Source organism: Lynx rufus, unplaced genomic scaffold (genome assembly GCF_022079265.1).
Source record: "Lynx rufus isolate CCGP_SWC_20201006 ecotype Redwood Valley unplaced genomic scaffold, mLynRuf1.p SCAF_1, whole genome shotgun sequence".
NCBI lineage: Eukaryota > Metazoa > Chordata > Mammalia > Carnivora > Felidae > Lynx > Lynx rufus.
In genome coordinates, this window is record NW_025814823.1 from 187,928,923 (window position 1) to 188,000,326 (window position 71,404).

The 71,404-nt window shown below is 41.4% G+C and overlaps 3 protein-coding genes and 1 pseudogene across 7 annotated transcripts; 2 read left to right on the forward strand and 2 right to left on the reverse strand.

The window, feature by feature from the left end:
* Nucleotides 1–14,858: 14,858 nt before the first annotated feature.
* On the reverse strand, nucleotides 14,859–22,915 carry PTTG1 (PTTG1 regulator of sister chromatid separation, securin). 5 transcript variants are annotated; one of them, XM_047073345.1, is made up of 6 exons: nucleotides 22,846–22,915; nucleotides 22,347–22,447; nucleotides 21,785–21,966; nucleotides 19,508–19,601; nucleotides 15,759–15,917; nucleotides 14,859–14,993 (listed from the first exon to the last, which is right to left on the reverse strand). In XM_047073345.1, the coding sequence occupies exons 2-6, from the start codon at nucleotides 22,435–22,437 to the stop codon at nucleotides 14,917–14,919; spliced, it is 603 nt and encodes a 200-aa protein (XP_046929301.1). In that variant the 5' UTR covers nucleotides 22,438–22,447; nucleotides 22,846–22,915; the 3' UTR covers nucleotides 14,859–14,916. The 5 variants fall into 5 exon arrangements, with proteins under 5 accessions (XP_046929301.1, XP_046929277.1, XP_046929286.1 ...); XM_047073321.1 differs by having other exon boundaries at nucleotides 21,785–21,969; XM_047073330.1 differs by having other exon boundaries at nucleotides 21,785–21,969; nucleotides 22,810–22,896.
* Nucleotides 22,916–26,557: 3,642 nt separating this feature from the next.
* On the forward strand, nucleotides 26,558–43,920 carry SLU7 (SLU7 homolog, splicing factor). The gene is made up of 16 exons (XM_047091476.1): nucleotides 26,558–26,643; nucleotides 28,758–28,943; nucleotides 30,302–30,455; nucleotides 30,797–30,877; nucleotides 31,175–31,339; nucleotides 32,232–32,300; nucleotides 36,974–37,021; nucleotides 37,202–37,333; nucleotides 37,590–37,687; nucleotides 38,094–38,161; nucleotides 38,295–38,434; nucleotides 39,552–39,713; nucleotides 41,019–41,123; nucleotides 41,281–41,352; nucleotides 41,677–41,793; nucleotides 42,407–43,920. Exons 2-16 carry the CDS (start codon nucleotides 28,774–28,776, stop codon nucleotides 42,584–42,586), a joined length of 1,761 nt encoding a protein of 586 aa, XP_046947432.1. The 5' UTR covers nucleotides 26,558–26,643; nucleotides 28,758–28,773; the 3' UTR covers nucleotides 42,587–43,920.
* A 1,661-nt stretch (nucleotides 43,921–45,581) lies between these two features.
* Nucleotides 45,582–51,845, forward strand: FAM200C (family with sequence similarity 200 member C). Its single transcript, XM_047091488.1, has 2 exons — nucleotides 45,582–45,954; nucleotides 49,412–51,845. Exon 2 carries the CDS (start codon nucleotides 49,461–49,463, stop codon nucleotides 51,243–51,245), a length of 1,785 nt encoding a protein of 594 aa, XP_046947444.1. The 5' UTR covers nucleotides 45,582–45,954; nucleotides 49,412–49,460; the 3' UTR covers nucleotides 51,246–51,845.
* A 16,389-nt stretch (nucleotides 51,846–68,234) lies between these two features.
* Nucleotides 68,235–71,404, reverse strand: part of LOC124510077 (surfeit locus protein 2-like) — a 3,976-nt pseudogene continuing 806 nt past the window's right edge.

Below are 71,404 nucleotides of genomic sequence, written 5' to 3' on the forward strand. Positions count from 1 at the left end.
TCCAGACGCTCTTGCAGAACCACTGCCATCTATAGGGCAAATGAACGAAGGGCCCTGCCTTCCTGAGAGTCACTTCTGCAGGGAGTTCATTCCACCTGAAACACTCCTATTGACTTCTCACATGCTTTTTCTTCCTTTTTCCTTTTTTTCCTCCATTCTTGTTCTTTTCCTGGTAAGTGCATGCATTCTAAGTCAACTTTTTCTTCCTCTATGCTCTGGATGCAGACCATTGGGGGGATGATGAACCTTGACACAGCATCCTACAAGCAGTAAAGAGGGGCTTTGTTTTAACCCTAGATGCCTCTAAAGACCAAGTATAAACTTTTAATTCCTATTATTCCATGTCTAGGGAAAAGAACTTATGAAATATCCTTATTCAATTTCATCCAGACTAAGACACCTAGTATTGAGCAGTGATACTTCCAGTCAGGTTTCACTAAGAGAAATAGTTCTTAGCAGCAGAAGACAACCATACCTCACACCTAGAGGGAATCTTGGCTCCCAGTTGCCAACCCTCCCCCAGCCCCCCATCAGCATCAGGGCAGAGGGTGCCCCCCTCCACCTCCACTGCCTCCAGTGATCCTCACTGCTGCTTCCAGACTACACTCCATTTCTCTGTCCTAAAACCCAGCTCGGAATCTCACATCCAGACTACATAATCCATTTGTCTGTCTTGTTGCAAAGACTGGGGTCACTTTCTTCCACTCTTGGAGATTTTGGCTCCCAGCTCAGTGCCATTCTAATACCACTGTGTTTATTCCTTCCAGGACCCTGCTCTCAAAATTACTGGACCATTCTCCCATGAGTTTGTCCCCCATCTGCCTGTCACTCATTCCTGTGGTCACCTGTTAAGACATTATCACTACCAGTAACTTCAAATTCTCCATAACCTGACCTGCAAGCACCCCAGTCTCCATCTCCCCAGCTCAATACTACGCTATTCTCAACAACCTTTTGGTCCCCCAGGGATCTGCACTTAAAATCCAAACTCATTTTTATGGCCTGTAATGTCCTACGTGATTTGGTGCCTGCCTACCTCTCTGGCATTGTCTCCTAACCCTCTCTCTACTACTCACCATGCTCCAGCCCCACTGACCATTCTGCAGTTCCTCAAACATGCCAAATCCATTCCTACCTCAGGGCCTTTGCACTAACTTTCTCCTCCACCTGGAGAGTCCTAGCCCTGGATGTTCTTTGCCCTCCTTTCTCACCTCCTTCAAATCTTTTTCATAAGTAACTTCTCATTGAGGACCTCCATAACCTATTTAAAACTTCAGCCCATCCATCCATCCACTCACCCACAGGACATTCCCTCTTCCCTACTTTATCTTTTCCATGGCACCTATCACTATCCAGCATATGGTATAGCTTACTATTATTTTGCAGATAGTTGGTTTCTTCCAGCTAGGATGAGGGCAGAGATTTTTATCTGTTTCGTTCAGTGCTATATCCTTGGTACCTAGAACATGCCTGGCACATAGTGACCGCTCAATATTTTCTGCACAAATGAAGGGAATTGGGCTGTGCAGATTTGAAACAACAAAAATAAGAGCTTATTAAGTCATCTTATACACAAAATTTTAAACAAAGTACCCACTCTCCCTCTTTACCCAACCGTCCCCTTCAGCATCTCTCCACGCCATTTTCAGCCCTCTGCCTCCACCTACAATGCCGGACTGAAGGACGATTTGTTTTACTAGTTACATGCCCAGTTTTCAACCTAGGAATGCGAAACACTGTGCTCAACTAGCTTTTGATCTTTCTAGGAAGATGAAGCTGCCTCTTAAGCACATCTCTGCTGGATACCTCCAGGTTGGTCTCCCATAGAGCCTCCGACAGGCTGTCCCTTCCAGTGTCAGTGCAAGTGTGCAGGAAACCAAAGGCCAGCTGTGGCCTGGGCTCTGAACTGCATACCAATGGCAGGAAGCTCCCACCTCCGCAGTGGCCCTGCAAGATGGAGGGGAGGGATGACACGTGCCATCACCATAGAAACCCCTCCCACTCCTCAGGCACCAGAGGAAGGCTGGGCCTGCAGTCTGTTCCACTATGTGCTCAGAGAAGTGGCTCATCAATCTGGCCTCTTCTTACAGGAAAAGAGGCCTCTTCATAAGGAGTGTAGTCACAGATCGTCCTGGGAGCCTGCGCATACAGGGAAACAAGCAGCCACTTTGCTGCCATACTTCCTGTTGTAATTCAATCCCATGAACTGTCTGTCCCAGGCAAGGCTGTGGACTTGAAGACTGCGAAGATAAACATCCCCTTGGCCAACGCTTATTCTGTCTGGAGCAGGGGAATGGAAGATCTGTTGCTTGAGCACTTGTGGCTAAGGTCTCCAAAAGTCACCAGGTACAGCATGTCCTAAAGGTAGTTCTGTGCTTGCTGAAAGATGCAGAACCAGCCATCAGGAGACAAATGAGGCCTAAGAGAGGAGGTGGTCAGCTTTCTGTGTGCAGGGAAAAGCCATGTCCACCATGGGAGAGAGGGGTTCCTCCCCCTCCTATGGCCCAGAGTAGCTCCAAATGAACCACACCTGAGGACTGGGACCTCCAAGACAGGGAGAATAGCATTTTGTCCCCCAGATGTGTACCTATTGTAGGCCAACCTGGGGCCATCCACAGAGCCAAGCAGGGCTCTTAGGGGAGCATTCTGGGAGCCTGAGAATCTGGTTCCTTTTCAGCGCTCTTACCAAAAAAAAAAAAAAAAAAAAAAAAATGGAAAGGGGGGATCACTGGCATATGGGGACTTGATCTTAAACACTGTTGCCTGCTCCTGGTACAGAGATTTCTCACCTGCTAGAATAGCCCAGGACTGTAGGGCCTGAAGATCCTCGGATGTAGTATGTCCAGGAAACCACCCATCCTGTCCTCTGTGGCCCTCAAAGGGTATGGAAAGAACTCTGGTGGTTGTTAAGGGAGGGAGCCCTGGACAAAGCAATAGGAGGCCCCACCCAGGAAAACCATGGAAGAAGCAGGGCTGCCAATCTTCTCAGAGGGCTGGAAGCTCCCCCGCCATATGGAAACGTGGTCACACACGCCTGTACACAGAGTGGATGCCACCAACATTGCACAGAGCTCCACGCCTAGACCGAAGCCAGGACACTGACCCTAACCAACACGCAACCTGTCGCATGAACAGAATCTCTTCTCCCCCCAGATGGCCTCCCCGGCACTGGGCTGCAGGAGGCCCACATGCGCCCAACATGTGCAGGGAAGAGGGGAGGAGTGTTCACCACCCATGTTTCAGTCCCAGCTCTAGCCCGTGCAGGAGGAGAGAAGAGCCTGCAGTGAGTTTGAGACTGAAGTTTTATTTTGTTTTGTTTTAATGTTTATTTATTTTTTGAGAGAGAGATAGTGAGCGGGGCTGGAGCAGAGAGAAGGGGGTACAGAGAATCCCTAGCAGGCGCCGTGCAGTCAGTGCACAGCCCAATGCGGGGCTCAAACTCACAAACCGTGAGATCACAACCTGGGCTGAAATCAAGAGTTGGACACTTAACTGACTAAGCCAATCAGACGCCCTGAGACTGAAGTTTTAAAATGATCAGGACTGAGGCTTACATTCAAAGTCAAAAATTAATTTTAACAAGAAGTAACCTTTTAACAAGAAGAAAGCTATGGAATCCAGTAAGATGCTGTTAAGCATCACCCACCACCCAGCAGGGAGGAGAAACCAACAAAATACGGTCAGTAGCAGTAAAAAAGGAAAACCAGTTCTCGAGCCCACCCTGTCTACACAGACCTTCAGAAGAACACAAATAGGACTGGAGCTGCCTATCAGGTCAGGGGGCAGGAAGCTGGTCCCCTGGGCTTGTGCTCTGCTCCCCCCACCCCCCCCCTCTCTGGGGAAACCTGGAATAAAGGCAAACTCCCTGGCCCTGACTCTGCAAGATGCTAACAGTGGGCGTAGTGTCATCATTGGGCTTCTAGAACCTGGGTCTCCAGGTACGGATGACATATTCATTAATTTCAGCAAATACCTGAGCACCCAGCATACGCCAGGCACAAGAATGTAAGAGCAAACAGGGCAGACCCGAGCCAGCTCCCAGTGTAGAAGGCAAGCCAGACAAATGGACAGACACAGCCTAGCATGTGAAGTATGAGGAGCAGTTTATGTGTCTGCAGCTTAACTGAGCAAACAAGAGGGAACCTAGCCTAATCTGGGGGTGTCAGGAAACGATTCCCGTCAGAAGAGTAGCTCAGTAGCGAGCAAAAAGATGGGCAAGTGTGAGCAAGCAAATCAGAAGAAGACTCATACTTGTCTCCCTCAGAACCACCATGCAGCCTTGGGAGTCATGCGGGCTTTATCTGGAGGGCAGTTGGGCATCATTTAAGAATGCAATGAGGAATGACTGCTTAATGGGTACAGGCTTCTTTTTTTTTTTTTTTTTTAAGTTTATTTATTTTTGAGAGAGAGAGAGAGACAGAGCATGAGTGGGGGCGGGGGCAGAGAGAGGGAGACACAGAATCTGAAGCAGGGTCCAAGCTCTGAGCTGTCAGCACAGAGCCCAATGCGGGGCTTGAACTCATGGACCGCGAGATCGTGACCTGAGCCAAAGTCGGACGCTTAACCGACTGAGCCACCCAGGCGCCCCATTAAGTACAGGCTTCTTTTGGGGAAGGATGGAAATGTTCTGAAAATAGGTAGTGGCCATGGCTGTATAACACTGTGAATGTATTAGAAGCCACTGAATTGTACACTTCAAAATGGTTGAAATTTTTTTTTTTAATTTTTTTTTTCAACGTTTATTTATTTTTGGGACAGAGAGAGACAGAGCATGAACGGGGGAGGGGCAGAGAGAGAGGGAGACACAGAATCGGAAACAGGTTCCAGGCTCCGAGCCATCAGCCCAGAGCCTGACGCGGGGCTCGAACTCACGGACCGCGAGATCGTGACCTGGCTGAAGTCGGACGCTAAACCGACTGCGCCACCCAGGCGCCCCAAAATGGTTGAAATTTTTAAATGGTGAATTGTGTCATATGAATTTTACCTCAACTAAAAACAAAACGTAAATGATGCCTGCAGGGAATTTTCAATTCCAACCAAAATGGAGTAACAAGAACCAATTTACCTTCCTGCCAGCCACTGAAAACAATACATGGGAGATGGTTTCCAAGAGAATACATATCAGGCAACAAAGGACAGCAGTCCCTGAGGAATGGGAAATAAATGAAGTGAGCCCCACCCCCGATTGCCCAGGTCACTGGTTTGAGAGTTTCTAGGCCAGAGTGGGGAAGAAAAAGAGCCAAGCCAACCCCTTGAGCTGGAGACACAGCAAGTGAGGGAAGACCACGGCAGCTAGTCAGCGGGCCAGAGCACTAGAGAGGAGAGCACTGCTCAGAGAGAACCCTGGAACTGAGTTCCCTCTAGGACTTCTGTGCTTGTTCATGAGAAAACCTCCCAAGGGTTAGAGGGAAAAGCACCAGAGCTCACACAGAGCTGGGAAGCATGTCCGTTCCCAACAGCCAGGCTGGAAAATCTCACAATCCAGGAACTGTGGACAGAGTTTTAAGAGTCTTACCTCATTCCTCAAAACATTTAAAATAGAACTACCATATGATCTAGCAATCCCACTTTTGAGTATATAACACCCAAGGAACATGAACACAGCATCTGGAAGAGATACCTGCACTCCTGTGTTTATTGCAACACTATTCACAACAGCCAAGATGTGGAAATAATTTAGGTGCTCATCTACAGACAAATGGACAAAGAAAATATGGTACAGTATGTGTGTGTGTGTGCATATATATATGCACATATGTATACATATATGTATACATATACCTATACACACACACACACACACACACACACACACAATGTAACACTATGAAGGCATGAGAAAGAAGGAAATCCTACCATGTGCATCAACACAGACAAAGCTTGAGGGCATTAGGCTAAGTGAAACAAATCAGACAGAGAAAAACAAATATAATCTCCATTACATATGGAATCTAAAAAAAGCCGAATTCATTGAAACAGAGAATAGAGTGGTGGTTGTGAGGGACTGTGGGATGAAGGCAACAGGGAACTGCTGGTCAAAGGGGACAAACTTCCAATTAGAAGATGAATAAGTTCTGGGGATCTAATGTATAGCATGGTGATTATGGTTAATAATACTGTATTATATAATTGTAAGTTGCTTAGATCTTACCACAAAAAATGGTAATCATATGATATAATGAAAGTGTTAGCTACATATATACATGTATCAAATCAGCACCTTATACACGGGTGTATGTCAATTGTATCTCAAAGCTGGGGGGGAGGAAAAAGCATGGATATTGGGGCCAGACAGACATGAGTTTGATTCCAGACTCCAACAACCTATCAGCTGTGTCACTTAAATTTTGAGAGCCTCAGTTTCCTCGTCTCTAAGATAGGGATTCATTTGGTATGCCTGGGTGGCTCAGTCAGTTAAGCATCTGACTTTGGCTCAGGTCATGATCTCATGATTCGTGGGTTTGAGCCCTGCATCAAGCTCTATGCTGACAGCACAGAGCCTGGAGCCTGCTTCAGATTCTATATCTCCTCCTCTCTCTGCCTCTCCCCAGCTTGTGCTCTGTCTCTGTCTCTCTCTGTCTCTCTCGAAAATAAACACTTAAAAAAAAAGAAAAAAAGATAGGGATTCATTTGACAATTGTAAAGATAAATGGAAGAATATATGTTTGTTTGCTTTTTTAAAAAAAAAAAGTATTATCTCAGTAGTAGGGGGAAATTAGCCCTAGTGTTGCCTAACAAACTTAAAAGCAAGTTAAGCCTGCTTAAGACTCTCTCTCTCTCTCCCTCTGCTCCTCTCCACCATTCACACATGTTCTCTAAAATAAAAAAAAAATAATAAAAAAAAAATTTAAATAGTAAACAAAATGTTTAAAAAAAAAAAGAGGGGGGGCGCCTGGGTGGCGCAGTCGGTTAAGCGTCCGACTTTCAGCCAGGTCACGATCTCGCGGTCCGGGAGTTCGAGCCCCGAGTCAGGCTCTGGGCTGATGGCTCAGAGCCTGGAGCCTGTTTCCGATTCTGTGTCTCCCTCTCTGCCCCTCCCCCGTTCATGCTCTGTCTCTCTCTGTCCCAAAAATAAATAAACGTTCAAAAAAAGAAAATTTAAAAAAAAAAAAAAAAAAGAGGGGTGCCTAGGTGGTTCAGTCGGTTGAGCGTCTGACTTTGGCTCAGGTCATGATCTCACTGTCTCTGAGTTCGAGCCCCCCATTGGGCTCTGTGCCGACAGCTCAGAGCCTGGAGCCTGCTTCCGATTCTGTGTCTCCCTCTCTCTCTGCCCCTCCCCTATTCACACTCTGTCTCTCAATAATAAATAAATGTTAAAAACATTTTAAAAAATAAAATAAAATAAAATAAAATAAAATAAAATAAAATAAAATAAAATAAGTTTACACAAAAATAAAAATACCCAGCGCGCGCGCGCGCACACACACACACACACACACACACACACACACACACACACGGGTAAAAATTCATGTCTGGCATCCAAGAAAAATTTCCAAGCATAGGGGTGCCTGGGAGGCTCAAGTCAGTGAAACGCTGGACTTCAGCTCAGGTCATGATCTCATGGTTCATGAGTCTGAGCCCCACATCAAGTTGTCTGCTGTCAGTGCAGAGCCTGCTTTGGATCCGCTGTCTCCCTCTCTGCCCCTCCCCTGCTTGCTTGCACACATGTGCTCTCTCTCTCTCAAAAATAAACATTTAAAAAATAAATAAACAAAAATTAAATTTAAAAAACCCATTCATGGGGCGCCTGGGTGGCTCAGTCGGTTAAGTGTCTGAGATTAGGTCATGATCTCACGGTTCATGAGTTCAAGCCCCACGTCGGGCTCTGTGCTGACAGCTCAGAGCCTGGAGCCTGCTTCCGATTCTGTGTCTCCCTCTCTCTCTGCCCCTCCCCTGCTCACAGTCTCTGTCTCTCAATCATAAATAAATGTTAAAAAAATTTTTTATAACAAATAATTAAAAACCTATTCATAGTAGCAACTAAAAGTATTTTTCAAAAATTGCCAGGCATAGTAAGCCATAGGAAAACACAACCTGTAATGGGGTGCGGGGTGCAGGGCAGGGACCAAAACAACTGAAACTGAAACTGACCCAAACTGACACAGATGTGAGAATGAGCAGACAAGGACATTAAAACAGAGATAACTGTATTCCATATGTCCAACAAGTTAGGCAGAAACATGGAAGATTTAAAAAAAAAAAACACAAACACATACACAAAATCAAGTTTCTAGAGTTGAAAACTACATCTGAAATTAAAAGGAAACGATACCATCACATTTGCTGAATGGGAAAACTCACCCTGGCTACCGCCTGGAGAATGGCTTTGGGGAAATCATATTACAATGGGTATAAAAAGCTGTTAGAACATCCCAGGGGAGAAACGGTGGCCTGAAAAGGAAGAACACCAGCATTGGAAAGACCTGAGCCTTTCTGGAATATTTAGGCCGTGGAAGTGGCAGGACTGGGTGACTGCTCGGGTGATCAGTCGGGGTGAGGAAGTCAGGAGGACCATGGGACACAGCAAGCAGTTCCTCAACACCAGAGCACCAACTGTGCCCCAGGTGGGATCAGCAATGGGCAGAGCAGATGCAATTCAGGAGGCAACAAGGACTCATGCTACCTGCAGGGGCCATGCCAGGGGCAGGAATGGTTCCTGAAGAGCTGAAGGGCAGGGGAGGGAGGCTGAACAGGGAACAAGCACCGGGAGGGGCCCAGATCATGCAAAGCCTCACAGGCCAAGGAGGTGAGTTCACATGTCCCCCAACGTACAGTGAGAACCTACTAAAAGGCTTTAAGTGAGGGACGATTATAGTTGCATTTAAAACACCACTCTGGCAATGGTGGAGAACAGGTAAGAAGGGGCGTGAGCAGAAGCAGAATGGCCAGTTAGAGGGCTGTGGTCATCACAAGAAATCATAGCTTGGGTTGATGGGGGGTGGGAGGGAGAGGAGGGTGGGTGATGGGTATTGAGGAGGGCATCTTTTGGGATGAGCACTGGGTGTTGTATGGAAACCAATTTGACAATAAATTTCATATACTGAAAAAAAAAAGAAATCATAGTTTGCATTTAAGGGGTGGAAAGAAATGAACTAACTAGGAATATAAATTAGAAGCAGAAACCTCAGGCTGGCTGTGGGGATGGATGTGGGAAGAGAAGGAAGTAACAAAGACAGCTCCCGGGTTTGTAACAGGAGTAAACACGCCATTTACTGAGGTAGAGAAGGCCAGCAAGGGACAGATCGCAGAGGGAGAAAACTAGAGCTCCAGTTTAGACATATTAGATTTGAGATCTAGTAAGCAACTAGAGAGAGTTCAGGGGAGAGACCTGGGTTAGAGATACCAATGCAGCACGGGATTTCAAAACACGGGAATACAGAAGATCACACAGAGTTTGTGAAGAAGAGAGGCCAAGACTAAGCCCTTAGGGTCGGACATTGAAGAAAGATGTGGCAACGAAGAAGGGTCTTTAGGTACAGAAGGAAGACTATAGAGTCTGGAGGCCCCACCAAAAAGCAAACACATGCAAGAAAGGGCGGGGGGAGATAACCAAAGAGGGGAAGTGACCCAGGGCAGATGTCAAGGGATGACAGGGCAAACACCTCTGTTGCAAGATGCAGGTGGCTTGTAGAACAAATGGCAGCAAGAAGAGGACATTCCTGACTGTGGGCTCCCACATGCTCTATGAGGGGGGAGGTTCAGCACTTGAGAGACAGGGGTGGAAGCAGAAACAAATAAGTTTAAAGAGCAGAGCAGTAGGAATACAGCAGACTCACAAAGGAAGAATGGAGATTATATAAACCTGCCAGGAAACGCTGCATGCCCAGGTCAACACACAAAGTTGGTTGATCCTGAACCCGTACAGATGCCCACTGACCCCACTGGGTCATTTTCCCCAGGAATGATCTTCAGCTCTCTAAAGGCTCCCATGCCAAAGCATCATATCCCACCCCAGCCTCCTTTCAGGCTGTTTCAAAATCAGCTCCACCAGCCCAACCCAAGTCGCAAACTGGGTGTTCAGGCTTCCCAGAACCTTAGGGGCTCTAGGTAAGGTTCAAACCTGATGCACCAAACCCCACAATGAAGCCTGTGGGGAAGAAGATAGGGATTCATTTGACCATTATAAAGACAAATGGAACAATAGATATTTTTCTTTAAAAAAAAAAAAAAAAAAAAAAGTATTACCTCAACCTCTCCAGCCTCCAGAGAAAATAGCGCTTTTTCTTTTTTTCTTTTTTTTAAGTATTTATTTTTGAGAGCAAGAAAGCGTGAGTCAATGAAGGGCAGAGAGTGGGGGACATAGGACCCTAAGCAGGCTCTACACTGACAGCAGTGAGCCCAATGTGGGGCTCAAATGAACAGTGAGATCATGACCTGAGCCAGTCAGATGCCCAAGCAACTGAGCCACCCAGGCACCCCACATTTTCTCTTTAGGTGGTATAATCCTATTAATATATAAATTTTTATAAGTTTAAACAATGCTAGTCTTCCATAGACACATGCAAGATTAACTCTGGTAAGGAATGAATGGATAGCTTTATGGATATTTTTACACTCACAAATAAACCTAACCAGAATAATAACTAAGAGGTCAAGCCCATTTTGAGTGTTCGTGCATTAGCTCATGTACTCCTAACAACCTTTCAAGATAAATTCTATCATGGGTCTCATGAATGAAGTAAAAACAGAAGTTCAGGGAGATTAAAGGACATGCTCAAGGTCGCAAACAAAGTTCCTGAGCCAGGATCTCACTTTTTACTCCTTATCACTATGCTTTTCTGTCTCAAACATATTTAAATAAAAGGGATAATATTAAATTAAATATATTAAATTAAATATTATATTATTATATATTAATATTAAATAAAATTAATAATATTAAATAAATAATATTAAATAAAAGGGATCCCAGGCATCAGAGTAGCTCAGTCGGTCAGACATCCAGCTCTTGATTTCAGTCCAGGTCATGAACTCATGATTTGTGGGATCAAGCCCTGCATCAGGCTCTGTGCTTTCAGCACAGCTTGGGATTCTGTGTGTGTGTCTCTCTCTGCCCCTTCCCCGCTATGCATAAGCACACTCTCTCTCTCTCAAAATAAACTAAAAAAAAAAAAAAAAAAAAAAGTCATCCTAAATATAACCCACTTGGGATACTGAAAAAGTTCCATGGTTATCTCTCCACGTCCACATACATAGTTCCTTTTTAATGAATACATTTCATCCCAGTGTACCGTCTGTATCATATTTACCCATTATAAACTAAGCAGCAATAAACATCTTTGTGAACACATCTGGGCACCCTCATGTGAGGGGTATCCCCATGCATTGTTGATGCTTTCCTGTGCCTTCTCTCCACCATTTGCCACCCTGTCAATGCCAATTCCTCTTGAAGCCTTACTGTTCTCTGCCATCACTTCTTCAAGGCCATTTCATCATCTACGGCAGACTCCAAAATTGGTCTCCCCGCCTCCAGAGTGAAGTTCTGAAACCCCTTCCCTCTTTAAAACTTTTTCATGGCACCCAACACCCCTAGGACAGACACTAAACCCCCTTCCATAGTTTACAAAGCCACGTGGCCCTAGCTTAACTCTCCAGACTCTTTTGTTCCCAACTATGCTCCTTGCCCAAATCTCAAGTAAAAAAAGGGAAAAAAAAAAAGGGGGGGGGGGGCGGGGTTCATCTAATAGGCTGTGTTCTCTTGCCTCCTGGCACTTGCAAAAGCTGTTCCCTCAGCCCAGAACACTTCTCTTCCATCAAGTGTTCATCCATATGTCCATCCTCAGGAAGCCTTCCCTGCCCTTCCCTAAACTGGGCTGGCAAGCACTCACCAGCAACTGGTTCTTCCTGCCCCTACATTCATCTTCCTATATCATGATGGCATTTCATGCCATTCTCCCCCACTGGACAACAAGCCCCTGAGGGCAAGGGCAACGTGTTACTTAACCATCACAGTCTTGGTCCCTAGCACAAAAGGGCCTGAGTAAATGATTGGTTAAAGTAATGGCAAGAACAAAGTCAACTTGGGAATTTCCATGGTTGTACCAACCCTTTTGTGACTTGATAATGTTGCTCAGAATTAGTATGATAGACAATATTAACATTAATATATTTAAAAAGCTTTGTGTTCCTATTGAAGGTTAATTGGAACTTGAAACCTGAAAAATGCCAGTAGAAGAGTATGGTAGGTATGGGTGAACCTTATGTAGATCAGAGCACCTTTAAGATCCAGTGTGGTCCAACTGTCCAACTTGACAATAATGAACTTTAATCTTAGAGCATCATCGGTTAGATAGACTGGAATTGCAAACAGGGCTTCTCATAAGCCTTTTTTTTTATTTTTTTAACATTTATTCATTTTTGAGAGACAGAGACAGAGCATGAGTGGGGGAGGGGCAGAGAGAGGGAGACACAGAATCCAAAGCAGGCTCCAGGCTCTGAGCTATCAGCACCGAGCCCAACGCGGGGCTCAAACCCACGAGGAATGACATCATGACCTGAGCAGAAGATGGACACTAAATGAACTGAGCCACCTAGGCACCCCAAGCCTTTTCAAGTAATAAAGCCAAACACCTTATATTTAGGAAACTGTATACAAAATAGCAACAATCCCCACAAAATAAAAATTATATTAACGAAGAAGCACCTGTTTAAAGTTCAAGTTTCAACCAACAATAAGTGCTTTGTATTCTGATGGACAGCAGATGAAGAGAGATTACTCCATGTTCAGTCTGACCAAGGACAGTTAACTAGCTGGTAAAGGAATGACTAGCTGCCATGCTCTCAGTCCTTTGCTCACTCCACCACAAGAGATCCTTTCCCAAAGTTTCTGAGTTTATTGTGGAGTATGAAAACCACTCAATCATGCTCTGCTTTTCACATGGCCCTGCTATATCTGAGGATGCTAGATCCAATACTCTTCCTTAAAGCCATGTGTCCTAGTAGCCCTATTTTATGTTCTTTTAAAAGTCTTTTTAGGAGCACCTGGGGGGCTCAGTTGGTTAAGTGTCCAACTTCGGCTCAGGTCAAGATCTCGCAGTTCATGGATTTGAGCTCATCATCGGCCTCTGTGCTGACAGTTCACAGTCTGGAGCCTGCTTCAGATTCTGTGTCTTCCTCTCTCTCTGCCCCTCCCCAACTTGTGCTTTCTCAAAAACAAACATTTTAAAAATTAAGAAAAAAAATTAAAAAATTAAATTAAAAAATGTCTCTAATTCAAGTCAGACTGATTCAATTATATTTAAAAGATAAAAGTTTTAATCATAGGTTTAATTTTTTTTTAATATTTGTTTATATTTGAGACAGAGTTTGAGCAGGGGGAGGATCAGAGAGAGCGAGAGAGAGAAAAGCAGAATACAAAGCAGGCTCCAGGTTCTGAGCTGTCAGCACAGAGCCCAACACGGGGCTCAAACCCAAAGGCTGTGAGATCACAACCTGAGCCAAAGCCAGATGCTTAACTGACTGAGCCACCCAGGCACCCCTAAAAGGTAAAAGTTTTAAATTCAGCATCAGTGTCTATATGTGTTCCTGGTATTTCATGCCTATCTTGCCACTTCCTGGTTTGCTTCCTAATAATGAAGACAATAAAGTACATGCTGAGAGGTGTATGTTTCAGGGAAAAGTGGCAGCTTCTAAAATAAATTGTTAAAACAAACCGAAGCGTTTTAAGATAACTTTTTCAATCAAATAAACTATTACCAGATTACAGACCTTTGTTAAACACTCCCACTAGTTTTCAGTTTCAAGCAAATTGCATAGGATACCAGCAATGATGGAAAAGAAAGGTTCAAATTTTAACTTGACTATGTATGTTACATACCTCTCCGGGGAAAGACTTCCTACATAGGTTGGTATTAAGCAAGGATCAATTTAATTGCCTACATGGACCAAGCAAGTAAAGTGATCAGAGAAGAGACAGAAGCAACACTTGAGTTCTCCTTTCAGGCCATCTCGCAAAGGGTCTGTAGGACAGAAAGCCCACACTCCACCTGCAAGGTAGCCTACACTCCGCTGCCAGTCTCAGTATTGGAAACAAGAGCCAACTATTACCAAATCTGCTTTTCCAAAAGAAGCTCCAAAACCAAAAGGTATGTGAAATTTTGGAATTTTAAATGGGGGCAACATTTGGTTTTTTTTTTGGGGGGGGGGGGGATCATCCCTCTCATCCCCCCCCAAAAAGAAAATCCATGAGCAACTGTTTGTAATCTAATATTTTGATTCCAATCACAGATTTGGAATCAAAGTAATAACTCTTCATGTCTCTAGCCTATCAATGAACTTCTGAGCTTCACTGTCCTCAACTGAAAAATAGGGTCATAAACACAATAATGCTTATTATAAACACTTCAACCAGGTCACAATATAGTGTGAACAACTAAACGGAGTTTCCTACAGGTGAAGAGTGGATATTACCATCCGTAAATTATCTGCTGCAATCTTTAAAGCACCTAATTGAAGATCTCAGAAGATTTAGAGCCTTTCAAATTCTGATTACTGAATACTGAGATTTAAAGTCATTAGAAACCAAACAGAACCAGCAATAAAGAATGCTTAGCAATAGATATTTAACGAGCTGGAAGTGGCTCTTCTAATTAAGAGATCTAATAACTGTCACTAGTTAATAGCCACAGAAAGGCAATAAAGTACACATTTAGGGATGTATGTTTCAAGGAAAACAGCTTCTGAAGGGAAGCAGCTGCTAAATTCACGATTAAAACAAACCAAAAGGTTTTAAGGTAAGCTTTTCAAGTCAGATACACTTCCGTTGTCCGATGACAGACCCTTATCAAACACTTCCACTAATTTTCATACTGTTTTAAGTAAATTCCACAGAAAACCAACTACAATATTAGGAAGAGTCTATTAAAGAATTTCTTTATTAATACAAAACATACAAACTATTAAGTGCTAAGAAATTTAAATATCTAAGTCATAGCAAACAGGTGGCAATTCAACATCCAGGGTCGACAGAACGCTTGGAGACTGCAACAGATCTAGAAAACAGGAATTTCTTATTCAATATCTGCAAACCCTTAGGTCATCGTCCATCTCAACATAGACATTAGTTGTCAATTTTATCTTCTTATTTTCCCCTTTGCATATTGAATCCCTACCCCACCCCAGTTAGACATTGCACGCATGCATACATACACATACACTCTCACACCCACACACTGCTTTGAATGTGACTAAGATCCCAGAATTAATCTTCATTAGGAAATGAATCTTAGACATGCCTGAAACTATTGTTTTTAAGGACCCACACAAGAGCCAACAATATCACTAACTTATAAAATGGAATACGCTATCCCATCAGAACAAATAGAAAACATACTGATGGTTTTTAATCACCAGTTTGAACCAAGGCCTCAAACCTTGGCCGTAAGGTTTTGTCATTCTATGCTACTGTGCTCAGGGGTCTTGGTTCTAGATTAGCTTTAGATATAACTTGGAATTCTCATTCCAAGCAAGTTTGTTATACTTCAAGTTATAACCTAAGAAGCCATAGGCTAAACTTAATCTTGTTTTCTGTATCTAAGACTGTCTACATTCCAGAATGACTTAATTTTGGCTGGGCATTTGAGACTGAAAACAGTACCAATTGAGAGTTTTCATTACTCTGAAACCCTATCCCTGAAGTTTGAAAGACAGAAATTACCTGTAGGTTAACCTTCCATACAACTCTGCCCCCCACGATAATGAAAGTATTATGACACAAGTAATTTGCAGCTCTTCTAGAAGGACACTTGTTCACTTACTAGACTCCCATGGTTGAGAGGGCATCTTCAGAGGTGAAGGGGGGCCCAGGTGTAACAGCTTTTCAAGTTCCCTCTCCTCATCAAGGATCATGAGAGGCACTCCATTCAAGGGGAGGTGTGCAATCTGGTGCTCTTCAGGCAGGTCAAAACTCTCAAAATCTGCCACAAAGACAAAGCACTTTATCAGAGCAGTGGTTCTCAGAGTGGTCAGTGGACCCCTGGGGATCTGAGACCCTTTCAGTGGGTCCATGAGGTCAAAATATGTTGTTAATAACATTAACACATTCTTCCACTGTGCTGACATTTGCAATGATGGTACAAATGCAGTAATGGATGGAATTGCTTGCTGTGCCTTAGCACAAATCAAGGCAGCGGCAATAAACTGTATTTTGTAGTCCTTATATTCCTCAATACCACTGGCTTGCAGTAAAAAATGCCAGCTTCACATATCACTTTACCACATGCAGTAAAAAGTATTAATTTTGTCAGCTCTCGACCCTTAAGAACATGTCTTTTTAGTATTCTGTATGATGAAATGAGAAGTACTCCATAAAGCACTTCTGCTGCATACTCAAGTACCACGGTGAGCTCAAAGAAAAAAGATTTGTGCCATTATTTGGTTTTCAAGCTAAACTAGAGGCCTTTATCCTGAAACACTGTTTAGTTGAAATAACAATGGAAAGACAAACTGTAGTTGCTTAGACTTGGGTATTTGTAGCACATTTCCTTAGAGGAATAAAGAAGTCCATCACTTCAAGGAAAACAGTATCTGTTGCCAACGACAAAATACACAATTTCAAGGAAAAAAAAAAAAAAAAACACTAGAATTTTGAAAAACTTATCTGTCATCATTAGCTTGACAACTTCCTAATATTACACTTTTCCAATGAGATCAGTGGTGACATTAATGAGTGCATATTCGACATTGCATAATGAAACACTTCAACATTTGGATGATCTACATTTCCCCGTGAATCATCATTTCTACATGATCAATGCGTGATTAAATGTATCTTTTATTTTTGCATTTAAATGCAGAACAGCCCAATGGATTTTATTTTCGGAGTACAAAATGTTCACTGACAGGGTTTCAGATTACACATTTCAACCATACATTCAGAAATTGCCACTTGTTAGGTGTTAGTGTTATAGGAAAGAACTCTCCACACTTATCTAAAAAGACTATTAAAATGCTCCTCCCTGTCCTAACTACATATCTTCAGGAAGCCAAATTTTTTTCCATGTACTTCAACCAAAACAAGAGATGCAATGGATTGAATGCAGACTTACAATACAAGTGTTTTATGTTAAGCTAAATTAACCGAGTTTTCAAAAATATAAAACCAAAAAAAAAATATATGTACACACACACACACATATACATATATATAAAACCATGTCGTTCTTCTAGATGTTTTAGAGATGTTTAAAAAAAAAGTTACATAATGGGGTTTTTTTTTGAGGGTTTGGTTTTTTTTAATCAGTGTTAATTCCCAATACAGGATATTTAAACAACACACAAAAGGTCTTTGGGGTCTTCACTAACTTTTAAGAGTGGTCACAGACGTAAAAAAAAAAAAAAAAAAAAAAAAAAAAAAATCGAGAACCATTGTGTTAAGTAACACTCTTTATAATCCAAGTGTCTTACTTCTTAGAATTATTTCAAGAAGATTTTTCTTAGGGCACCTGGCTAGCTCAGTTGGTAGAGCATGCAATTCTTGATCTCAGGGTCATGAGTACGACCCCTACGTTGGGCATGGAGATCAAAAAAATTAAAAAATTTAAAGTAATTTTGAAAGAGGGGAGAGAGAGAAAGAAAGCACACACGAGTGAGGGAGGGCCAGAGGGAGAGGGAGGGACAGAATCCCAAGCCAATTCCATGCTGGACTGACCATGGAGGCTCAATCCCAGGACAGACCATGAGATCATAACCCAAGGCAAAAATCAAGAGCCAGATGCTTAACCAACTGAGCCACCCAGGTGCCCCTAAAAAATTTTAATTAAAAAAATACAATAGACTTTTCTTGACAGTAACTAAACTAGAATTTAAATATTGAGTCTTTCCTTTTTTCAAGGGGGTTAGCATTTCCTCAAAAGAACAAAGATGGGGGAGAACCATTATTTTCTCTAGTCTGAAACTTCTCTAAAGCCTAAATACTAGGAATTACCCTACTCTTTCCAAGACTGCTAAAACCCAGAAGTTAAAAAGGAACTGCGGGATGGTGACTACTTAATCTGAAACCAATGAATTATAAAGGAAACCATAAACAGACAAAAGACTCCAGAAGAAAAAGTCTGCAACCTAATAAAAGCTAATCTCCTTTATCCACAAAAGCTGCTGAAAAAGTCATTATCAAAGGAAAACAAAGGTACAAACAGGAAGTTAAAAAAAAAAACTATAGAAGGCCAATGATCAAATATGCTCACTACATGGACATGCACCCCAATTTAAAACCATGAGATACCCACTGCCTTTTTGATAAGGTTAAGAGTTTTTAAACATTTGTCGTTAGAGACTGTAGGGGAAGGAGGCATCCTCATCCACTGCAGGTGGGTTCAGTAATTTATGCTATTTTGGGGGGCAACTTAGTAGCTCTTTCCTCAAACACAGCATATTGTAGTCATCCTTCTTGATCAATATGCATAAATCTACCTCACCATTTTCCTTAATGGCTGAATTGTAATCATTAGCATGGAAGCACTACATTGTATCAAAACTTAATCACCTCCCCTTTGAGATGACTCAGCAATCCTTCAAGTCCACCCTCCAGCTATCCTCACAAACTCACAGTACAATTTCAAGGACACTAACTGCAGAATTGTATTATATAAAAGCCAGGGACAAGCTGGATGTGTACAGGATGACTAAATGCCTTTGGATGAAAGGCCGAAAGTTCCAGTTCAGAAATGCAGAAGGCTCTGTGTGACCTTCCCGAGTTTCATCCGTATTGTCCTTCTCTCTGCCTTCATTTCCCAGAACCCCTCCAGTCCTTGGCTCTACCTCAGTATCTCTGCACACACTTCTGTGCTGTGTTCTTGCCCTGCCCCTCCCCTTCTTCACCTGGCTATCCCCAGATAGCCTTTAAAACTCAACTTCTGTCACTTCCTAAAAGAAACCTTCCCCACTCTTCCAGGTGAGGTTCAGTTCCCCCTAAGGGACCAGTTTTTCTCCTTGCTCACTTACAGTGAGAGGATTCGTTTGGGGTTTCCCTCCCAATCACGGGCTCCCTCAGGGTGGGACCTGTCTTTGTTAACCACTGCACCCAAAGCCTGGATACAGTAGCCTCTCCTCAAATGGGAAAAGCTTGAAAAGGTGGTTCTGTAACAGAAAATACTTGATTCACATAGCAGGTTGAAGGAGTAGAAACACGTTTTCACAGACTATGTGGATTTTTTCAGACATTGTTCAACTCGACATAAAACCCACTTTCAAAAACCCTTGCCAGGAATAATGTCCACTTTACACTTGTTCACTATTAGTGAACACATCTTATCTCCCTTATGTGGGAAGTTTTTGAGGTCAGGAACAATGTTCTCCACACCTTCGCACCAATTCCCCTTCAGACCTCAGAGGTTCCTTACAAAGAAATCCACCACCAAATACATTTGTGCAAAGACCAGATTCAGAGAGTCTTATTACAATTTGGTGTCAGAGGTCTATTCATATCAAATTAGAGCTGAACAGGATTCTAAGAGAAACTCAAGACTAAAACATTTTTGTAATACAAAAAAAAAAAAATATATATTACCTAAAGGATTGAAGGGAATGAATTTTTCTATTTCAGGATAGGTGTCATCCGAGGCTGGAACAGTGCTTTTTGCTTTGACAGTCTTCTCAGTTACCTAAAACCACCCAAGAAAATATGAATGAGAGTGGAAACCTTGTCAATAGATTAGTACAAGAGATCATAAGCCTTCCAGACATGTGACTGCTTCACCACTTTTACACGGACTTCTAAGCAACTGTAATCCTTAGTTCTCATTAATTACATACAAATACAATCCAGCAAGCAATTCTAGTAGCACGGCTAAAGAGTTTAGTCTGTTATTTAAGTATCAGCAACTCTCAGCCTAAGTTACCAAGAATACAGAGTTAATTCAGAGCTAATCAACTCAATCACTCAACCTGACACAGAAAATGGGCAGGAGTCACCCAAATAGAAACTAATCCTAGAAGCCATTTTTGGCTTTTGGAAGTGTGCTTTCCATTTGTGTTTCCATCAGTGTCACCTGATTTATTTGCTTAGTTAATATTAAGTTGAAATACACACTGAGTAAGAGCCAACAAAAGACAGTCAAGGACTTTGGTAGCCTGGATAATTCTCTAGCCTAAATTGGGCAGGTAGGCAGTCTACAATAGGCCAAAGCAGAAACCTACGTATTATTGATTTAATCTTACATCATATGTGTATACTAAATATTTTCTTTAATTTATTTAGAGAGAGACGGGGGGAAGGAGGGGTAAAGAGAACCACACTGCCAGCGTAGAGCCCGATGAGGGGCTTGAACCCAAGAAGCCCCGAGATCATGACTGGAGCCAAAACCAAGAGTCAGATGCTTAACCGACTGAGCCACCCAGGCACCCCTAGAGGAAATCTCTAAAGTAGGGTTTCCCACACTTCAGTGCTATGTCACATTCTCATTATTTTTGTCATAGCCTTGCAATACTTGAATTTAACATTTCTTACTCAACTTAGTTTTTAAAAAAGACATCTTGGCGGCGCCTGGGTGGCTCAGTTGGTTAAGCATCATCTGACTCTTGATTTCGGCTCAGGTCATGATCTCATGGTTCGTGGGTGCAAGCCCCACATCAGGCTGTCTTGGCAGCACAGAGCCTGCTTGGGATTCTCTGTTTCCCTCTCTCTATGTGCCGCTCCCCTTCTCTCTCTCTCAAAAATAAACATTTAGGGGCGCCTGGGTGGCGCAGCAAAGTTAGAACTGAGCAAACAGGGGCGCCTGGGTGGCGCTGCCGGTTAAGCGTCCGACTTCAGCCAGGTCACGATCTCTCGGTCCGTGGGTTCGAGCCCCGCGTCAGGCTCTGGGCTGATGGCTCAGAGCCTGGAGCCTGTTTCCGATTCTGTGTCTCCCTCTCTCTCTGCCCCTCCCCCATTCATGCTCTGTCTCTCTCTGTCGCAAAAATAAATAAACGTTGAAAAAAAAAAATTTTTTTTTTAAATAAATAAAAAAATAAACATTTAAAAAAAATAAAAATAAAAAACATATCTTGTCCTAAATCAGATTACAAGTTTGTTTTTTTTTTTAATTTTTTTTTTTCAACGTTTATTTATTTTTGGGACAGAGAGAGACAGAGCATGAACGGGGGAGGGGCAGAGAGAGAGGGAGACACAGAATCGGAAACAGGCTCCAGGCTCCGAGCCATCAGCCCAGGGCCTGACGCGGGGCTCGAACTCACGGACCGCGAGATCGTGACCTGGCTGAAGTCGGACGCTTAACCGACTGCGCCACCCAGGCGCCCCTACAAGTTTTATTTTGATCTAAATTATTAGTGTTCCTCCTAATATACATTAAGACAATTATTCAAATAAAGTGTTAATCTACATGCTGAAGTCATCTTTCACAGCAAAGTCTTCTTAGTCTGGGTTGCACTGACCTGCTACTCATGCACACACACAAAGGTCAACATGTTTGCAAAGTAGAGTACCTGGTGCTCACTCTAGGAGACTGGGAGGAGGGTGGCAGCACATAAGCTATTATATTAGCTATGTGACCTCTTGCAAAGTACCCTCCCTCTCAGTACTTTCTGTATCTGTAAGTAGATACCACCAACCAATCTGCTTCAACGCTAGTTAAGAGCAGGTGAGGCAACAACATTCACCAGCTGCTTGTGAGACTTCTAATCTTGAGGCACAGAGGAAGTCCACAAAGAGAACAGGATTCCCTCCTGCTAATCGGTGTTTGGTAGCCTATATTTCCTTCTACTCACAAGAAAGGTAGGGTGCCTATAGTCATTTTAAGAGTCAAAAGTGCTAAAGTGTTTAGACAACCAGTTTGCAGCCAACACTTACCTTTTTGGCAGAGAAGTCTGGCTGCTTCTGTTTGAGAGGTCCATTGTTCTTTCCTGAATTTTCGGTGGCTCTGTTGACAGTTCCCAAAGCCTTTCTGGTAACTTTAGGCAAGGTTGCTTGAGCATCAAACATTTTGCCTACACGTGGTGTTGAAACCTGAGATCTCCCATCTAAAGTTTTGACTGCTGAAGAAAAAGTCTTACCATAAGATTATTCAGGCAGTAAAACCTGCCCAACTTGAAGACTGATTGTGTGTATAAACTTGGCCTAATTCTCATCCCCAGACTCAATCCCAATTTTTGACAGTGGCTTGGCCATATGCCTAACAGGCCATATGCCTAACAGTTTTGTACGCTCTTAAATAATCGCTTAAGATACTTAAGATACTCTTTCATGTAAAGAGTTAAAAATAAATAAAAGAAACCCAACATAAGCAAATCGCAATAGGAGCATTCCCCAATACTTGATGCCTCCCCTCTGCTCCCGACTCCAAGCCACGCCCACAATTGATTCCGGTGACTCCGGACTCAACAGTGACTCCGACTGCAGCCCGTTTACTTACGAGGCTTAGACCGCAGCTTCTGCCCGTCCTTGGGAGCCACACGGGTGCCCGGTTCTCCATTTTCCTTATCAACAAAGATCAGGGTAGCCATTATGGATCAGCTGCGGGTGCGAAATACATATTAGACCCTGGGGGTTAGGAAGATGAGAGAAGCGATGATGTAGGTAGCAAAAACCAAACTTTCTACCCTGGGCACGCCACTCAAAAACTAGAACTAAGGAGACAGCGAAGCCCGTTCTTCAGGCAACAGGCATTTAATCCAGCTCTTCACTCCTGAAGCCTGGGTCAGAGGCTCTAAGTTCCAGAAGAGTCGGTGGTTTAGGGCTGGCACAGGTCCTAGTACTCATCAGAATCGAACTGCCGAAGGCTGCGTCCGCGGTCCCAGTCCGCGGCTCAACCTAGCTCGGCGCTAGTGACTATCCCGGGAAGCCCCAGGTCCTCCCACCTCCAGCTCCCAGCCCACCTCCTTCCTCGCGGGCTCCGCGCGCCCAACACTCACGACCACTCGGTTCGCCCACGTAAGAGCCAACAGCCAAACTCTTCCAAGACAGCCTGCCGCGGTCGCGCCAGACCCGGCGTTTAAACCACAACTCACGCCCCTATTGGTTCATCCGCCCGGGAGGCGAAACCGTGGGTGGGGCTCCAGGAAGAACCAATGGGAGGAATCTAAGCTCCTAGCTCACCGCCTGGAAAGCTTTTTCCGGGAAGTTAGTAGCTTGCTTCCTGGGAAGAAAAAAAATCAAACCTGCTGACACCTTTACTTGTAGGTGTTTTTAACATGCTCCTCATAGAGATAGAAAGGGAGTGAATATGGTCTTCTATTCCAATAAGTAAATGATTATCATGATATCAAGATACAGAGATTTGGGGTTTTTTTCCTGAGACTCTAGGACAGCCAGGAAGTTCTTAAATGATTGTGAGGTTCAAAAAGTCAAGGCAAAGTGGCAACAGAAGTATTTTCCTAAAGTCTTCAATTAACTATTTGTCCAAAGAGTAAATTGACCAGATCAAATAAAAAAGAAGAGGCAGTACTGGAGGAAAGGCATTGCAGTCATTAGAAAAATAACTGAGGAACTATGGATACATACAGTTGTATTTCAACAGATGTATGAAAAAAGAAAAAAACAAACATATAGTCGAGTGGGAAAACAACTTATTCCCTCTAAGGAACACCAGAAGAGCAGAATTAAAAATTAAGAAGCAGTGTAAATACAGATAAATCAAACAGCAATGTTTGTGTCATTCCTTTAGGTTTGTGATTAAGAATAGACTGATTATGGGGCGCCTGGGTGGCGCAGTCGGTTAAGCGTCCGACTTCAGCCAGGTCACGATCTCGCGGTCCGGGAGTTCGAGCCCCGCGTCAGGCTCTGGGCTGATGGCTCAGAGCCTGGAGCCTGTTTCTGATTCTGTGTCTCCCTCTCTCTGCCCCTCCCCCGTTCATGCTCTGTCTCTCTCTCTCTCTGTCCCAAAAATAAATAAACATTGAAAAAAAAATTTAAAAAAAAAAAAAAAGAATAGACTGATTATTCGCTAATTGCAGAATAACCCTTAACATTTCAGGCTAGGATGCCGCGTCAGGAATCTGGCTCATGAACAAAATGATGATCCTCATGAATACATAATTCAGGTTTCCTTTCAAATTCTATTTTTAATAGGATTATTTTAAACTTCTGACATCTCAACAATACAGGCATCAAAGCTGCCTAGAAGGGCCTGGTGGGAGAGGGCAGAAAGATGAGAAAAAGATCTGGGGAATAATAAAAATACAGAAAAGGAATTCTAATTTCCAAGTTAAGGAGAGAAATTATGCTTGGAAAAATTAATGACCTTTTCCTATTTCTATAGTAAATGGAAACAGATTGAACAAATACAAGGTAAAGGAATAAATTCAAAAGACCAAAGTTGACCAGTGTCATCCAATCCCTACTCCCCACAGGTCACCAGATACATTCTAACTTGGAGGTAAGTTGGGAGACAGCAGTTGAGCCTACATTATTTCACAAAAGGTTTCACACTACACCTGGCATAGATGCAGTTCTCAATATATGTCAGTTCATTGGCCCTTTTTCCCTAGCATTTCAGGACCAGAATTGAAGGATTAATTCGTTCAATAAATATTTATTGAATGTTAACTAAATGCTAGACACTGAGCTAGGCATCAAGGAAAAAAGATCCCAACTCAAGAAGGTAAAGAGGACAAAAAACATTTATACCTTTATTGCCCCTTCCCTGTCCTTTTTCTTTGATTCCTACTCCTCCCCTTATTTTCACCCTGCATCTCCTCCTAAATGTTTCAGCTCCATATTACATCATCAGCACACAAAAGTGTTCATTTCGAAACCAATCTGTACAGTACTAAAGCTTCAAAGTGGGGATTCTCTATCTCCTTAGGTCTTTGGGTGCAAGATATTTATCTCCCCAGGGTCAGTCTTCCCCTACAACAGGAAGCATGGTCTCCAAAGGTCATGCAGTAAATGTAAAATGCTATAAACCACTCTCTGTGTGATCACTGCTTTCTCACCAGTGATGCCCCAGACTCCCTACTATTATTGGAATTACCCAATTAGTAAATCACCCTCACCTTATAACAGCACCTAGATCCTAATCAATCCCAGTTAATTCTAATTGAGATTTACAAACAGCAACCCATCTAGTACTGACCCTTGCTTCCCTACAACCCTCCTCAAAATCCTCCAGGAGGAACCCAAACCTTACAAAATACTCTTCCTTCTTGTCCAGCATATTTTATGATTCCTCTAGGAGATATGCTTCCTGGATTGGGCCTGTTTGGGTTTTTTTTGTTTTTGTTTTTTGGGTTTTTTTTTTAAGATTTCATTTTTAAGTAACCTCTACACCCAACATGGGGCTCAAAATCACAACCCCAAGATCAAGAGTTGCATGCTCCACCTACTGAGCCAGCCTCATGCCTTGTGCCTGGTGGTTTTAAACAGGCCTCAAACCTTCCAAGCAAATTGCAATAATTGTTTTAAAAAATACAAAATAAAACATAGGTGATTCAGAGACTACTCGCTTTCAGGCCATTCTCTGATCTTTTCTATCCCTTCACCTACTGCCCTGTAAAATCAAAATTAGTGTTTACGTTCTTCAACTCTAGGCACTGCAAAGTTTTAATAAGAAAAAAATAGATTACAATTGGCTCCTATTGAGGCAAGGATGTTAACTATTTTCACTTTTACTGTTAAAAGCAATACTTGTTGAGGCGCCTGGGTGGCTCAGTGGGTTATGCTTCCCACTGCAGCTCAGGTCATGATCTCAGGTCATGATCTCCCTGTTGATGGGTTCCAGCCCCCATGGAGCTCTGTACTGACAGCTCAGAGCCTGGAGCCTCTTTTAGATTCTCTCATTCTCTCTCTCTCTCTCTCTCTCTGCCCCTCCTGTACTGGTGCTCTCTCTCAAAAATAAATAGTCATTTAAAAAAATTAAAAAAATAAAAGCAATACATGTTACTTTGAGGAAGAAAAGATAACAGCACAAAGAAAACCCAAGAAATTCTACTACCAAAATGCTTATTTTCCAGTATTTTATCTTACTTCATATGTGCACTTTAAAAGGAGGGTTGGGATATCAGATACTATTGGTTTCCTGAAATAGAAATTGTTTTATAGTATTTTTTTCTAATGGTAAAAACACAAGATCACTTGAGTGCAGAAAGTCACAATTACCTATTATTAGTCCCTTATGTTCTCATAGCACCTGGTATTCCTTTCACAGAGACTTTTTACAACTGTAAATTATATGAAATTATTTTAAGTGTCTTTTTCACTCTGCATGACTAAATTCGAGGACATAAAGTCACTTTTTCTTCACCACGTCCCCAACTTGTTACACAATACGCGGCTACTAATACTAACTGTAACTGCCTTTTTTTTCCCCGTAATACGTCACGAACTTCCCCATTCATTTTACAGTTCTGTAGAAAAACTTAAGCTGCTGCCTTTCCTACGGACTTTTTTTTTTTTAACATCCTAAGATTCTGCGATTCTAAAAGAAACAATAATTCAAAAGCAGACAACAGGAAAACAACTGCTGAAACTAACTCCCTTCACAGTCCTGGGGCGCGGGGGGGGGGGGGGCGGGAACCTCGAGATCTCGCGATTTCAACGTCGCGTGGGAGCCTGAGTTCCCTCCCCTCCACAAGATGTTAATGCGCATGTTGCCGCTCGTCCGGAAACTACCGAAGTGGCTGCCGGGAGAGGGCGGGACAACAGGAAGTAAACATTGACGGACTGATCTCGTCTCTGTCGGAAGCTTTTGGGGTCGGCGGTGGCCGGACTGGGTGAGGAAATGTGGGAATTTGGGGATCGAGAAGAAGTGAAGCTAGAAAACTCTGGAAAATAGGCTGAAGGCTCCTAATTCTTAGATATATCCTTACGGAAGTGATGAACGCCAGGTCGAGGGGGAAACGGGGATTGGGGACCGAGAAAGAAGCCGCCGTCCTAGGCCTCAGACACTTTACTTGTGCCCAGCCAGACCAGGACTGCGTCTTCAGTGGTTTTTAGAGTATGAATTATCAGATGTTGGAGGTGCACTGTCCAGCTATGTTAGGGGGACAGTGTTGTTGGGGATTAGTCTGAATACCTATAAAATCTGTCAGATTTTAATTTTTTTTAATGTTTATTTATTTTTGAGACAGAGAGAGACAGAGCATGAATGGGGGAGGGGCAGAGAGAGAGAGGGAGACACAGAAAAGGAAGCAGGCTCCAGGCTCTGAGCCATCAGCCCAGAGCCCGACGCGGGGCTCAAACTCACAAACCGTGAGATTGTGACCTGAGCTGAAGTCCGACGCTCAACCGACTGAGCCACCCAGGCGCCCCAAAAAAATCTGTCAGATTTTAAAGACTTACCGTAGTTTCTCTTATATTAAGAGAAACTGCTTTTTTTTTTTTTTACTATCTTAATATGACTACTGGAATGCTTAAAATGATGTATGAAGCTGGCATTATATTTCTCTTGGACAGTGCCACATTGAAGGATTTTAAGCTTGTTCAGTAGTAGGACATGGTATGATTAAATACGTGTTTTGAAAAAATAACACTGCAGTGTGGAGAACTGATTGGAGAGACTGACAGAAGACCCATAAGGAAGGAAAGTAATAACTTACACTGAAATGGTAGCATTGAGAATAGAGAGAAGTAGATAAATTTGAGTGCTATTCAGAAGGTGAAAATAACAATACTTAGTGATGAAATAGATGTGGAGATTAGCTGGGACATATATGTAAAGGAATGAATGGTATTTTTCACTAAGAGAGGAAACAGGGGCGCCTGGGTGGCTCAGTCGGTTAAGCGTCCGACCTCAGCTCCGGTCACGATCTCGCGGTCCGTGAGTTCGAGCCCTGCGTTGGGCTCTGGGCTGATGGCTCAGAGCCTGGAGCCTGCTTCCGATTCTATGTCTCCTTCTCTGTCTGTCCCTCCCCCGTTCATGCTCTGTCTCTGTCTCAAAAATAGATAAACGTTAAAAGAGAAAGGAAACAGTGAATGGAGATGAGATTTCATGGAGGAGATCATGAGTTTCAATTAAGATTTGTTGAGTTTAGGTATCACTAAGACCTCTAAGTGAAGATGCTATGAAGTAAGCAATTGGAATATATGTATATGAAATTCAGATAAAAGATCTGGAGAGGAGATGTAAGTTGGAGAGCCAACAGTGATATATTGTGGCTATGAAGCCTTAGAAATAGATGACCTAGTCTACTGATGGAGTCCTGAGTAATGAAAGAGACTCTAGCACTGAGCCCTGTAGAATGCAAAATCAAACAACTAGGCAGACCTAGATGAACTTGCAAAGGAGACAGGAGCAGCAAGAGAGAGTTAAGAAAAAACAGGAGAGTATAGTGTTACTTACGCCAAGGGATAAGAATATTTCAAGAGGGAAGGAACAGAACTGAAAAATGTATAGTGGATTTAGTACATTGATCATTGATAACTTAGTGGTAATTCTTTAGAGAGGTAGAGGATGGAAGCTATATTAGAGTGATTGAGGAGAGAAGTAGAAGATGAGGAAATAAAGTCAGTGGATATAGATAATTCTTAAGGCATTTCGTCTTTAAGGAAAACAGGACGTTGTTTACTCATGTAAGGTAATGTGTTGGTAAAGTCTGAGACACACATAGAGAAATTCAGGAATGTTAATGAAAGAGTCTTATGAAATTTTGAGTACATGTCTATATATTTCTCTGCATTTATAAATTAGAGTTGAGGAAGGAACTACAGATGGTAAATAGAGACCTTGTGGAGGGGAACGAGACCCTTCCCTTACAGATACTATAAGAACTTATGAAATATATAAGCCAGACTGTAGTATATGTTATTAGGATGTACTTTTAATAGTTTTACTGATGAATTCATGAAGGCCTACTTTATTCTAATATGTATTTCATTCTTTTCATAGAGGGGTCCAGATAACCATGTCAGCTGCAGCTGTAGATGCAGTTAATGCGGCCCCCCTGTCGGGGTCCAAAGAAATGAGTCTGGAGGAACCAAAGAAGATGACCAGAGAGGACTGGAGAAAGAAGAAGGAGTTAGAAGAGCAGCGGAAACTGGGTAATGCTCCTGCAGAAGTTGATGAAGAAGGAAAGTAAGTTATTTCATTATTTGCATGATCTGTTCATTCAGAATTCAGATTTATGGGGCTCCTGGGTGACTCAGTCGGTTAAGCGTCTAACTCCTGGTTTCCATTCAGGTTACGGTCTCAAGGTTTGTGAGATCGAGCCCCGTGTCTGGCTCTGCGCTGACCCCACGTAGAGCCTGCTTGGGATTCTCTCTCTCCCTTTCTGTTTCTGCCTTTCCCTCGTGCACATGTGCACGTGCTCTCTCTCTCTCTCCCTCTCTCTCAAAGTAAATAAATAAACATTTTTTAAAAATTCAAATTTATGTCCACGTAGTTGAGTAGTTTTTCATCCTTTGCTTTGACAGGAAGCTATCTTTACCATTTACCTTCTTTTTGTTTTTATTATTTTATCAAATTCATATATGTAAGGTTTAATAAAAAAATATTGAAGGACTTACAATGAACAGCAGTCATCCCTTTCAACCCCTCCCACTCCTTGTTCCACCTCTGCAAATCTTCTAAATCTTTCTGTTTTGAGTTTTTCTGGTTGATACTTCCACATCTCTAAATAATGTACCTACATCATTGTTTTAATCAACTCTAGACATTATTAGCTAGTTTCTTACTCTTTTATGAGACATTATTTACTAACATACATCCGTGTCTTCCATATCTATCTCTTCACTTCAGTTCTATCACTATTAGTTTCTATATTGGAATTTTTTTCAATCTAAAATAAAGTATAAATTACTTTGCTTATTTTTCTTTTTTTTTCTACATTATAGAGATACCAAGCATATTCTCTTCCCTCTCCCTCCCACTGCATTATCTCTGGCCTTAGAGTCTATAAAGGCTACCTTTGTAATTGTAATATCAACTATTTTCAAACTTTTTTTCTTTTTTACATGTTTATTTATTTTTGAGAGAGAGAGGGAGACAGCATGAGTAAGCACAAGTGGGAAGAGGCGGAGAGGAGAGAATCCCAAGCAAGCTCCACATTGTCAGCACAGAGCCCTATGCAAGGCTCGATCTCATGAACCATGAGATCATGACCTGAGCCAAAATCAAGAGTCAGATGCTTAATCAACTGAGCCACCCAAGCACCCCTCAAACTTTATTCTTTTTTTTTTCTTTTTAACATTTATTTATTTTTGAGACAGATAGAGACAGAGCATGAGCAGGGGAGGGTCAGAGAGAGAGGGAGACACAGAATCCAAAACAGGCTCCAGGCTCTGAGCTGTCAGCCCAGACCCCAATGTGGGGCTCGAACTCACGGACCGCGAAATCATGACCTGAGCTGAAGTTGGACGCCCAACCGACTGAGCCACCCAGGCACCCCCAAACTTTATTCTTTAAAAACATATATATATATTTTTTAATTACAGAGACATCAACCCTCATATACCTCAGTATATTTCTTCAGTGCCATGGTATATTGATCCATCAAAAAGACCTACTTTAAAGCACCAGAGACCACAACCAGAGAAACAGAAGCAATACAGCTCATCTGGAGAATGGTACAAGAGGGGTGTAAAAGAGGTATGTGGGCAACTTTTATATATATCCTTTTGGAAATGGAGATTTTATTTTAAGAACTTAATATAAGAACCTTCGATACTATGTTAAATTGAAACAGATTATATAATCTTTTACCTGAGATTAAAATTCACAATACATACTATTTTAGTCTGTGTTTTCTTTTATAAATTTTATGTTGCTAAAGTACTTAATTTTCTCATTTGTAAAGTATGGAGACTCTAACTCGTTTTTCTCTCAATGAATCAGTCACTTCATTAGATAATATAGTAGTGAGAGCCAAAATTATTTCTAATTTATTCAGATAATTAGAATATTTTGTTTTTCTTTATATCCATTTATAGAATTCCATAACTACTAAGTACCGCAAGGGAGCATGTGAAAATTGTGGGGCCATGACACACAAAAAGAAAGACTGCTTTGAGGTAAGCTCACCTTTGAGAATTTTAGAAACTTGTCAGAGTCTCTTTTATTCTTCCTTGTCAGATTAATTCTATTTTTCTAAAATTACCTAAATTTTGGTACAAGTTAAAAAAAAAACTAATTTGAGTGAAATTAGATTAGCACCATCAGAATTTACTGCTGGGAGAGTAACTGATAACTGAACAGACCATAAACTCCCATGGTGTGTTTATGCTTGCTTTGTAAAGGTCATCTGAAATTTTCCTCTGGGCTACAGGAACTTAGGGAAAGACTTTATTTTATTTTATTTTATTTCCCAGAGACCTAGGCGAGTTGGAGCAAAATTTACAGGTACTAATATAGCTCCAGATGAGCATGTCCAGCCCCAGCTGATGTTTGACTATGATGGGAAGAGGGACCGGTGGAATGGCTACAATCCAGAGGAACACATGAAAATTGTAGAAGAATACGCCAAAGTTGATCTGGTGAGCAAAGTTCCCTGCTTTCCCACACTCCTTAAAGAATGTATATTTTGCTGTACCACTGGTTTAGCAACTCTATTTTTTGTCTTCAAGCAATATAAAAATGGTAGCATTTTTATAATAGTAGTAGTAGGCCTAATGGAATAGTGAAGATGAAGTGGGCTAGCCCTATTGGCAGCAGTGTCTTATTTGATTCTTTTTTGTTTTTTGATTCCTGAGGTTGCAGAAGATATTGGAAGCATGAGAACAGATTAGTATCTAAAGCTTTTGGCTTTTTAAGGTTATAAACTCTTGCCCCCCCCATATACACACACACACTGCATCTTGCCCATGGACCTATTTTTACCATTGTCTCGCATAGCATTTGAGAGAGGTGAGAGGGGAATAGGATAACTCATTTCAGAAAATCGAATTTTATTTTAATTCAGCTTCAGTTTTTTTCTGTTATGATTTTACCTATTCATCCCCATTCCTTAAAATCCATAGTCACACTGCCTTTTCCTTTTTTTTAAGTAGAGTTTACATTTAAAAATCATGGAATTTCGTATAATGTAAGTTTCATCTATTCTTGAACAAGGATATGGTAATCCTGGGTCTGCCTGGCAAGAGTCAGTCATCTGGAGTCAGGTGACAGCTGCTCCTTCTGAACTTAGCTTGTTCTCTGCAGTTTAATCACTGCTGCTATTTGGCTCAGTTTATATTAATGCCTGGTTCAAACAGGAGTTTGTAACTCCTGTTTAGAAACCATAGATCTGGAGCTACAAGAAATCCCAAAGAGACGACCTTGTTTAGTGAACTTTCTGAACGCAATAAATTTGTTGATTTTAAATATAAAAAAACTAAATGTTCATTTGAATGTTGTAAAGTTAATTTCAAATGTTTCCTTTTTTATTAGGCAAAACGAACACTGAAAGCCCAGAAACTCCAAGAAGAATTAGCCTCAGGGAAATTAGTGGAACAAGCTGTAAGTAATAAAAATGATCAATAAAAAAATTCAAACTCTTAGCAAACAAAAATGAAAATTGAAACAAGAATTCATTTTATCTCTCCAGTTAGAAAAGATTTTAGCAGGGGCGCCAGAGTGGCTCAGTCAGTTAAGCATCCAACTTCAGCTCAGGTCATGATCTCTCACGGTTCATGATTTCGAGCCCTACATTCAACTATCTGCTGTCAGCACAAAGCCCACTTCAGATACTCTGGCTCCCTCTCCCCTGTGTGCACGTGCTCGCTCGCGCTCGCGCGCTCTCTCTCTCTCTCTTCTCTCCTCTCTCTTCTCTCTTCTCTCTCTGTCTCTCGCAAAAACAAAATAAACATTAAAAAAAAACAACAAGATTTTAGGGACAGAGAAGTGCTATTGAGAGGAAAGAGTAAAACTGGCACTCATGCCATTCATGAGAATATACCTTGACACAATCATTTTGTAAAGAATGTTGCCATAAAATATTTATATATGTTTTCTGGAATTAAATTAGTAGATCTTTCAATCCTGAAGAATTTTCTAGTAATCAGAAAATCATATATGCAAAGATGTTCATTGTAGCACTTTTTAAGATAGCAAGAAATTGAAATAGCTTAAATAGGAACGGGGAATTGGTGAAGTAAACTGTCCTGCATCTGCATGATAAAATGGGGGCATGGCTCTTTTTTTAAAATTTTTTTTAATGTTTATTTTTGAGAGAGACAAAACGTGAGCAGGCAAGGGGCAGAGAGAGAGAGAGAGAGAGAGAGACAGAATCTGAAACAGGCTCCAGGCTCTGAGCTGTCGGCACAGAGCCCGACGTGAGGCTTGAACTCATGAACCACGGGATCATGACCTGAGTCGAAGTCAGATGCTCAACCGACTGAGCCACCCAGGCGCCCCTGGGGCATAGCTCTTAAAATCTTTATAACAACAGTGGGTAACACTTACATTTAAATAACACATGAAAAAATATTGTAATATCACATAGGAAAAAAGATAAGAATACTAATTCTCATCCAGTGTAGAATTAGTAAATTTTTCTTTGTATTTTTACTATTGCTTCCTACATTTTCCATAATGACTATAATAATTTTATAGGTGAATAAAACAAAATTTTTGACTAAAAAAATTTTATAGTAAAAAGATGTATTGCAGCCAATTTTTTATTCATGACAACTTAATAGTTAATGTATATTATGCTTATTAAAAGTTTTTTTTTAACAAATTTATGGCACACATAAAAAACATTTGGAGTTTAAATTTCTTTTTTTTTTTTTTTCCAACGTTTATTTATTTTTGGGACAGAGAGAGACAGAGCATGAACGGGGGAGGGGCAGAGAGAGAGGGAGACACAGAATCGGAAACAGGCTCCAGGCTCTGAGCCATCAGCCCAGAGCCTGACGCGGGGCTCGAACTCACGGACCGCGAGATCGTGACCTGGCTGAAGTTGGACGCTTAACCAACTGCGCCACCCAGGCGCCCCTGGAGTTTAAATTTCTAAAAGGAATTCTTGTCAAGTATGAATTAGAAACAGACCTAAGTAAGCACCAGGCGAACAGTCCCTGAGGCCACTTAGCGAACAGTCCCTGAGGCTCACAGCACAGGTTAACAGATAGATGCTAAAATCCAGCTCTGTCCTTAGCTAGCTAGGTGATCGTAGAAAAATTAATTTGCTTCTCTGAGCCTCAGTTTGTCATCTCTCAAACAGAGATAACATGTACCCTTCAGGAGGTTTAGCATTCATATCACACAGTAAGTAAACATTTGGTAATTCATAACTGTTGTTACCACCAATTCTGGAAAAAGGAAAATGGCCTGTTTCTTTTGTTCTAATATATTCTCTGTTGTTTATCATAAACATAGTATAATTTAGTTGCCCAGTAAGCATACTTAAATGTATACAGGGGACTGATGATTTTTGACCACTTCAGTACTTGGATACTAACTACATACATAGGAGAAAAGTCTACTGTAGAGATTGAACTTTCTGTACAGCATCATAAATTTTTTTGTTGTTGAACTCACAACTTGTGGGAACTCCAAAAAACAATTATTTGTTTTAAAAAACAGAGGTGCCTGGATGTCTTAGTTGGTTAACCATCCAACTCTTGACTTTGGCTCAGGTCATGATCTCACAGATCATGAGATCAAGTCCTGTGTCAGGCTCTGTGCTAATAACACAGAGCCTACTTGGTATTCTTTCTTTCTCTCTCTCTCTCTCTCTCTCTCTCTCTCTCTCTCTGCCCCATCCCTGCTCACGTACACTCTCTTCCCTCTCTCTCTCTAAATAAATAAATAAACTTAAAAAATAAAAGAAAAAACGGGCACCTAGGCAGCTCAGTTGGTTAAGTGTCTGACTCTTGATTTCAGCTGAGGTCATAATCCCAGGGTCGTGGGATCGAGCCCGACACCAGGCTCCACACTCCACACTGAGTGTAGAGCCTGCTTAAGATTCTCTCTGTCTCTCTGCCCCTCTCCTCCTCTCTTATTCTCTAAACCAAAAATAAAAATAACTGAAGAACATTTAAAAGAACACATAATTCTGGGAGGCCTGGCTGCCTCAGTCAGTAAGGCTTGTGACTCTTTATCTCAGGCTTGTGAGTTCGAACCCCATGTTGGGTGTAGAAATTACTTAAAAACTGAAATCTTTATTTAAAAAAATGATTCTGAAAGTAACACATATGCAGTGAAAGAAATTTTAGAAAAATTATAAGGAAGAAAGTGTCTCCTATTTTAACTATTAACATTTTGAGGTAGGCCTTTCTAGTTCCCACTCCACCTACCCCCATATATCTATATATGTGTGTAATGATAATACAACTTGTTTTTTATGTGGATTTCATCTTTGCATACTTATCACCTCTTTCAGTTAAACGATAGAGGCAATGAGGTCATGTTTTCTGTGTAATTAAATAAATATAGACCTATTTATTTTTATATAAATTCACATGGTATTATATAAAACTCAGAGTAATTTAAGAAGATATGCAGTAAAAAGTCTCCCATCCTTGCCTCCATTCATCCTATCTCAAAACCTCACCACCCCCCCATAATCTGTTTTTCTTGTGGATACTTTCAGAGTTTCTTACATAAATACAAACAAAAACAAATATATAATGTTATTCCCATCTCTTTCTCCCTTTTTAACAGCAAAAAAAATAACAGCAAAAAAGAAAGGGGGGTAGCAAATTATATGTTTTTTTCCTGCAGATTGAATAGAATCACTTTCACGGTTTTTTGGGGGAGGGGGGAGAGTTCAAGCATGAGCAGGAGAAGGGCAGAGGAAAAGAGAGAGAGAGAGAATCCTAAGCAGGCTCCATGCCCAGTGTGGAGCCAGGAACGGGCTCATCTCATGACCGTGAGATTATGACCTCAGCTGAAACCAAGAGTTGGACACCTAACTGACTGAGTCACCCAGGTGCCCCAGATAGAATCACCTTAATGGATGTTCAGTGTTCATCAAGTATAGTAATATATATAACCAATTATCTATTATTAAGTTGATTTTTTCCCAAATTTTTGATACTGTATATGACACTATAAATCACATTCTTGTACATATCTCTTTATATAATTGATGTATTATTCCCTCAGAGTAAATTCCTTAATGTGTAGTTGTTGACACAGTGAGTATTTTATTTAATATTTTGGTGTCATATCACTTAGATACCATTCAGGAGAGCTGCTCAAATTTATGCTCTCACCAATATATTGTATATGTATCTATATCATTCTATTTATATAGGGGGAATGGATAGATAGATAGATAGATAGATAGATAGATAGATTCACACACACATATATTTTCATATTCCCCCACTATACTATAAGGTACTCTTTTTAACCTTTGAAGGTTTTTAAAGGGACATGATAAAATACTGATTACTTTGGTATAGGCATTTTGTAGAATTAGAGAAAATCCTGACCAGTTGCTAATGAAGAAAGAGTATCTTTGTGCCAAGGATCTCACCCTTCTTAAATTACAGTATGGTGTCATCTGAGTAGATTCCTTCATTGCCTAAATTTTACATAAGCTGTTCTGGTTCTAAAGATACTTATTACATGATCCTGTAACATTTTCTTTTTGGACTTGATAGAAAACTAGTAAGGTTTAGCAAAAATGGTGTCTAAAGGTTAACATATAAGAAATGAATATATATTGATTACATTGGTCATCTTGATGTTCCTCCTACCCTTGTGTGATTATAATCCTATATCATTGAAAATTTCTCTAGAAATTTACTGGCTTTGTAGACAGTCTGATAAAATTATTCATAAGTACATACTTGTATTCAGAACTTATGTGTTCATTACAATGAGAAATAGGAGGATTTGTTCAGTTAGATTTAAGTTATATTATTTTACCTAAGTATTTAACATGTGAATCAATAAGGGCTTCTGGGTGGCTCAGTCGGTTAAGCATCCAACTTCAGCTCAGGTCATGATCTCACACTTCATGAGTGTGAGCCCTGCATCAGGCTCTGTGCTGACAGCTTGGAGCCTGGAGCCTGCTTTGGATTCTCTGTCTCCCTCTCTGCCCCTCCCCTGCTAGTGCTTGCTCTAACTCTCTCTCTCTGAAAACTAAACATTAAAAAAATGATAATAAAAAATAAAGTGTGAATCAGTAGATTCAGTGGAATAAAATAACAAATTCTTTTTCTTCTTGCATAATGCAGAATTCTCCAAAACACCAGTGGGGAGAAGAGGAACCAAATTCTCAAACGGTAATAAATATTTGCCTTGTCTGGCAAATTTTTCAATTTCTGATGGCTAATGGCTAATAACAATAATAATAATAGCTTTAAGGAATATAACTGAATAAGAGTTGGATTAAAGGAAAGTAAGAACTAGATGCTGCTCTTTTTTTCTTATAATTTGTTTTTCCCTCTTTCCACTTCCTTCAGGAAAAAGATCATAATAGTGAAGATGAGGATGAAGATAAATACGCAGATGACATTGACATGCCTGGACAGAACTTTGACTCTAAGAGGCGAATTACTGTCCGGAATCTCAGGATTCGAGAAGATATTGCAAAAGTAAGCCTTGCCAACTTAACATACACACTCAAAAAATATTTGTCTTCCCACCCCAAATTTTGTCTACTCATCTGGTATCTGGATAGTATATAGGTAATATAGTCATTCCAAGATTAGGTATCATTCTGTATTTTATCTTCTGTACCAGGAAATGTATACACACAATTGATCGTGATTGACTCATCTGCCTAGTGTGCTGAAATCTTTTTTGACAGAAGTAAACATTAATGCAGTCTTAAACCATTTTCCCTTCTAGTATTTGCGGAATTTAGATCCAAATTCTGCTTACTATGATCCCAAAACTAGAGCGATGAGAGAGAATCCCTATGCCAATGCAGGAAAGAATCCAGATGAGTAAGTATCAAGTTAAATGTATAGATTTTGGGGAGCCTGGGTGGCTCAGTCAGTTAAGCATCCAACTTTAGCTCAGGTCATGACCTCACGGTCTGTGGGTTTGAGCCCGGCATCAGGCTCTGTGCTGACAGCTCAGCTCAGAGCCTGGAGTCTGCTTCATATTCTGTGTCTCCCTCTCTCTGTTCCTCCCATGCTTGCTCGCTCTCTCTCTCTCTCTCTCAAAAATAAGTAAACATTAAAAAATAGAGAGATTTCAAGGTAGGGCGGGGGTGGGGGGAGAGTTTTTAATCATAAAACTGAATCTGAGTTAAAATAAACATCATCTATGGTTGGGTCAGAAAAGAATGAACTTTCCTTAAAGAAAGCAATTTCTGAAACAACTTGTTTTTTAAATTTGCATTTACAGAGTGAGCTATGCAGGGGATAACTTCGTTAGATACACAGGAGATACCATTTCAATGGCTCAGACACAGTGTAAGTGTTTGCTCTAAGTCAAGGTATTTTTATAAGCTCAAAAGAAATTTGGGGGCATTTTTAAAAGTTTGTTTTTAACAAGCATGCAATAAATGTAGCTGACAAGTCATTAAAATGTCTTTGATTTTTGTAGTGTTTGCTTGGGAAGCCTATGACAAGGGATCTGAAGTGCATCTGCAGGCCGATCCTACAAAACTAGAGCTGTTGTACAAGTCCTTCAAAGTCAAAAAAGAAGACTTCAAGGAACAGCAGAAAGAAAGCATCCTGGAAAAGGTAATTTTGACCAAAATGCTTACAAAAAGAATGTTCGTTAAAGAGAAATGACTAGTTAATGATCATTCAATTTACATTTGGAATACAATGCACATAAAGTCCCTTTTAGTTTGTTAGGAACAGTCCTACCCTCACATTGACTTGAAATCAAGTGTATACATTATCAGTTTAGCTGTATCAGGAAGCTTTTGCGGGAAAACAACAATAACAAAAACATAGCAGTTTAAAAGAAACATTGGTTATTTCTGAGGATTTTGTATGTCAGCTGGGTCTCCTGGTCTGGGCCTGCCCATCTGAAGCTGGATGATCTAGAATGGCCTCATTCTGGTCTCTAGCAGTTAGCAGGCTGATTGTCCTAAGAGACCTCATCTGGAATAGCTCATGTCTGCCCAGGGTGGGCTCTCCTCCTTTGGTAGGCTAGTCCAGCCTCATATGGCATTCTTGGGGTACCAGAAACTAGCAACAAAAATATGCCCCACTGCACAAGTGCTTTCCAGGCCTTTGCTTGCATCACATTTGCCCAGTTTCCCACAGGCCTGAACAAGTAACATGGCCAGGCCCAGATTCAAAGATGGAGAAACAGACTATCTATCTCTTGAGGGGAAGAGTAGCAAAGTCATGTGGCAAATGGGCACGCATACAAGGTTAAGAGGATTTGATGGCCATTTGGTAATTTGCCACGCTCAACACATAGATAACAACTGAGACATCTTTTATTTGCCTATAAAAATCATGTGGCTTGGGGCGCCTGGGTGGCGCAGTCAGTTAAGCGTCCGACTTCAGCCAGGTCACGATCTCATGGTCCGTGAGTTCGAGCCCCGCGTCAGGCTCTGGGCTGATGGCTCGGAGCCTGGAGCCTGTTTCCGATTCTGTGTCTCCTTCTCTCTCTGCCCTTCCCCCGTTCATGCTCTGTCTCTGTCTGTCCCAAAAATAAATAAAAAAAAAAAAAAAGTTGAAGAAAAATCATGTGGCTTTTTCTTTTTCACTGTACTTTGTATAACAGAGCCCATAAAAAATATTGCTTTCATGTTTCTGATTAGAAACAAACTGATCAATAGAGATTTGAATGAAAACCTTTGCTGTAAAATGTATTTAATAATATTCAATGTTCTTTTAGTATGGTGGCCAAGAACATTTGGATGCCCCTCCAGCTGAATTGCTTTTAGCTCAGACTGAAGACTATGTGGAGTACTCAAGACATGGGACAGTCATCAAAGGACAGGAGAGGGCTGTCGCCTGCTCTAAGTATGAGGAGGATGTGAAGATCCACAATCACACAGTATGTGTTAAACTAGAACCATCTGGTGTCCTTGTTAGCATTTTTCTCTGAGTTATATTTTCTTTTTACAGCTTCATAGCAAATCATTGTTGGGCTTGTTTTCCTTTTTTTTTTTTTTTTTTTTTTCACATTTTAATTTTATTTTATGAAATTTTTCTAAAAATACAAAAACTTTAGAATACTATTATGTTCACCCACATACCCACCACCTAGATTCAGAAATATTTTGCATGTTGCCATATATGTTTTGTCTGGACAGAGGGAGGGGTATATGCATGCTGGTATATACATATACCCACATATATATATTTGTATCTTTTTTTTTTTTACTAAAATACTTGAAAATTACAGATATTATGATATTTCACTGATAGACACTATATCATGTATTTCCTAAAATTAAGGATATTCCCCTACATTATCACACTTTAGAAAATTATCATGGACTCTTTAATATCCTCTAATCTGTAATTCTTAATCACATTACCAAAATATACACAAAAATGCCTTTAAATAGGTGGTTTGTTTTTGCTTTTGTTTTTGTTTTGAGTCAGAATCCAATCAAAGTTTATTTTGGTTGTTATGTCTCTTTTTCTCTATCTCCCTCTATCGAAACTCCCCTTTTTTAGGACAGTGACTCCTAAACAGATCAGGACAGTTATTTTGTAAACTCACATTCTATTTTGACTGGTTCAATTACTTGTATGATATCATACGAGTTATTCCTCTATCCTCTGTATTTCCTATAAACAAATTCAGATCTAAAGACTTGAGTAAAGTTAAATATTTTAACAAGAACATAAGTGATACAGTGTAATTCATACTGCATCACATTATAAAACATGTGTACCCAACCTACAATTGTCTAAGTTGGATCAAAAACAGAACTACCTATAGGAGCCAGGCTGCTAAATCATATGAGTGAAGTGACTCAGGCAAATTATACAAACTAGAGAACACAGACCCTGTCTGAAAGGGGCATCCACTGGTCAGCAACAGCCAGTTCTTGCCAAGTAGGAATGTGGGCCCAGAATTTCCCAGTCCTTCTTAATTTTTAAAGAGAAGTCAGATATCCTAATTTTTTTTTAAAGTTTTAGGAATAAAATGTAAGACCATTATAATTTAATGCCTGCTTGTCACACTTGAGAGCAGGCCACCTTGTCCCTATTAGCTAGCCCTGGAATCCCCATAAGTTTCCTCCCAAGTTAACCTTTTAAAGGACTGTATTATTTTATGCTCATATCAACAGTGTATGAGAGTCCCTAGTTTCAGGTTCCTTTTTAAGTAACAGCTCTCTCTCTGCAGCATATCTGGGGATCTTACTGGAAAGAAGGCCGATGGGGATACAAATGCTGTCACTCCTTTTTCAAGTATTCCTATTGCACTGGAGAAGCTGGGAAGGAGGTTGCTGTAAGTAATTGTGCTCTAGTTCTTGCAAGTGTAAAACAACAAAAGTTCGTAAGTCAGAATCTGTATGAAACATATTTCTCATGTTTCAAATTTTAACTTTTTCTTCAATGATCGGTAACTATGATTACTCAAGTCAAATGACTATATTTTCCCACAGAATTCAGAGGAATGTATTATAAATGATATAACTGGAGAAGAATCTGTAAAAAAACCTCAAACGCTCATGGAGGTAAGTCTATAATCATTTGTCCTGAATTTTTTTTAATGTTTATTTATTTTTGAGAGAATGTGCGCATGCATGGGGAGAGGGAGAGGGAGAGAGGGGAACAGAGGATCCGAAATGGGCTTTGTGCTATCAGCAGAGATCCCAATGCAGGGCTCAAACTCACAAACTGTGAGATCATGATCTGAGCTGAAGTCAGACACTTAACTGACTGAGCCACCCAGCACCCCATGTGTCCAAAAATTTTAAGTGCTGGAGGGCAGACTTCAAAATTTGCACCAGAACTTTGTTTTTGCATTAATAACCCTATATTTCAATCCTCCCTATCAGATGCATCAGGAAAAACTAAAAGAAGATAAAAAGAAGAAAAAGAAGAAGAAGAAGAAGCATCGAAAGAGCAGTTCAGATAGTGATGATGAAGAAAAGAAACATGAAAAATTGAAAAAGGTACTTTATGAAGTCAGAGCAATGACAGTATTCTTTATTTGTACGGACCTTAATAAATTATCTAGTCCTGTCTCCAAGCTCATTTTAAAAATCCCAAGTCTGGGTGATTTGCTCAGGTCACCTTGTATCAGGCCTAGAATGCAAATGGAGATTTTTTTGTCTTAGTATTGCCTGCTTCTCAGAATGTTTGATAAAAATCACTAATGTACAGAAGAAATGTTCTTTGTAAAGCTGTTCTTTAAGAGTTATTGACATATGTCCAGAAAGAATTGCCTTCTAGCTCTAAAATTTGTGTCAGCAAGTCCTTGGGAAAAGTCAGAGTTGTAGTTTCCACCAGAAGTATCAGTTTTGGACTTATGTTAGTAAAGTGAATCTCATTGAATCTTTGTTATTAAGTAAAAATTTTTTAACATTGAAAATGTGGTAGACTATTTCCTGCTGTATGAAAATATTGTATCAGCCAAACAGTGATTCGTTGTAGCTTGAAGGTAGTCTGGCTGACTCTCAAGCTCTTTCAGATAATCTAGGTTTTTCATATAGCAGTTTACATTCAGTGGGGTCTTTTGGTACTCTGCTACTATTGGTGGTACTCATGTTTTTTCTTTCACTGTAGGCCCTGAATGCAGAGGAAGCCCGCCTTCTTCACGTCAAGGAGATTATGCAGATTGATGAGAGGAAGCGGCCTTACAATAGCATATATGAAACTCGGGAACCCACTGAAGAGGAAATGGAGGCCTATAGAATGAAACGTCAGAGGCCGGATGACCCCATGGCCTCCTTCCTTGGACAGTAGTAGCTAGTTATAGACAGTCACCCAAGATAGACACATAGATACATTGTTTTCAGCTTCTTGCTGATAATTGTAGGTGGAAAACCCCTTGACTACTCTTTTTGCTGCCTGACTTTAATAAAGCTTCCAGAAGTCCTTTTGTAAATTCATTTCTTTGTACACCGAAGAAACAAGAAAAACAAAGAGCAATTCATTAAGTGTATGTTAAGATTTTTTTTTCCAATTTTATATTAGGTGATGTGGAAAGAGGCCTTGGCTCTTTACCTAGCAAGAATGTCTTCTACTCAACATTATTAAGGCTTAAACTGTATCTCCACAATTCATATGGCCCTTTATCTAGTTAACACGCATTTTGAAGGCAGATTACTCTTTCTCAAAATCAGGGTTTCATTTTTTCAAATTATTAGTAACTATAATTATAGTTATTTGAGAATCCTTTGTTTTTGCCTTCTAAGGTTTCCCTGGTCTGAAACTAAAAAAATTATTCTATCTTGGGTTTTGGGTTACTGAAAGGAAACCTGTAGAACATATGAGTAACTTTATCTCCCATGTCAATCTGTATAGTAATAATTCTGTTTTCTACTTGGTTATAAAATTTTTATTTTTAAAATATTTCCTTGTACCTTACATCCAGAATAACAGAAAAATAATATTTTGTCATCTTTGAGCCAGTGTTGTGATGGTCTTTTATCATTCTGGACTTGAGCCTTTAAACACAGAAATCCTTTCCTCTATCATAGAAAATACAGTTTGTGATACTATTTGTTGCTTTAATTGTGATTGCCTTTATGTGAAAATAATGAATATTAAATTTTAAAAGATTGTAGAATATCCATTATACCTAATATCTATAGTAAGCAGATGTCTGTAAAATTTGCAAAAAGCAAAACCTGAAGTTGAAAGTTTCTTCAAAGAATTAGGATAGCTTGTAGGGCTATTAATAACTGAGACCACCATGATCCTCAGGCCTCTTCCAAGACCATCATGAAAATAATACTGACAGAGTGGGCTCAATGAAAACAGCCTGTTTCAAACCCCTGATAGAAGTACATTGGCTTTTTAACAGCTCACCAAAACTGATTAGGATACAGCTTTAAGTTACCATCTCAGAAATAGTAACAATCGAATTGTCAAGTACTATGAATATAGTGTGTAGATTCAGACTACTGTGCAATTAAAAAAGCAATGCAAATGGAGGTAATTCTTAACCTATTTCAAGAAAGTCAATGACGTGTTCATATTCCTACCTTACCATGGGGTGGCTCCATAAAGTGACAATGTCTATTTTGTATTTTATTTATCTTTTGGTAATAAAGATACATAATTAGAATACTTAACTGAGTGGTTTGTAGCATTATTTCAAATACTTAACAGAAAAGCAGTTTATGGGACTGTCAGGGGGCTTAGCTTCTTTAATTTTGAGTTAATTTTTTTTTTCAACGTTTATTTATTTTTGGGACAGAGAGAGACAGAGCATGAACGGGGGAGGGGCAGAGAGAGAGGGAGACACAGAATCGGAAACAGGCTCCAGGCTCTGAGCCATCAGCCCAGAGCCTGACTCGGGGCTCGAATTCACGGAGTGCGAGATCGTGACCTGGCTGAAGTCGGACGCTTAACCAACTGCGCCACCCAGGCGCCCCATAGCTTCTTTAATTTTGAATTAAAAATTTTCAGGATCTTTTTAAGTCAAAAAATGTGTCACCTGACTTTTCTGGGTCTCTGTTCCCTCTTCCATGAAACCTAATTTACTGATTTTAGGAAGAATTCTATAATATCTGAACTCACGTCTTATTTCTTCATTTTGGAAAAAAGATAACACCTGGAACATGATTCATTATGTGAACTTTGATTTTATTTCCCTAATAGCTGCCTGTTGAGTGTTGGAACTATGTACTGTAATTTTTGTACATTATCTCTGCAAAAGAACTTCATGGACTAATGGATAATCTATTTTATAATAAGCACAAGGGCTTAATTAGTCCAGGTAGCTTGCTCAGGTCCTGATAAGTAAAAGTGTTAGGGCCAGGACATAAAGCCAAGTATCTATTGACTCTAAAGCCTACTCCTTTCTCTAGTACTTAAAGCCCTGCTTTCTGGACCAGAAAGACTGGTCTTTTGCAATTTCTTCTGTTGACAGAAACCTCAAGCAGGCTTCAGTCTACCAGGTTCACCCTGAACACCTGAAAATGATGCATCTATCCCACATTCTCTGATACTATCCCTTTCCCCAGTCTTAATGGGATGCTTCTAACAAGACTGACTATAGAAAGATTATTAAAGTGTTCTTTAAGTTTGTCACAATTCTGGAAGGAAATATCCCCCAAATACGAAGGAGGTCTTTCTTTCTGCAGTTTTCTAGTTTCTACTTTGGAATTTTTCCTCTAAAAACCTAATATGGGTTCATAACTTTAATATCATGTTAAAACGAATTTTAAATAAAATTGAAGATCTTTTCTCCAAAATGAATTTTTCTGAGGAAATTCATCCACATGCTCTAATTTATGGGAAGGGGTGACCTTCATGGGCAAACAAGACGCAAGCTCTAGAAGTTCATCTCCACTGTATCTTAATGGAATTTACAGCCTCGCATTTGTCCGAATGTTTAACATGGGGTACAAGGAGTTTCCTTCCCTTTCCCCCTTGCTCACACATAGAAAATGCTAATTTATTGAATGTTACAATCCAAACCCAAAGCTTGACGCACACAAAATCTTATTTTAATGCTCTAAGAACTATGTGGACTTTACCATACTTTCCATTCCTTAGATTCTACATTCATCCTCTCTGGCAGACACAAAAAATCCCACCACCACCACCCCCCCCCCCCAACGTACACAATTTAAAAAAAAAGAGAGAGGGCCACGCGCATGCTCCCTACTCAGGTCAGCCGAGCCCTCCGCCGGTGGCTCAACGCGCCTGCGTGCAGAGAGACACCTCGCTCTGTCTGCAGGCGGGAACCCACAAGGAGAACCCGGATGGAACCCTGGCGCGGCAGGGGTGGAGGTCGCTGCGGACGCTTCTGTCTCATCGCGCCTCGTAGCTTCCTGCTCGGGGACCCGACCAGAGGAGTCGCCGCCCTGCCCGGTTCCGGCGCCCACAGGCTGGATCCCAGCCCTAGCGGAGAGCGACCTGGAGCCGGAGACGGGCGCCTAAAAGAAGCCCGAGCATCCCTTGGGCCTGCGCCCAGGCTCGGAGACGGGCGGGTGGAGACCGAGCGGAGTCTTCTTTTCTCGCCGCCGGCGTCCATAGCTCGCCCGGGCCGCTTCCCAAGCGCGCCGTCCTTAATAATGCACCAACAGGTCCTACCAGTTACGAGCTGCGTGTGCTTTACATGCACGCTTAATCATTAAAGCTCCCAACAACCCTGTAAGGTAGGTACTATTGTCATCCCCACTTGAGGAATCGAGGCTTGGAAGGGACCCAGCCTCCAGGTGACAAAGCCAGGATCCTAGGCTTTTGCCTCTGGAGCGTGTTTGCTCAGCTACTATATTTCCGCCCCCTTTCTCCGGGCTGTTGCCTTTAACTGCAAAGTGTACTGATGAATCCCGTCCCCCGGACACCCCACCTCCCTTGGACTGGCATGGGCGATGGCTAGAGAGAAGTTGAGTCACGTTTGGTTTGGAGTTACAGGTTTACCGTTGCATTTGGGTTGTTTTGTTACTGCTGAAATATATATTTTAGCATTTCCCAAAGATTTCTGTTATATGAATGTTCACTTTTAACTGTTGTGATACCTTTTCATATATACCCTTGTGCCTCATGAACTTGCAAAAACATTTTTGTTATATCACATCTTTCACTCTGCATCTTGAGATAACTCCCAAACTCTCAAAAGAATCATTCTAAAAACGAAGTATGTCTATTTGAATAAGATAATGCTCTTTTTGTTTACTGTTATGGAAAATTCCCCACATAACATAAAAATAGAATAGTGTAGTGATACGAACCCATCATTCAACTCCAACAGTTACCAACTCAAGGCCAATCTTATGCCTTCTGTCTCCACCCCACTCTGTGTGTGTGTGTGTGTGTGTGTGTGTGTGTGTGTGCGCGCGCGCGCGCGCGCGCGCGCGCTGAAGTAGGGTATTTCAAAGGAGATCCCAGATGTCTTTTCATTTGTAAACCAGTAAGTCTGTATCTCCAATAAATGAGGTGTTTTTTTTTTCACACAAGCATACCATTATCACATCTATTTAAATGAACAATAATTTCTTACCATGATGATTCCTTTTTAACGTTTACATATTTTAGGATATTGTGATTACTAAATACCACAGAGGAGCAAATGAAAATTGTGAGGTTCTAAAATGCAAGAAAGCCTCTTGGGCGGTAAATTAATCTTTAAGGATCTTGAAAATTCCTGCTACCCAGTCTCCCTTTTTGAGGGGGATAGGAGGCATGCTGCAAATGAATTTCTCTAAAAATTCTTTTGTTCAGAACAGGTACATTGTCAGTCAAAACATACTTGGTAGCATAGTCAGGGTGGATTGGAATAGACCCTTAACTGGTCCTGTAATAATTTCTAATGAGACTGAAGCAAAGCTTTTCCATTCACTTCCTCTGTCCCCCAAAACACACATAACAAATATACATAAGAGAATATAGAAAGATAAGCGTTTTTATGCTGTCATAATTTTATTATCAATTAGGAGAGTTTCTAAACAGAGTTGTCCCTCTAGTCTTCATCACTTGACAAAAGAAAGCTTAAGATCAACCTTTAAACTTCAAATCATCTGTATTGAGTGGCAGACATCTGATTTTTAATTGACTCAACAGACAGCTATATGGCATGTCAACTTATTAGTTTACATAGAAGTACATTTTAAAGCTAGTTAATTGTGGCACAGCCACTAGAAAGTGTTTTAAGTTAATATTCTTGGCTTACTTATTGTGAGGTTTTTTTATGGCCAAAATGGGCATTTGGATTTAAATGTGTCCCTGTTAAGTTATTTCAGCGACATTCTGTAGTGTAGGACTTTGGACACTTGGAGGGTCACTTGTTTATCTGGGAGATAAAACCATTTTCTTTTTTATATATTTATTTTATTACTTTATTGATAGAACCCACAAGTGGGGGCAGAGGCGGGGGGGGGGGAGAGAGAGAGAGAGAGAGAGAGAGAGAGAAAGAATCCTAAGCAGGCTCCATGCTCAGTTCAGAGTCCAATGCAGGGCTTGATTGCACACCCCTAGGATCATGACCTGAGCTGAAATCAAGAGTTGGATGCTCAACCCACTGAGCCACCCACATGTCCCAGAACTATTTTTCTAAGGTATATTTGAGCCTATCTGTGGATTATACCTTTGCTCATTGCTAAGGAGGGAGAAAAAGAGAAAAGGCCTGGCTTTCTTTCTTTTTAGGTCCTTTGACTTTCTTAGGAGGCTGTCATCAACTCAGAAACTTAAATGCCTATTAAAGCATTTAGACTTTACTTAGCAACCTAGAATATCTGCAAGGTAGGGGTTGGCCCAAAGGATATGTCTTTATTCCTCTAAATATGACTATTTACTATGATATGTATTCGCATCACCAGGACAAGATTTACAGTCTTTTCTTTTTTAAGTAATATTTATGGCCAACATGGGGCTCAAACTCACAACCCTGAGATCAAGAATCACATACTGTACCAACTGAGCCAGCCAGGTGCCCCAAGATTTAGAGTCTTTTGTCCTTCTGAAGAAGCTGATTTATTAGTTCTAAAATATGCAGGGAGATACATAATTTCAAAGGAGTTCCCAGTGATTATGATGAGTATCTCTTATTAAAGATTACTGTTCTAGTTACTATTTGTAAAATTATCTAAAATGTTTATGTAGAATACAGATTTTGGGCCCCTACTGTAGAGCTAGGAAATCAGAATCTCTGGGGGTGGGGCCACGAATTTGCATGTTAACAAAAAACTTTGCTGATTCCTCCATTTACTAAGGAGGAACCACTACTTTCTGGTTCTTGTCCTCAGATTGAAACAAATCTTAATCTTGGGAATACTGCTTATTTTCATTCCATTGTTTCAGCTTCTTTCTTGACTGCTTTTACTGATGGGTAGTTCTATGAAAAAGCATCATGAAATTCCTATTGTAAAAAGGGTGTCCTTCTATGAGACATTTTTCTGAAGTCTCAGTAACAAGAATAGTTGTGTTTCTCTTGAGCAACTTGTTTTCCTTTTGTGCATGGACAATATGAATCATGGACTGGTAGTGTGTTACACTTTGGAAGCAAGGAAGCTCTGAGCCAAATCTGTGTCAAAGTCTGCTTAATCAGACCCATTTGAAATTCTCTGCTTAAGTTGGAGTCAAAGCCACTCAAGCATCAAATAGTTTTACAGACTTGTCTAATCCTTAACTACGAAAAAGAACTAGTCACTGTGTCAAAATATGCCCTTACAGCGCTTAGTGAATGATTCCCTTCTCTATATCCTTGTTCATAACTGCTGGTGTCGTATGTCCTTGGTGTAGAATGAAAGGAGGGGGTGGTAGTGAAATGCCATTTCAGGGAATACAAAATGTAGCAACTTTGTTTGGAACATACATCATTGAGAACAAATTAAGCCATAACTGCAATTCACCAATAGAGGATTTATGAGTATTGACAAATTACGTGAGTCCACATCTCCCATACGTAGCTTGCTGGCAAGTCATTTATTCCAGGGTATTAGCTGTGAGTTGATAGCTTTAAGTTGGACTGCCATGCTGTCATGGTTCACTTTGAATGGACATGTTATAGGATATTTCTTGACATTGTACACATGACAGGATGGCATGTGATGTGGCTTTGTTTTAATTCAGTTAGCCACTGATTTTTAATGTGTGGGTTATATTTTACTCCCAAAGCAAAATTCTGCAGCATCTCTGGAATACTACCTGAGAATTTTGGGGTGCCATGTCGAAGAAGCGAAAATGGGATGATGACTATGTTCGTTACTGGTTCACCTGTACAACGGAGGTTGATGGAACTCAACGCCCACAATGTGTATTGTGTAACTCGATATTTTCAAATGCTGACCTCAGACCATCGAAATTGTCTGACCATTTTAACAGACAGCATGGTGGTGTAGGTGGGCATGATCTCAATAGCCTGAAGCATATGCCAGCACCATCGGATCAGAGAGAAACCTTGAAAGCATTTGGAGTTGCGTCTCATGAGGATGCCTTATTACAAGCATCATATCAGTTTGCGTATTTATGTGCCAAGGAGAAGAATCCTCATACAATAGCTGAAAAATTAGTGAAACCATGTGCATTGGAAATAGCACAAATAGTTTTGGGACCAGATGCACAAAAGAAGCTTCAGCAGGTACCTTTATCAGACGATGTGATCCATTCTAGAATTGATGAAATGAGCCAGGATATCTTACAGCAAGTTCTAGAAGACATCAAAGCCAGTCCTCTCAAAGTGGGTGTTCAACTTGCTGAGACAACTGACATGGATGACTGCAGTCAGCTAATGGCGTTTGTACGATACATAAAAGAAAGAGAGATCGTAGAAGAATTTCTCTTCTGTGAACCATTGCAGTTAACAATGAAAGGAAAAGATGCATTCAATCTCTTCAGAGACTTCTTTTTGAAGCATAAGATAGCACTTGATGTATGTGGCTCTGTTTGTACTGATGGTGCCTCTTCTATGCTAGGAGAAAATTCAGAATTTGTTGCTTGTGTGAAAAAAGAGGTACCTCATATCGTGATCACACATTGCTTGTTGAATCCCCATGAACTTGTCACAAAGACCTTGCCTACAAAACTGAGAGATGCTCTGTTTACTGTGGTGAGGGTAATAAATTTCATCAAAGGACGAGCTCCAAATCATCGGCTCTTTCAGGCTTTTTTTGAAGAAATTGGAATAGAGTATAGTGTCCTCCTTTTCCATACTGAAATGAGATGGCTTTCCCGAGGTCAAATACTTACTCATATTTTTGAAATGTATGAAGAAATAAATCAGTTCCTTCACCACCAAAGTAGTAATTTAGTTGATGGCTTTGAAAATAAGGAGTTTAAAGTTCACTTAGCATACCTTGCAGATTTATTCAAACACCTAAATGAACTTAGTGCATCTATGCAAAGGACTGGGATGAACACAGTATCAGCTAGAGAAAAGTTATCTGCTTTTGTTAGGAAGTTTCCATTTTGGCTAAAGCGAATTGAGAAAAGAAATTTTACCAACTTTCCTTTTCTTGAAGAAATAATTGTTTCAGATAATGAAGCAGCCAGCATTGGAGCAGAAATAACCCTGCATCTGCAACAGTTGAACAGCTTCTTCCATGGATATTTTTCTGTTGGAGATCTTGATGAGGCAAGTAAATGGATACTGGATCCATTTCTTTTTAATCTGGATTTTGTTGATGATGGTTATCTGATGAAAAATGATCTTGCTGAATTACGAGCTAGTGGCCAAATCCTCATGGAATTTGAGACCATGAAGCTTGAGGATTTCTGGTGTGCTCAATTCACAGTGTTTCCAAGCCTGGCAAAGACAGCTCTACAAATCCTTGTACCATTTGCAACCACATACCTTTGTGAGTTGGGATTTTCATCACTTTTACATTTTAAAACAAAGTCCAGAAGCTGCTTTAATATGAATGATGACATCCGTGTGGCTATTTCAAAAAAAGTTCCTCGTTTCTCAGACATCATTGAACAAAAGCTACAGCTACAACAGAAGTCACTATAAGCTGATACATTTTTTAATGTATAATTTTTAATATATTCTTAATTTCATTGTAAAATTAAACTGCAATGCTGATTCTTTTCTATTTATGGTATACCAAATCCCATGGAAAAGTTCGGCTTGTTTTTCACTTTCACGTGAGGCATGTGAAACTGTTCTGAGAATAAAAACACAAGCAGCAGTAAAGACTAAGTACCACCACCTAGTTGATACATAGAATTCTTCTAATTCTAAGTGTGTGTTTAACCTGATGATGTGATACATAAAGACTCACAAGCACTAGACTATCCAGCTAAATGGTACACTAGGCTAGGAATGGAGCCAGAGAAAAGAGAAGATTTCCCAGAACATGCCTCTTCATCTTAAGAGTAAAAGTTGAAGGACCAAATGACAGACTGAGGCCTTGCATCTCTGTGAGTGTTGTTATGGGGAGGTTAATGGGATCAGAAGAGGATTATGAAATGTTATAGTGGGAGAACGGATGATTCTAGTTTACATAAGATTTACTTTTAAATGTCTTCTTTGGAGTTAGTCTTACAGTGTCCATTTCTCTAGCTCCCGTGCTCTAAATATCATGACATTAATAAATATCCTAATATCCTATTAGTCACTCTTTGTCTTCTTTTAAATTGTATCAGGACCCCAAGTCATTGAGGCTGTTAAAAAGAAGATGCCAGAGCCTCACCCTAGAGATTCTGATTTAGCAGGCCTGGGATAAGCTCAGGGCCTTCATTCTTAACCAGCTTTCTAGATGGTTCTGATGGATTCTTTGGACCTCTGGCCTCATCTTATTTTTCCTTTACCCCAGTTTTCTCACTTATTTTACATCTCATGCTATGTGTATTGTTCTAACATAGTTCAAAACTTCTGAATAGACCAGAATATAAATAATAAATAAATTGGCATGAAATCACTGTAGTAATTCAGGGCCATCAAAAAAATCCCTATGGGAATTTAAGTTAATACACTTCTGGATAATAATTTGGTAAAATATGCTTTTTAATTGTAATAAACTTACATTTTTATTTCAAAACTTTATTATCTTATCAAAGTAGCTTGCTAAAAAATGGGTCTTATAATGAAAAGCCACAGTTCCTTTCCTGCCCAATTACTGTAACCGTCTCTGCTTTAATTTTTTGTGGTTCCACCCTTCTGTGTTAGTAATGTGTTTATGACAAACACATATGCCAGTTTTGTGTTTTGTTTTGTTTTGTTTTGTTTTTTATTAAGTAAACTCTAACATGAGGCTCAAACTCACAACGCCGAGACCAAGAGTTGTGTGCTCCACTAACTGAGCCAGCCAGGTGCCCCAACATATGCCAGTTTTGATTTATCAGCTTTAACTTTTTTAAGTTTATTTATTTTGAGAGAGAGAGAGAGAGAGCACAAATGGAGAGGGGCAGAGAGAGAGGAAGAGAGAGAATCCCAAGTGGGCTCTGTGCTCAGGGATCCATCTCACAAACCCTGAGATCATGACCTGAGCCCAAATCAAGAGTCAGACACTTAACCAACTGAGCCATACAGGCACCCCAATTTATCAGCTCCTCTAGATAATAGGTAATTATTGAATTTATAAAATGTTCATCTCTCCTATTCCCAATGTTTTATTATTGTAGTATTAATTTTAGTTCCCTTCTTGATTATTCATTGCCCTTTGGGGATTTTTTTCCCTCTGGGAATTTACCTCCTAGAAAGAATTGGGGATATTCGCAAAGTTTTATTTATAAGGCAGGTAGTTACAACATTTTTGTAATAGTGAAAAATAGGGAGAAAAGGTCCTGAAGGGGAATGGAATCTGACTTAGGTGCCACCTGCAAATTGAAGTTTGTATTTTCTACACAAAACTCGACTTCATCGCTATCCATCAAAATACTTTTATCAATAAACATACATATATGCTTTTCATCTAAAAACATAGTTGCATAATATCAATCCTATTTTTTTTCTAGTATAATCTAACATCAAGAGCAGTGGGAAGAATTTCAAAAGCTAATATAGGAATAAATCTGGAAGAGAATGTATAAAGTTTCATACGTATGTGTATCTAAGGATAGGAAGGAAGAAGGATGGGAGCAAGTGCATGTAATGAAGCGTGGAAACTAGCAATACAAAAAAGCAGGACTAGAACACAAAGCCAGAAGCAAGTGACCTTTGGTGGCCAGTATTTCATTAAGTCCACTAGAATTCTGTCTTCAACTAAATTCATTAATTTCTGCTCTGAAACAAAAACCCAAAGGATTTTTTTAAAGTTTATTTATCTATTTTGAGAGAGAGAAGAGTGAGCGGTACAGAGAGAATTTCAAGCAGGCTCTGCACCATTAGCTCAGAGCCCGATGCAGGACTCAAAACCATGAACCGCGAGATCGTGAGCTTCACCAAAATCAAGAGTCGGACACTTAACTGACTGAACCACCCACGTGCTCCAACTAAAAGGATATTTTAAAGGGAATAGCTGAGCTTTTAATTCATTTTTGAATTCAACAGTTTTATTTCCTCCTGATCAAATTAAAGAAACTAGTGTCTGCTAAATGGAGAAGAAACTTGGATTTTTTTTTAATTAAAAAAAAATCTCCCACAGATACATGTGTTGGCACTTATAAGTCATGTGTTGGTTTCTTTTTCTCCCAAGAAAGAGATAATTTTATTTTTACTATACAATTAAAGTCATTGGAAAATTGCAAAAGGAATCAGGATGAAGACGTAATCTTTATGACCAGCAGATGTCACTCTCTGTACATTATGGGTTGAGAGTAAATGTAACTGCATCATAGATTTTGCCAAATATCTGATCTTAAACATCTCTAGAAAAAGGATTAGTAGCTCAAATTAAAAATGTCCCCCTGTGCCTCTCCTGGCTCAAAATTGGCAGACAGAACAATGGTGGGGCATTGAGAAACTGGTAGGAAAAAGAACATATAAATGGCTTTTTCTCTAAAACTGACTTGAGCATATGAATCTTTTGACATCTTAGCTACTTTTCTAAGCCATCAAAAGCTACCTGAAATGGGTGGATAGGTCAGCACATACTCCTTTGCTATTCCATGACAGTTAATAAGGCTAACAGAACTACCAAAGGCAAAGCCATACCCTGATAATGTGTCTTTTCCAGTGAGAGTAAATTGCTGTCACTTCCATGATAGAAGAGATCTAATGTAATACACCTGCCACTAAGTGCCCATATCAGGGCTCATTGTTGGTCTCTGGTCTCTGCTGTTGGCAGGTCAGGCACTCAGTAGGTCAGTCTTGGTGAGGGGACGTCCATGTTGCTGATCCTGTGTATAAGCCAACAACCTTGCCAACATGGCCACTCTTGTACTTGGGCCCATTGAGCTGTCATTAGGATGACTGGAAAAAGAGGCTAATAGATACATCTTGTCCTAATTATTGAGAGCCTCCTCTGTCTTTATATAGGTTCAGCTAGGCCATTGAGAAGCCCTCAAGCCAAGGTCAGCTGTCATAAGAGACCCATATATACTTTAGTATTCCTGCTACTCTCAGTCATTTGCTGGAAGCAGCCCAGGGAAGTGTGAACCAGCCCAGGTGTGGTGATGAATTTCAGAGTACAACAGCTGGGGCTCATGGTTAATTATGTCCCCCTGTAGTTGTGTGTCTAGAAAGTACATTCTTATGGATGTACAGTGTCCTTTGGTGAACATTCACTGGAGCACAATAATCTTCAATTCTCTGCTTATTCTAAGAGTTCCATCCATATACTTCAACCCCAGATCTTGTCACTTGTCTTATAAATCTGTTCTTTCCAAGTCCTGAACAGTCATCAAACCCTTAGTAACTGCCCTGGGATACTAGAGTTTAGATCATACTTATGGACAGTGCTCGGTTCAGAAATAGTAGACAACCAATTGTAGTGCTCAGAATTCTCCTTAGGGTATTTCAGAAACGTACCCGATTGAGGTGGTAATGCACCAGCCTATTGGGCAAAAATAAACTATAAACCAGACCTAAAATTCTTGTTAGTCAGCTGGTCATAAGTAACTGGTCATGTAGCCAAAGTTAAAGACTGAGGAAAAGGAAACCTTGTAACAGGAGTAAGTGTCCAAGGAGTTGACCCTTGCTTTGTACACTTGCTTGTGCTTTCTAGACCTGCTTGATCTCTCTGCCTTGTATGCCATTTCTCCTTGATGATTGATGGCTGCTGTGCACAGTCCAGTTAATGGCTTGCTGGATCACACAGCTCCCATGGAGCTAGTTCTCAAAAGGGAAATCAGCTATCTTCAAAAGAGGGTGTGGATTTGCTCCCAAACCCTAGAAGTATATGCTTTGATTCTCCTGTTGGCATTTGCCCAAGGCTCCACACAGAATCCTGATTTGCCGCATTATGTGTCGTTGGATCTGCTGATCTTAAGTTTCAAGTGACAGAGTAGCTAGCGCTACCACATGGACTTTCTACAGAGCCTTTTCCAATCCACCCAAAACGGTCAGTGTTACGGTAAATGGGTCAGAGTGATAGACTCAAATATGGTGTATATTGCCTATAAAAGCCAAAAGGCCCACCAAGCATCATGCCTCTGTTGCAGTGGTAGGTAATAGAGGATACAGCCACTTGGGTTTCAGCTCGAAAGATCTATTGCAACATGCTCCAGACCATTAGCACATCAGAAACTTCACCAAGCCACATGAGTCCCTGGATTTTTACGGGGTTTACCTCTCACTCTCCAACCTCACATGCATTTTACTAAGGCATTTCAAGTACTGTTTACTACCTTCGTGTCAGATCCAGTCTGCATTTCATCAGTGAAGTGGACCACTGTGATATACTGAAATGTCAGGATGACCCCAGTCTCCCCTATTGTAACAGACAGTAGGTTAAGGTAGCCCTAAGGGAAGACAGTAGAGGTGGTCTCTTGGTTCTGCAAGGTAAAAACAAGCTGCTTCTGGTCATCATTGCAAATTGATATGGGGGGGGGGGGGACGTTTGCCAGATCACTAATGGTATATGAAGGGCCATAAGGGTTATGTTGATTTTCTCTCATAAAGATAGCACACCTGAGGGGCGCCTGGGTGGCGCAGTCGGTTAAGCGTCCGACTTCAGCCAGGTCACGATCTCGCGGTCTGTGAGTTCGAGCCCCGCGTCGGGCTCTGGGCTGATGGCTCAGAGCCTGGAGCCTGTTTCCGATTCTGTGTCTCCCTCTCTCTCTGCCCCTCCCCCGTTCATGCTCTGTCTCTCTCTGTCGCAAAAATAAATAAACGTTGAAAAAAAAAAAAAAAAGATAGCACACCTGAAACAGCAGCTGTAATTGGAGTCCTCACCTGTTTAAGTTTACAGTAATCCATAGTAAGTCTCAGACCCATCAACCTTTGGCACAGGACAAACAGATGAATTTAAGTGGAGACATGATAGATACCAAGCCTGTGGTGCATGAATCTCTTCAATTTCCTATAAGGATGTGCTGTTGCTTTTGGCTTGCTGCCTTGGTAAGGAGAGGACTTTCTAGGGTCTTCTACTGGACCGTTTTTACAACAATAACCCTCAGTACATGGATCAGAGAGGAAATTTGGGGATTCTGCCAGTTATGATGTATGTGTAATGTAATTAACATGTTTAAGAACTGGAGATACAACCACTGGGTTCACAGACCTACTAGGCTTTCTTTAATTTTAAGTTGGGCCAATATTCCATTCATTACCTGACCACCATTAGCCCCCATGTTGGCTGGTGGACCATCGTAGTGTTTTGAGGTCCCAGAAATTAGTGCCATTTCAGGACTAGTGCTTATTAATCCCCAACAGATCTGAGGATTTTTTTTTTTTTTGCAGTATACAGTCACCCCATTCAAGACTGCAACTCTCTGAGGAAGTATTGAAAGAAGGTTTATAGTATCTATTGTGGCAGTTTTGAGTTCTTAAGAGAACTCAGCATGTCCTTCAGTCAAGGGGCTCTGGGTCTGACAGCTGGTTTACGTCTGCAAGCTGGAGAAGAGGCTATGACTCTCTGTCTAGTGACTTTAGTCAGACTTCTGAGCACCAGACCTAAAGTTTTTCCTATTGTATGAATCAAGTAATATTTAGTAGACTTCCCATCTATTTCGTTCCTAGGTCCCTATACCAACTACCTACTGCATTAGAGTTCTCCAGAGAAACAGAAAGAATAGGATGTGTGTATATATACATAGGAAGAGATTTATTATAAAAAACTGACTCACATAATTATAGAAGCTGGCAAGTCCAAAATTGGCAGGGTGGGCTAGTAGGCCAGACAGGCAGGAAAGGGATCCAGTCTGAAGACAGTCTGCTAGAGATTGCATTCTTGATTGGGAAAGTTGGTCTTTTTATTCTATTCAGGACTTCAACTAATTGGGTGAGGCACACTCATCTTTTGGAGGGCAATCTTCTTTACTCCAAGTCCACCAATTTAAATGTTAATCTCATCCAAATATACCCTTGCAGACACACTCAGAATAACATTTGCTCAGCCAAATTGACACATAAAAGTAACCATCAACAGCTACTATCAATGATCCCTGGTGGTCAAAACATTCTGAGGGCTGTTTTGTCCCTGCTGTGTATTATGTTAAGTGCATCCGCCTTGTTTCTAGCAACTGAACACTGCCATTTGGCCTCTGCTACTCTATATCCCTTCAAACCCAATGAAATTAATGAACAGCATTGAATCAATGACAGCGTCTTCTACCATTATACCCACTAACAGAGAACAACCACCACAGAGATTTTCAAGAATATGGATGATCTCGGGGCGCCTGGGTGGCGCAGTCGGTTAAGCGTCCGACTTCAGCCAGGTCACGATCTCGCGGTCCGGGAGTTCGAGCCCCGCGTCAGGCTCTGGGCTGATGGCTCGGAGCCTGGAGCCTGTTTCCGATTCTGTGTCTCCCTCTCTCTCTGCCCCTCCCCCGTTCATGCTCTGTCTCTGTCCCAAAAATAAATAAAAACGTTGAAAAAAAAATTAAAAAAAAAAAAAAAGAATATGGATGATCTCTTTAATGTATTGCTCAATACCTTAGTGAAGGAGTGTACGCTGGGTCCTCTCGAACCATACCGTAGGGGGCAGTAGTGGGTGAGGGAATTTGAAGGTCACACACAGTGTATTTACCCCAACATTTCTCTCTCCCTAAATCTTTTAATTTCTTTCTCTACATTATGCCAAGGAAGTTCTGGGATTTGAAACTCCTGATATTCAGGTCACTGTTGAGTCCAAATAAGCAAACTCTTAGTACAAGTTAGCACATTAGAGAACCCCTGATAAGTACACCCATATCAGTCATTTGGCTGTTATATTCTGCTTTCTTGGGTCTAATGCTCTTAGACTCCCATTCCACACATATTCACTGGGTTTCTGCCTATATAAGTTAGAAAAATCTTGCCGTTATCTTGGATGATAAAATCTTTCCTTCAGGATCAGACTCTGAACTTGTTTCCTTGTAATACGCTGGATCTGACCCTAGTTATGGGCCTAGTGGCAACAAGGAGCAGTGGCATAGATCTTGAAGAGCAAAAGCGACTCCTTGAAAAGCACCTGCCTCAGGTGAGGTTGTTACACAGACTTTAAGCAAAGGAAGCCTAATCTCAGACACGGAAGGTGAAGACAAGGAAGGTTCAGGGTGACTTAGGGGTTAAGATTTTCAACTTCCTCTAAGCCTGTGCAGATGTCCTCATCCCAAGTCATGGAATCAGACACTGTCCCAATTCTCATCCAAGCTTTCAGTGGAAGACATAGACTGTGAATTCAATTTACATTTAAATTCTGCAACCCTCACAATTAAATATTGTGTCTGAGTTTGCAGCTACAAAAGATTTGAGGTACTTCTAGGGCTACCATGGACTCTCCCTAACCAGGACTTGAGCTGAGACTTTGAAGACCCGAGTATGTCGTTTTCTTTGTGTAAGCACTCCTGCATTCTTAGAAGAAAGCATCCCACCCCACAGAGCTCGAAGTCCTCATTATTCCCAGCAGCCACTTGATCTCCCAAGGCACCTGCTTCAGGAAGTTGTTCGTCACAGTAATCTGCAGCCAATAATTTGATTAATCAGTACCGCTCTGTGCCACGGGTTACCAGCATCCCATTGCCATGACAAGAAGCTCAATATCACATTCAAGTCTAAAGATGTATCCAAACACCTGCAAAAATTGCATCTTTGGGCATCTGTTTCCTGAGAATTCTGGTACCAATTTCTGTATCAGTCAGGAGACACAAACTCTACTGATTACTCTCACAGAGAGAATTTAATATAAAGAATTGTTACCCAGGTATTAGAAAACTGGAAAAGCAAAAGTAATACTGTAGTAAAAACATAGAAAGCAGTTACCAACCTGACGGCCAGAAGAAAGAAGAGCTTGGGATTAATAAAATTTGGTAGCTTGGATAAAGGGTCCCATGGAGCTGGGACAGGAAAGGCATCTGCAGGCTGTTACCAGTATGTCTGAAGAAGCATAATGAGGCTGGTTCTGAAATTGTGAGGAAAAATGTAAACTTGAACCAGCTGCTCCCATAGGAAATAATTCTGTCATTGCCAGAGTGAGGAAGTGTTGTTTGGGTGACACTGACTGTAACAGGAAGCAAAAGAGAGAAGAGCAAGCAAGATCCTTGCCACTCCTCTAGAGTTCCAGTCTCCCTCTAGTGCCTCCTGTTGGCAGACAACAGAAGGCCAGCTGGCAAAGAAGAAACCATTTGTGGAGTCCCGGCCTGGGCATCATAGAGCAGCAGCATTTGAAGCTAAGAAACTATAGCTTAATAGCTGTGTGTGTGTGTGTGTGTGTGTGTGTGTGTGTGTGTGTCATACTTCAGCATGCATCTCTGGACGATAACTCCCTAATACTAATACTCAGGTCATATTCAAAGTTCCTCCAATTGCCCCCCAAATATCTTTTTAATTTTTTGAAACACCTTTTAGTTTTTTTAATGACATTAACGTTTCAAAGAATGTTCCATTCTCTGAATTGTTTTCTCTTATATCGTTTAACCAGTTCCTCTGTTCTCTATTTTCTGCTAATCAGAATTTAGATATGAAGGCTAGATTATATTCAAGTTAAAATCCTTAATGCATCATATAATGTCAGACTGTTATATCCTTGGTAATATTGAATTTCCTTACATGTTAACAGAGCATTCCCCAAATGTCTCCATTTCTTAAGAGTGTGTTTTATTTCTAATACAGAATACAAGCATGTGGGAAATGGAAAAAGCACAGTGAAGGCCATACCCCCCACCTCATTTCTCAGCCCCACATATCCTCTCCAGAGGCAGCTGCTGTTACCAGACTATCTTTAAAGAGATAGTTACACATAAACTGTGTGTGTGTGTGTGTGTGTGTGTGTGTGTGTGTGAGAGAGAGAGAGAGAGAGAGAGAGAGAGAGAGAGAGAGAGAGGAGGGAGGGAGGGAGAGAAGCTTTATTCTTCATAAGCAATAGCACGCATAAGGATTTTTTATTTTATTAAAAATTTATTATTTTTTATTTTTATTACGTGAATAAGACATGTAGAGAGCTAAGTGTCTTCTGAGTGTTATTTCAAAGCAATCTGTAGAAGTCTTTTGAAATACAAGATTTAGAGAAATTAGTCTCCTTTCACTGCACAATAGCAGATAGATTAAAAAAGAACTTCCTATCCACTAGCTAAATCTCACCTATGCAGTTAAATTATGCCTTGTTTCCTCAGTCTGGGAGTTCTGCTTTTCTTTCCATTATTTCTCATAATCCCCCCTCAAATTATGCAGGCAAAACGTGGCAAGGCCTTGGTTTCTTTACTCATTCCCATGCTGCTCTCTCTCAGAGCTTGATTCTGCAAATCCTTAGACTTTCCTAGCAGGGCATGTCCCTGAAATCAAATGTCTGTTCATTTCTGGTCCCCACACTGACTTGAAAAACGTCATCAAGAGCTTTTTGCATTAGACTCCAAAATGTCTCTCCAACTGAAGTCCCTCGAGTTACATCTGGAAAGTGGTTGGATCTTTTCTGGGTCATTTCCTGTTGAACATAAGTGGTATCTATTTTGGTCTGACTTCATTTGTGCTGGGACTTTTGCAGGCCTGGGGCTTTAACTCTCCTGAAACCTTAGGCCAAAGGAGCCTCTCTGAATTCTCTGGTTTTTTTCCTTCCTGCAAAGACTGATTGAAGTCTTCCTGCGAAGATTTTGTGGAAGCCCTTGTCCCGCTGACTGTGGCCCCAGTAGAAGAACTTAGGGCTGGACAAGGGCTGTGCTCTCATCGCACCTGGCCCCCGCTCACTGTGTAACCTTGAGAAGATGGGCTGCTTCTGTGCCTCCATTCCTCAGCTGTATGATGGGAGAAATACTAGTCCCAAACTTGGAAGAATAGAACAGAATACTCTGTGAAATGTTTTTTATTAACAGAAATTATATAATTGTGGGGGGGGGTCACTATTATTAACTCTCTCAACTCTCTGACACATCCCCAGATCCAACTCATCTCTCAGAGCAAAGGAAGAATTTCCAAGAACGGCAACACAGTATATTCTGTATTTTTTTCTTAATTTTATTGAGGGGAAGGGTATACAATAAATACTAGATTCCCATGGTTTAAAAGTCAAATTATTCCCGGGCGCCTGGGTGGCTCAGTTGGTTAAGCGTCCGACTTTGGCTCAGGTCATGATCTCATGGTTCGTGGGTTCGAGCCCCACATTGGGCTCTGTGCTGAGAGCTCAGAGCCTGGAGCCTGCTTTGTATTCTGTGTCTCCCTCTCTCTCTGCCTCTCCCTTGCTCACACTCTGTCTCTCTCTCAAAAATAAATAAACATTAAAAAAAATTTTTTTTAAGTCAAATTATTCGAGGAGTGCCTGGGTGGCTCATTCGGCTAAGTGTCCAACTCTTGGTTTCAGCTCAGGTCATGATCTCACGGTTCATGAGTTTGAGCCCTGCATCGGGCTCCACGCTGACAGTGCAGATTCTGCTTGGGACTCTCTCTCTCCCTCTCTCTCTGCCCCTCCCCCACTCTCTCTCTCTCCCCAAATAAATAAATAAACTTTGGGGGAAAAAAAAGATTGGGACCCACCTTACATTTATTAAAAAAAAAAAAAAAGCCAAATTTTCCCATACTGTGAAAAATAACTCTTCCTCTTAACAGTGTTTTCCAGTTCCCCTCCCCAGAGACAACTTCTTGGGTCACAATGTTTTGTCTATCTTTCTTGAGACAGATTATGCTTATACATCCTTGTGTGTTTGTGTGCATTTTCCTCGCCTTTTTTTCTTTTAACTTGGATGATAGCAAACTATACACACTGTTCTGCTCCTTGTTTTTCCCCCTAAACAACATACCTTCCAGATAATTCCATAGTAGTACATAGAGCTCTGCCTCTAGGTACGTATGCATAATGATTAATTATTTAATTAGTTCCTTATGGCTAGCCATTTAGATTGTTTAAGTCTTTTATTAGTTCAAACACAGTTGCAATGAATAACTTCATGCACACTTCCAGGATGAGTTGTGGAAATAAAACAGCTGTGTCAAAAATAAACTGTATTTTCAATTTTTACAGATCTACAAACTTTCCTTGCAGTTCAGCTATCATCTTGTCTGATTCTAAGTGACATAGTACCCAGGGCAGCCAACACTCACTCCAACGTCACAATCTTTCTGTGGAATGGCAGCAAGTTCTCTCTTTCAGCAGCTGTCTCCCCAGTGCTGCCACATTAGCAAGACCCCATCTGGAATTATCTCATCCTGGAGAACTGCACAGCCCCAAAGCCCCTTGTTGAAAGTAAACATTGACAATCTGGGTCTTGGCCATTAGCTATTTGGAATGATTCATTTATCATTTTTAACACTCTTTTGTACCAAAATTGGAGAAAGGAAAGGGTGGAAGAAAAGGCAAAAAGAAAGGCCAGGAATGCCTACATTTTAATCATGGATGGAAGTCAAAAGATTGTGGACTTTCTTTGTCTTGATTCCACAACTCACTACCACAAGTCACTGAAGGACTCTGCCCTCTTTGTCTGCATGAAGACATGAAATGAAATGAAAACCAAAGACCAAATTATTCCTCAGGACCTTCCCTCCTTTGAAGATTCAGATGCAGTGTAGCTCAGGGGCACTTGTTCTCCCAAGTTCACCATATTGAAAAGGCAAGAGATTTCATAAATCTGTACGTGATTAATGTCCAAATGGGTGGTACAGTTGAGAAAACATTTAGACAGTGGTGTGCTGGTAATCAGGCTGCAGGCTGGGTTGAAGGAAGAGAGTCTTGATTTCTAGCCTTTGCTGATTTCTGTCTTGTAATTATTCCCATTATGACAATTACAAACTTAAGATACGTCACTTAACTCAGAATTGGAAAGGAAAGCACAGAATTGGCTGCTGTCTCCAGCTAACCACTAGTTAGGAATTCAAAGAAAGCATTTTCTTCAGACTGTTCTGTGTTGAGAGGCCCTTCATGAAAGAGAAGAGATTTGGGGATGCCTGGGTGGCTCAGTTGGTTGGGCATCCAACTTCGGCTCAGGTCATGATCTTGGGGTTTGTGAGTTTGAGCCCCGTGTTGGGCTCTGTGCTGACAGCTCAGACCCTGGAGCCTGCTTCAGATTCTGTGTCTCCCTCTCTCTCTGCACCTCCCCCACTTGTGTTCTGTCTCTCTCAAAAATAACGTTTAAAAAAAATTAAGAAAGAGAAGAGATTTGAAGTAGGCACTGAAGGATAGTGCTGTAGGAGTCTTCCCATGGTAAGTGACAGGAACAATTCACACCAGCTTAAAGAAAGAGAATGTGAGAATGTGAATGTTGTAGCACAATATCTGCACAAAGGTTTTCAATAATGTAGTCAGAGCACTCCTCCCATCTTTCGGTTCTTACATCTGCTTCTATTTGTATATTGATGTCATTGACTCCTCCTTCAAGCAGGCTCCCTCCAAATGGCAGAAAAAATGGCTAGTGCAGCCCAGGGCTGTATCCTTACAATTAACAATTAAAAAGAAAAGCAGTACTCCTTTATAGAAATCACATGGAAAGACTGATTATCTCTGCTTGAGTCTCATGCCCACCATTTGGACTTTTAACTGGGCACAAAAGGAAGGGGTACCTGTCCACATGCCCCTGCCCCTGCAGCTAGAGGGCAGGGAGAGTACTAAGATGGACCACTTTTTCTCTACTGCCCAATACACATGAGAATCACCCAAATAGAATTCCCCAATGGACAGAGGAATAATGGGCAGGTAAAAGCCATGAATCTCTAGTAGACATATTGGTAAGGTTGTGGAGAGACAGAAGAGGGGTGCTAGTTAGAGGGAATTGCATAAATGGAGGTACAGACACATAAAACTTGAAGGAGTAGTTGGGAGTCTGCAAAAAGATGACTCTGACCAAAGCAGAGCTACCCATAGGGCAGTAGTTCTCAATGGAGGGCAATTTTACCCACCTTGGGATATTTGGCAATGTCTGGAGATATTTTTGGCTATCACAACTGGAGGTGGAAGGATTGCTGCTATCATCTGTAGAGTAGAAGACAAAGATCCTGCTAAACATCCTACAATGCACAGGATAGTCCCCCCAGTGAAGACTTACTGAGCCTCAGATGTAAGTAGTGCAGAGATTGAGAGATCCTGACACAGGAAAAATAGAAGTGTCTAGGAAGATGTCAAACCACAGAGGCTTCCAGTTAGTGAGGCTACAGAAAGGCTGACGGGTTGAGGATTTATCCTATGACCATTGCACAGGGAAGTATTATAAAGGTGTTGGGAACAGCTAGTGTAGCTCTTACATACAGGTCCTTCTGCCCTGTGCCTCTCTCACTCCTCCTTTGCCACCTTTGCATGGCTGGCTCATTTTCATCCTTCATAACTCAGCTTAGATGTCACCTATTCATGAGATCTTCCCAGACCGCCCAGTGAAAGTAAATTCTCCCACAGGACTCTACACCACTGTTCTCTCCCATGGTTCATGGTTCCCTCTTCTTTTCCTTCATAACTCTTTTTTTTAATGTTTATTTATTTATTTTGAGAGGAGAGAAAAAGTGGAGGAGGGGCAGAGAGAGAAGGGGAAGAGGGGGCATTCATGTGCCTTCTCTGACACTCTCAGCACCTGTGGTTCACAGCATGATGTATCAGGGCTCTTGTGAAGGCACACAACTGTAGCTATTTTAAGAAAACACACATTAATAAAGAGAATCAAGTAAATTCAGAATCCTTGCAGAGCAAGTTCTGGCCTGGTGCTCCGAGAATGATTCCCAGAACACTACACAGTACTGACCCCCCAAGGAAGCTACTATTCCTACCACAATCTGGAAGCTGGCATTCAGGGAGTCACCGGCCCAGTCTCTAGCTACAGGAATACACAGTTTGGGGTGTAATCTGGGACCAGGAGTTACTGCCCACACTCCAGGGCCATAATACATATGGTAGCTCACCACCAGCACAATGGATCCCTCTCAGACTGATGCCTCCTTTCCCCCAGACTCAATTGCTTTTCTTAACTCAATTTTGAATTCGGGTTTACACAAGTGCACAGGACTGGCTAAACATAAATTACAATGGGAACCCCAGCAGTAGAAACATTGGGAAGTGAGTTTTTAGCTTTCCAGCCTCTGTAGTATAGGAAGACACACCAAGAAAGGTTTGGACAGATGTGGAACAAGCCAATCTCCCACCTGGCACATGGCTGCCCCTGCTGGTTTGTAAGCACTCTATGGCCATAAATGTCACAATGTCACCCATCTTCTCAATATGCTGAGCATGTTCTCCAAACATGAATAGTGTTATGGAATGAATTGAACTGAACCAAACAAACAGGAAAATCCTCATTTTGTACACTGTATGTTTCCTGCAGCGCTTGTTGCATTATGCCTCTTAGACCAATTTGTGTTGATTCATTTTCCCTATAGACCAGAAGTTCACTTCTTTGTCCCCACACTCATAATAGGTAACAAATGTTTGCCGACTGAATTAAAGACAAACAGGCTAGAGGAGGAAGTTCTGAGCGCCATTTCAGCTTCAGGCAGCTCCTGCAGCTCCTGGAACAACCATTTCATGAACTTTTCGGATTTCCTGCCACATGAAGTCATCACCACTAGGCTCCTAGGTTTCAGGTCTCCTCCATAAGTTGGAAGAACATCCGCTCCCATTCACTCAGCCAGGAAACATCCATTAAGTGCTTCCCTGGTACTGAGTGTGGCACCACTGCCTCTTCCTGTGCTTCTCTCTAACCATTTCCTTACCGACAAGAGCGTGTCAGGAATTTCAACCTCTGTGGCAGTGGAGCCCCATGGGTAACACATGGAGATTCCTACTCTACCCTAGAGTCTTTTAGGTTGAGAATGGCATCCATGCATCATTCAAAGGAAGGTTTCCTTACCTTTTCTGATTCCTGAAATATGTAGAAACAAACCAAGGTACCCAGAGGGAGTGGTGGACAGAGGTCCCCTCTCCAGCCATCTATGAATCAACACACTAAACCCTATTTCATAGGTCATCTTTCCTTTGTTTAGACCTCATACTTCCCCTACTCCCAGACAAGTCTCAGTTCTCCCTCAGGGCTCAACCCAGGCCTTCCTCTGAACACCCAGGTTTATATTCAGTGTTTTCCTTTTCTGTAACACTCATTTCACTTGTAGCCACTTGTGTCACCCCTACTAAACTCTAAGCTCCATGAGGACAGGCACCAAACCTATTTGGTTTATCTCCACATCTCCAGCACCTAACTCATAACACATAACCGATATTATCAACTGTTTGTTGAATGAATAGCTGTTGAGCCCACTAACTTTCATCCTCAGACAATATTTATGTAATGTTAGTAATAATTCTCTACATAGTTCAGTGGCTTATCAAACACCTTTATGGGTGAGTGTCCCAACTTTGGGGGGAAAGAGAATACAATAATATAATCATTACTCTCTACTTTTCAGAAAATAAAACACCATCCATCAAGTACTGACTTGACTTAGGTGGTGGAATCCGCAGAGGTCAAATGCATACCTGCATTAAAATTCTGAATGTGGGTCATGTATCATCTGCTAACCAGATGCTCTGACAGCTGAGTGAAATAGTGGTAGCTTGTAGAAAAGAACAGTGGAAAGAACAGGAAAAAGTTAAAGCCAGACCTCTATGATTTTTCTTTCCTCCGGTATCTGCTTGCAACCTAAACAGATCACTCTGTCTATTCTGAGACACTCAGCAATTTGACTCCAGGCCAGAGAGTTTGTGGAGCCAGTGAGCCTTTGCTTCTAAGAGGAGGGAGATGAGGGCTGGAACACAGGGGCACTATTATGTACATGCACACTCACATCTGGACAAATCTACACCAAGGCATGTGTACATATACAAAGTGAGCCACTGCACAAACAGGTGCCACACAGAAAATCATGCACATACACACTGATATGTGGTTGTGCACACTCATACACACATTTAAACATGTACCCAACACACAGATATCCAGCCACTGATGTGTACACCCAGCAAATGAAGTACACTTCAGTTATACACAGAGCTGCAATCTTGGACATGTGCTTATAAACGCACATACAGGAGCCTTGATGCACGTTTGGACACATGCGCTTATGAATGCACACACATACAACTAAACATGCACACACGATTCATAATCACTCTCAACTCGGTACACTCTCCTCGGTACACCGAGGAATTTACGCTGCTATAAGCTGTCACGCCCACAAGCATCCTCTGATCCACAGCCAGATGAATGCTCACGTGAAAGCAATACAGATGTCTCTTGAGACACAGGCACAAGTACCCACACCCTTGCAATCGCCTGAGTAGCAATCACTCTCGTGCACGTAAACCTTCAAATACACTGACAAGCTCTACACACAGACATGCATTGACACACTCAAGTTGTCACCAGCGCTGAAATTTTTTCCAAACCGATGCGGCTGCCAGAAGGAGAGCTCCGAGCTGCGGGCTGGCCCACGTGACCGGGAACCAAATGCTCCCGCCCATGACGGGATGGGAAAAGTATGCCTGGGGCGGGCGCTGGCCGAGCTGCTGCGGCAGGAGGCGGGGACGCGGAGCAGCGCCGATAGCTTCGTGGCTCCGGAAGCCCCTGGACGTGGCCGAGACTGCTAGGGTGAGTACCGGCGAGCTACCCGAGCTACCCGCGCCCGCAACTCCGACGCCCTCCCGCGGGGTCGGCAAGCGCTGGTGGGAGGGGAAGGATCCGGTGCTGGAGAGGGGACATGGGTGTGTCCGCGGGAGGGAGGTGGAGAGCTGCAAACGTCCCCTCTTTGCAGGCCGGGCAGCCCCGGGATTCCCAGCTCCTGACCTCTGCCTTATGAATTATAACATGAATTAACATGTGCTGAGCGCTTACTGTATGCCAGGCTCTGTGCTCAATGGCTTACCTGTTGATAGTAATACCTCTACCATTGATTGAGCGCCTATTTTGTGCCAGGCTCTGCCAGCCCTCTGGTGTGCTGTTTCATTTCCATGACGACAGGTTATCCCCAGCTGCAAAAGAGGAACCAGGCTCAGGGACGTTAATGACTTACTCAAGACTGCACAGCTAGTAACTGGTGGTAAAGGGGATTGAACCCTGGTAAGTCTCAGTCCAATGCCCCAAGCTAACCATCATAGTTGTTATTTATGGAGTGCGTGATCTCATTTATATTAATTAAATGTGTATGTAGATGGGCAAACTGAGTTCAAAAGGTACTAAATGGCAAGCTGAGGTTTGCACCCAATTCTTTACAACTCTCTTCACCCTCCCTCTTCCCTCAAACTACTTGTCTCCAAGCCTTGTCTTACTGTGTTCTTATTTCTCCAACCCACTGATGCGGTCCTGTTCCAGGACTGTATCTCTCAGCTGAAGGACTGCAATGGCCCCAGTGGTCTCTCAGTCCGCTTCTCTCCCCCAGCACCACAAAGCCTTTGCACAATTTCAGCGTCCTCTACTCTTTGGCCACAAGACTCTCCTACCTGAACCCTTCAAAATATCCCCATCTTAGACCCACCATCTCCCAGAGACCTTGTTGATCCTACCCAGACCTGTTCCTACCCCCCACCCAACCAGCAGCAATAGCAACAAATCCTGCATATGTCAGCCCATGGCTGATGCTCAGTTAGCATTGTTCAAAGTCTGTCCTCTCCTCTCCCCACCCCCTTCTGCCCCCTCCCCCGTCTGCACAGTTCTTTCCTGATTTACTCTGTTATCTGGTAATTGTATCCATTAAGTCCACTTTCAACTGCTAACTCCTCAGAGCCCCCACGCCTCTTAGAATATCACTACTACCCTTCATTCTGACGCATCAAGTGTGCCACTGAGTTTGCTTCTTCCCAAATGTCTGACTTCTTCCCATCTCCTAGCAGGGACACCAAACTTGCCTACCTTCTGATCCTTAAATGTTAGGGTTACATTTTGTTTTAAATGACATAAAACTAACAACGCTCATCACAATTCAGACAGTACAACAAAGGGGGGGGGAGTGAAAAGTAAAAGCCCACACACCTGCTCCTAATTCTGAGAGGTAATCTGTTTATCAAGAAGCTGTGTCCTTTCACAAATTCTGTGTGTGTGTGTGTGTGTGTGTGTGTGGCCCTTTTTTTTTTTTTTTTTTTTTTTTTAGCTCAAGGAGAATCATCCTTTACAGTCCATGCTGCAACTTGCCTTTTTCACTTTGTGTATGTTGGCCGTCTTTCCATCTGCACGTCTGGGCTTACTTTGTTCTCATAAAGGCATCACAGTGTGTCATTGTACGAGTAAATTGAGGTCTCTTCCACAAGTCTGAAGCTATTCTGCCTCCATCAAATAGTCAGCAGGTTCCCCCAGGAAGTGACTGCTTTCTGGCAAATCCCTCTTCTTCCCTATCTTGCTCCTCCTCATCCGTTGATTGGACATAGGGGACTGAACCTTCCTTCCTACAGTACCAGGCTCTAGTGCTGTCTGCTCCCGAATGTTCCGCATAGGCTGATAGTCCATGTACGCGCTCACGGCTTCCCTCACCCTTCCCCCCATCAGAGGCTTGCCAGCCGGGTTTGCCTCTGTGAGGTGAACTCCTGCATAAAGCAGATTTCGGCTCAAATTCTATTCTAGGTTTACTTTTGAAAGGAATTCTATGCCAAGTCTTTTTCCAAGGAAATAATCCTCCTTGGATTTGTGCATTGCTGTGAATGGCTTACCTCTACTAACACACACGTGCACACACACACACACATACACACACATAGCTGCCCTGTTAGTTAAGGCTTTATGCTCATGGGTCCTGTGCCCAGCGCATGGTAGAGGGACATGAGCCCTGGTCCCTGAGTCAGCAGGCTTGGGTCCCCTCCCAGCTTTAACTGGGAAAAAATGACTTCACTTTTCTGAGCCCTGTTTTCTCTTCTGCCAAGTGAGGATGATAGTATTAGCCTTACTGAAGTGTAAAGAGAGTAAAAGGAAAAAAGGAACATCAAAGCTTTGAAATCAGAACACATAACATACATGGAGAACACCCTTTTCCTCTAGGCCACAGGTTGCCAGCTCAGATGCCAGCAGGGGCCGCGCGTGACACCGAAGTAAGCAGAATGCATGTCGTTTGGGAGTGGCAAGGACTGTGGGCACAGAATGTAGGTCCTATGTAGTGGTCTGCTAGGACGGCCATCACAATACCACAGACAGGTGACTTAACAAAGTTATTCTCAGAGTTCCAGAGGCTAGAAGTCCACGATCAAGGTGAGGGCCAGTCTGGTTCCTTCTGAGGCCTCTCCCCTTGACTCGCAGATGGCCACCTTCTCTCTGTCCCTCACATGGTCAGACCTCTGTGTGCTGTGTCCTAATCTCCTTATAAGGATGCCAGTCATAGTGGATTAGGGCCCATCCGTAGGACTTTATTTTCCTTTACCTCTTTAAAGGCCCAATCCCCAAATATATAGCCCCATTCTGAGGTTCTGGGGGCTAGGACTTCAACATATGAATTTGGGGGAACACATTTCAGCCCGTAACACTTCATCTCAAAGGGCAGTCAGTTGGTGCCCTGCCAAATGTTTTTCAAGGAAATAATCCAGATTCTCAAGAACACCTGGAAATCTTGATTTATTTTTTATTTTTTGCTTTCTCCAACAACCTTTCATTAACCTGTTTAAAAGTGCTGAAGCTCTTAGGTTTATGGTGATGACTTTTTAAATATTTTTTTAATGTTTAATTATTTTTGAGAGAGACAGAGAGACAGAGAGAGAGAGAGAGAACAAGTGGGGGGGGGCAGAGAGAGAGGGGGACAGAAGATCCGAAGCAGGCTCCATGCTGACAGCACAGAGCCTC

Excerpts from the sequence above, each read along its gene's own strand:
- PTTG1 (XM_047073321.1), bottom strand. The coding sequence starts at position 22,437 with ATGGCTACCCTGATCTTTGTTGATAAGGAAAATGGAGAACCGGGCACC. Across the intron at positions 15,918-19,507 it reads CATTCCCTTCAATCCTTTAG|ATTTTGAGAGTTTTGACCTG; the intron begins GTAATATATATT and ends TCTTTGTGGCAG. Across the intron at positions 14,994-15,758 it reads CTCTCAACCATGGGAGTCTA|ATCTGTTGCAGTCTCCAAGC; the intron begins GTAAGTGAACAA and ends CCTGTTTTCTAG.
- SLU7 (XM_047091476.1), top strand. The coding sequence starts at position 28,774 with ATGTCAGCTGCAGCTGTAGATGCAGTTAATGCGGCCCCCCTGTCGGGG. Across the intron at positions 37,022-37,201 it reads AGGAACCAAATTCTCAAACG|GAAAAAGATCATAATAGTGA; the intron begins GTAATAAATATT and ends CACTTCCTTCAG. Across the intron at positions 38,435-39,551 it reads AAGAAAGCATCCTGGAAAAG|TATGGTGGCCAAGAACATTT; the intron begins GTAATTTTGACC and ends ATGTTCTTTTAG.
- FAM200C (XM_047091488.1), top strand. The coding sequence starts at position 49,461 with ATGTCGAAGAAGCGAAAATGGGATGATGACTATGTTCGTTACTGGTTC.